Source organism: Odontesthes bonariensis, chromosome 3, assembly GCF_027942865.1.
Source record: "Odontesthes bonariensis isolate fOdoBon6 chromosome 3, fOdoBon6.hap1, whole genome shotgun sequence".
In the NCBI taxonomy this organism is placed as follows: Eukaryota; Metazoa; Chordata; class Actinopteri; order Atheriniformes; family Atherinopsidae; genus Odontesthes; species Odontesthes bonariensis.
The window spans coordinates 45,224,315-45,296,403 of record NC_134508.1 but is presented as its reverse complement, the minus strand read 5'-3'; the positions used below and the strand labels follow the sequence as shown (position 1 = coordinate 45,296,403).

At 43.9% G+C, this 72,089-nt stretch overlaps 1 protein-coding gene and 2 long non-coding RNA genes across 4 annotated transcripts; all 3 read left to right on the top strand.

Moving 5' to 3' along the window:
• The first annotated feature begins 29,386 nt into the window (after positions 1–29,386).
• Positions 29,387–54,077, top strand: LOC142377039 (contactin-2-like). The gene is made up of 13 exons (XM_075460760.1): positions 29,387–29,415; positions 29,538–29,710; positions 29,850–29,945; positions 30,271–30,483; positions 33,021–33,123; positions 33,331–33,512; positions 33,624–33,760; positions 36,583–36,712; positions 36,920–37,070; positions 41,089–41,216; positions 42,729–42,904; positions 53,738–53,858; positions 54,055–54,077. The coding sequence occupies exons 1-13, from the start codon at positions 29,387–29,389 to the stop codon at positions 54,075–54,077; spliced, it is 1,662 nt and encodes a 553-aa protein (XP_075316875.1).
• A 5,441-nt stretch (positions 54,078–59,518) lies between these two features.
• Positions 59,519–60,334, top strand: LOC142377962 (uncharacterized). The gene is made up of 3 exons (XR_012769574.1): positions 59,519–59,639; positions 59,718–59,797; positions 59,877–60,334. It is a non-coding gene; the product is annotated as an uncharacterized LOC142377962 (long non-coding RNA).
• A 906-nt stretch (positions 60,335–61,240) lies between these two features.
• Positions 61,241–65,807, top strand: LOC142377621 (uncharacterized). 2 transcript variants are annotated; one of them, XR_012769531.1, is made up of 6 exons: positions 61,241–63,633; positions 64,107–64,177; positions 64,285–64,396; positions 64,498–64,898; positions 65,222–65,437; positions 65,567–65,807. It is a non-coding gene; the product is annotated as an uncharacterized LOC142377621 (long non-coding RNA). The 2 variants fall into 2 exon arrangements; XR_012769530.1 differs by having other exon boundaries at positions 61,241–64,177.
• The last annotated feature ends 6,282 nt before the right edge of the window (positions 65,808–72,089 follow it).

Below are 72,089 nucleotides of genomic sequence, written 5' to 3'. Positions count from 1 at the left end.
CATCTTTTTTTTTCACACCTCGCATTTGATCAAACTCCTCCTACATATTTAATGGTAAAATCTTCAAACTTGGCCAGGTTACTCTTAAGCTAGGGGGGAAGAAAACTCTTGAGAAGCTTTTCCAAACTCTGAACGGTGTGGGCGTGGCCAGGCGGTGACAATCGTGTGATGGCGATTGTGATTTGAAAGCCTTATCATCATCGCAACTTAATGAAACTTGGCACACACGTCCACCCTGATGACCTCGTTCGTATGTGAAGGGTATCGTGTGTGGGCTGAGCAAAATGGCTCAGTGGCGCCCCCTAGAAATTTTCAAAAACCCCTCCGCATTGGAGTTATTATGTCCTCGTACGTACGCAGAGGGTATCGTGTGTGTGGGCAGAGCTGCGGCTCCAGCGTCCAGCGCATGCCCCAACGTGCGCATATCCCAACGTACGCACACCTCGGTCCCGCTCACAGCTGCTTGCAGCTTTCTAGTTATTAGGGACCGAGCAGTGAAACTGCAAGGACCCTATTGTATCTGTAAGGTTTATTATTAGGGACCGAGCAGTGAAACTGCAAGGACCCTATTGTATCTGTAAGGTTTATTATTATTCTTCTTATTCTTTGCAAAAGGTATGCGAAAACTCAGGAAATTTTGCGAGCGCCACGTGCTAGTCGACGACATGAAAGAATCTAAACATTATATCTTTGGGAGTTGCTCATTGGCTCTGTAGCGCCCCCTACGATGCTTAAAAATGGTGCCCGCAATGGGGTTAGTTTCGCGTAGGACAATGAAATTCGGTACACTCATTCACCATGCCCAGACGCACAAAAAAGTCTCTTGCCGCCATGGTCCCACGTACACAGGAAGGCGGCCATTTTGGATGGAAAGTGCGTTTTCGTGCCATTTTTGACCGATTCCACGCCTTGCTTAAGATCGAACTTGTCCTACAGATGTAATGCTACAAACTTCAAACTTGGCCAGGTTACTCTTAAGACATAGGGGGGGGGATTCATGGAGAAACTTTTTCAAAACTTAAAGGGCGTGGGCGTGGCAACTCCTCAAAGTTTGATGACTCGCCATCACTCGCCACAAAAAATGAAGTCGCTTATAACTCCCACATACATTATCCAATCTGTCCCAAACTTCATACGGTGAATGCTGGACCCAGCCTGAATGCGTACATATTATCATAACGACATCCACCTATAGCGCCACCTGCTGGGGGTTGGTAACATCTCTTTTTTTCCACATCTCGCATTTGATCGAACTCGTCCTACAGATTTAATGCTACAAGCTTGAAACTTGGCCAGATTACTCTTAAGACATGGGGGGAAAGAGTCATGGAGAAACTTTTTCAAACCTCAAAGGGCGTGGCCGTGGCGACGCCTCAAAGTTATGACTCGCCATGAAGAATTAAGTCGCTTATAACTTCCACACTCATTATCCAATCTGTCCCAAACTTCATACAGTGAATGCTGGACCCAGCTTGAACGCGTACATATTATCATAGTGACATCCTCCTATAGCGCCACCTGCTGGTGGTCGGAAATGTCTTTTTTTGCCACACCTCACATTTTATAAAACTCCTCCTACAGATTTAATGCTACAAGCTTCAAACTTAGCCAGGTTACTCTTAAGACATGGGGGCAAAATTTCATGGAGAAACTTTTCCAAACTCTGAACAATTCGGGCGTGGTCAGGCGGTGAAAAACGTGTGATGGTGTTTGTGATTTGAAAGCCTTATCATCATCACAACGTCATGAAACTTGGCACACACGTCCATCCTGAACACCTCGTACGTATTTGAAGGGTATCGTGTGTGGGCGGAGCAAAGTGGCTCAGTGGCGCCCCCTAGGGTACTTAAAAATGGTCCACACATTGGGGTTAGTTTTGCGTGGGACGACGAAATTCGGTACACTCATTCATCATGCCCAGACGCACAAAAAAGTCTCATGCCGCCATGGTCCCACGTCCACAGGAAGTCGGCCATTTTGGATGGAAAGTGCGTTTTCGTGCCATTTTTGACCGATTCTACACCTTGTATAAGATCGAACTTGTCCTACAGATTTAATGCTACAGACTTCAAACTTGGCCAGGCTACTCTTAAGACATGGGGGGAAAAATTCATGGAGAAACTTTTTCAAACCTCAAAGGGCGTGGGCGTGGCGACGCCTCAAAGTTCTATGACTCGCCATCACTCGCCACAACAAATTAAGTTGCTTATAACTCCCACATACATTATCCAATCTGTCCCAAACTTCATACGGTGAATGCTGGACCCAGCCTGAACGCGTACATATTATCATAGTGAGATCCACCCATAGCGCCACCTGCTGGTGGTTGGAAACATCTTTTTTTTTCACACCTCGCATTTGATCAAACTCCTCCTACATATTTAATGGTAAAATCTTCAAACTTGGCCAGGTTACTCTTAAGCTAGGGGGGAAGAAAACTCTTGAGAAGCTTTTCCAAACTCTGAACGGTGTGGGCGTGGCCAGGCGGTGACAATCGTGTGATGGCGATTGTGATTTGAAAGCCTTATCATCATCGCAACTTAATGAAACTTGGCACACACGTCCACCCTGATGACCTCGTTCGTATGTGAAGGGTATCGTGTGTGGGCTGAGCAAAATGGCTCAGTGGCGCCCCCTAGAAATTTTCAAAAACCCCTCCGCATTGGAGTTATTATGTCCTCGTACGTACGCAGAGGGTATCGTGTGTGTGGGCAGAGCTGCGGCTCCAGCGTCCAGCGCATGCCCCAACGTGCGCATATCCCAACGTACGCACACCTCGGTCCCGCTCACAGCTGCTTGCAGCTTTCTAGTTATTAGGGACCGAGCAGTGAAACTGCAAGGACCCTATTGTATCTGTAAGGTTTATTATTAGGGACCGAGCAGTGAAACTGCAAGGACCCTATTGTATCTGTAAGGTTTATTATTATTCTTCTTATTCTTTGCAAAAGGTATGCGAAAACTCAGGAAATTTTGCGAGCGCCACGTGCTAGTCGACGACATGAAAGAATCTAAACATTATATCTTTGGGAGTTGCTCATTGGCTCTGTAGCGCCCCCTACGATGCTTAAAAATGGTGCCCGCAATGGGGTTAGTTTCGCGTAGGACAATGAAATTCGGTACACTCATTCACCATGCCCAGACGCACAAAAAAGTCTCTTGCCGCCATGGTCCCACGTACACAGGAAGGCGGCCATTTTGGATGGAAAGTGCGTTTTCGTGCCATTTTTGACCGATTCCACGCCTTGCTTAAGATCGAACTTGTCCTACAGATGTAATGCTACAAACTTCAAACTTGGCCAGGTTACTCTTAAGACATAGGGGGGGGGATTCATGGAGAAACTTTTTCAAAACTTAAAGGGCGTGGGCGTGGCAACTCCTCAAAGTTTGATGACTCGCCATCACTCGCCACAAAAAATGAAGTCGCTTATAACTCCCACATACATTATCCAATCTGTCCCAAACTTCATACGGTGAATGCTGGACCCAGCCTGAATGCGTACATATTATCATAACGACATCCACCTATAGCGCCACCTGCTGGGGGTTGGTAACATCTCTTTTTTTCCACATCTCGCATTTGATCGAACTCGTCCTACAGATTTAATGCTACAAGCTTGAAACTTGGCCAGATTACTCTTAAGACATGGGGGGAAAGAGTCATGGAGAAACTTTTTCAAACCTCAAAGGGCGTGGCCGTGGCGACGCCTCAAAGTTATGACTCGCCATGAAGAATTAAGTCGCTTATAACTTCCACACTCATTATCCAATCTGTCCCAAACTTCATACAGTGAATGCTGGACCCAGCTTGAACGCGTACATATTATCATAGTGACATCCTCCTATAGCGCCACCTGCTGGTGGTCGGAAATGTCTTTTTTTGCCACACCTCACATTTTATAAAACTCCTCCTACAGATTTAATGCTACAAGCTTCAAACTTAGCCAGGTTACTCTTAAGACATGGGGGCAAAATTTCATGGAGAAACTTTTCCAAACTCTGAACAATTCGGGCGTGGCCAGGCGGTGAAAATCGTGTGATGGTGTTTGTGATTTGAAAGCCTTATCATCATCACAACGTCATGAAACTTGGCACACACGTCCATCCTGAACACCTCGTACGTATGTGAAGGGTATCGTATGTGGGCGGAGCAAAGTGGCTCAGTGGCGCCCCCTAGGGTACTTAAAAATGGTCCACACATTGGGGTTAGTTTTGCGTGGGACGACGAAATTCGGTACACTCATTCATCATGCCCAGACGCACAAAAAAGTCTTATGCCGCCATGGTCCCACATCCACAGGAAGGCGGCCATTTTTGATGGAAAGTGCGTTTTCGTGCCATTTTTGGCCGATTCCACGCCTTGCATAAGATCGAACTTGTGCTACAGATTTAATGCTACAGACTTCAAACTTGGCCAGGTTACTCTTAAGACATGGGGGGAAAGATTCATGGAGAAACTTTTTCAAACCTCAAAGGGCGTGGCCGTGGCGACGCCTCAAAGTTCGATGACTCGCCATCACTCGCCACAAAAAATGAAGTCGCTTATAACTCCCACATACATTATTTAATCTGTCCCAAACTTCATTCGGTGAATGCTGGAACCAGCCTGAATGTGTACATATTATCATAGCGACATCCACCTATAGCGCCACCTGCTGGGGGTTGGAAACATCTCTTTTTTTCCACACCTCGCATTTTATCGAATTCGTCCTACAGATTTAATGCTACAGACTTGAAACTTGGCCAGGTTACTCTTAAGACATGGGGGGAAAAATTCATGGAGAAACTTTTTCAAATCTCAAAGGGCGTGGCCGTAGCAAGGCGGTGAAAATCTTGTAATGGCGTTTCTGATTTGAAAGCCTTATCATCATCGCAAAGTCATGAAGCTTGGCACACACGTCCACCCTGTCGACCTCGTACGTATGTAAAGGGTATCGTGTGTGGGCGGAGCAAAATGGCTCAGTGTCGCCCCCTAGAAATTTTCAACAACCCCTCCGCATTGGGGTTATTATGTGCTCGTACTAACGCAGAGGGTATCGTGCGTGTGGGCAGAGCTGCGCGACTACGGCGTTCAGCGCATTCCCCAACGTACGCACATCCCAACGTACGCACACCTCGGTCCCGCTCACAGCTGCTTGCAGCTTTCTAGTTATTATTATTATTCTTTCTTATTCTTTGCAAAAGGTATGCGAAAACTCAGGAAATTTTGCGAGCGCCACCTGCCAGTCGACGACATGAAAGAATCTAAACTTTATATTTTTGGGAGTCGCTCATTGGCTCTGTAGCGCCCCCTACGATGCTTAAAAATTGTCCCCGCAATAGGATTAGTTTCGCGTGGGATGACGAAATTCGGTACACTCATTCATCATGCCCAGACGCACAAAAAAGTCTCAGGCCGCCATGGTCCCACGTCCACAGGAAGTCGGCCATTTTGGATGGAAAGTGCGTTTTCGTGCCATTTTTGACCGATTCCACACCTTGTATAAGATCGAACTTGTCCTACAGATTTAATGCTACAGACTTCAAACTTGGCCAGGTTACTCTTAAGACATGGAGGGAAAAATTCATTGGCCAACTTTTTCAAAACTTAAAGGGCGTTGCCGTGGCGACGCCTCAAAGTTTGATGACTCGCCATCACTCGCCACGAAAAATGAAGTCGCTTATGACTCCCACATACATTATCCAATCTGTCCCAAACTTCATACGGTGAATGCTGGACCCAGACTGAAAGCTCACATATAAAATAGTGACATCCACTTATAGCGCCACCTGCTGGTGGTTGGAAATGTCTTTTTTTTTCCACACCTCGCATTTGATCGAACTCCTCCTACATATTTAATGCAAAAACCTTCAAACTTGGCCAGGTTGCTCTTAAGACATGGGCCGAAAAAATCATTGGCCGACTTTTTCAAAACTTAAAGGGCGTGGCCGTGGCGACACCTCAAATTTATGACGCGCCATAAAAAATTAAGTCGCTTATAACTCCCACATACATTATCCAATCTGTCCCAAACTTCATACGGTGAATGCTGGACCCAGCCTGAACGCGTACATATTATCATAGTGACATCCTCCTATAGTGCCACCTGCTGGTGGTTGGAAACATCTTTTTTTTTCCACACCTCTTATTTGATCAAACTCCTCCTACATATTTAATGCAAAAACCTTCAAACTTGGCCAGGTTACTCTTAAGACATGGGGGCAAAAATTCATGGAGAAACTTTTCCAAACTCTGGACGGTGTGGGCGTGGCCAGGCGGTGAAAATCTTGTGATCGCGTTTGTGATTTCAAAGCCTTATAATCATCTCAAAGTCATAAAACTTGGTACACACATCCACCCTGACGACCTCGTACGTATGTAAAGGGTATTTTGTGTGGGCGGAGCAAAATGGCTCAGTGGCGCCCCCTAGAAATTTTCAAAAATCCCTATGCATTGGGGTTATTGTGTGCTCGTACGTACGCAATGGGAATCGTGCGTGTGCGCAGAGCTGCGCGACTACGGCGTCCAGCGCATGCCCAACGTGCGCACATCCCAACGTACGCACACTCGGTCCCGCTCACAGCTGCTTGCAGCTTTCTAGTTATTATTATTCTTTCTTATTCTTTGCAAAAGGTATGCGAAAACTCAGGAAATTTTGCGAGCACCACCTGCCAGTCGACGACATGAAAGAATCTAAACTTTATATTTTTGGGAGTCGCTCATTGGCTCTGTAGCGCCCCCTACGATGCTTAAAAATTGTCCCCGCAATAGGATTAGTTTCGCGTGGGACGATGAAATTCGGTACACTCATTCATCATGCCAAGACGCACAAAAAAGTCTCATGCCGCCATGGTCCCACGTCCACAGGAAGTCGGCCATTTTGGATGGAAAGTGCGTTTTCGTGCCATTTTTGACCGATTCCACGCCTTGCTTAAGATCGAACTTGTCCTACAGATTTAATGCTACAGACTTCAAACTTGGCCAGGTTACTCTTAAGACATGGAGGGAAAAATTCATTGGCCAACTTTTTCAAAACTTAAAGGGCGTGGCCGTGGCGACGCCTCAAAGTTTGATGACTCGCCATCACTCGCCACGAAAAATGAAGTCGCTTATAACTCCCACATATATTATCCAATCTGTCCCAAACTTCATACGGTGAATGCTGGACCCAGACTGAAAGCTCACATATAAAATAGTGACATCCACCTATAGCGCCACCTGCTGGTGGTTGGAAATGTCTTTTTTTTTCCACACCTCGCATTTGATCGAACTCCTCCTACATATTTAATGCAAAAACCTTCAAACTTGGCCAGGTTGCTCTTAAGACATGGGCCGAAAAAATCATTGGCCAACTTTTTCAAAACTTAAAGGGCGTGGCCGTGGCGACACCTCAAATTTATGACGCGCCATAAAAAATTAAGTCGCTTATAACTCCCACATACATTATCCAATCTGTCCCAAACTTCATATGGTGAATGCTGGACCCAGACTGAACGTGCACATACAAAAAAGTGATATCCACCTACAGCGCCACCTAATGGTGGTCGGAAACTTCATTTTTTTCCACACCTCTTATTTGATCAAACTCCTCCTACATATTTCATGCTAAAATCTTCAAACTTGGCCAGGTTACTCTTAAGACATGAGGGCAAAACTTCATGGAGAAACTTTTCCAAACTCTGAACGGTGTGGGCGTGGCCAGAGGTGAAAATCGTGTGATGGCGTTTGTAATATGAAAGCCTTATCATCATCGTAAAGTCATGAAACTTGGTACACACGTCCACCCTGACGACCTTGTGCGTATGTAAAGGGTATTGTGTGTGGGCGGAGCAAAATGGCTCAGTGGCGCCCCCTAGAAATTTTCAAAAAACCCTATGCATTGGGGTTATTGCGTGCTCGTACGTACGCAATGGAAATCGTGCGTGTGGGCAGAGCTGCGCGACTACGGCGTCCAGCGCATGCCCAACGTGCGCACATCCCAACGTACGCACACTCTGTCCCGCTCACAGCTGCTTGCAGCTTTCTAGTTCTTTCTTTCTTTCTTTCTTATTCTTTGCAAAAGGTATGCGAAAACTCAGGAAATTTTGCGAGCGCCACGTGCTAGTCGACGACATGAAAGAATCTAAACATTATATCTTTGGGAGTTGCTCATTGGCTCTGTAGCGCCCCCTACGATGCTTAAAAATGGTGCCCGCAATGGGGTTAGTTTCGCGTAGGACAATGAAATTCGGTACACTGATTCACCATGCCCAGACGCACAAAAAAGTCTCTTGCCGCCATGGTCCCACGTAGACAGGAAGGCGGCCATTTTGGATGGAAAGTGCGTCTTCGTGCCATTTTTGACCGATTCCACGCCTTGCATAAGATTGAACTTGTCCTACAGATTTCATGCTACAGACTTGAAACTTGGCCAGGTTACTCTTAAGACATGGAGGGAAAAATTCATTGGCCAACTTTTTCAAAACTTAAAGGGCGTGGCCGTGGCGACGCCTCAAATTTTGATGACTCGCCATCACTCGCCACGAAAAATTAAGTCGCTTATAACTTCCACATACATAATCCAATCTTTCCCAAAGTTCAACCGGTGATTGCTGGACCCAGCCTGAACGCGCACCTATAAAATAGTGACATCCACCTATAGCGCCACCTGCTGGTGGTTGGAAATGTCTTTTTTTTTCCACACCTCGCATTTTATCAAACTCCTCCTACAGATTTCATGCTACAAGCTTCAAACTTGGCCAGGTTACTCTTAAGACATGGGGGGAAAAAAATCATTGATCAACTTTTTCAAACCTCAAAGGGCGTGGCCGTGGCGACGCCTCAAATTTATGACTCGCCATAAAAAATGAAGTCGCTTATAACTCCCACAAACATTATCCAATCTGTCCCAAACTTCATACGGTGAATGCTGGACCCAGCCTGAATGTGTACATATAAAATAGTGACATCCACCTACAGCGCCACCTGCTGGTGGTTGGAAATGTCTTTTTTTTTTTCCACACCTCGCATTTGATCAAACTCCTCCTACATATTTAATGCTAAACGCTTCAAACTTGGCAAGGCTACTCTTAGGACATGGGCCGAAAAAATCATTGGCGAACTTTTTCAAAACTTAAAGGGCGTGGCCGTGGCGATGCCTCAAATTTATGACGCGCCATAAAAAATTAAGTCGCTTATAACTCCCACATACATTATCCAATCTGTCCAAAACTTCATACGGTGAATGCTGGACCCAGCCTGAACGTGCACATACAAAAAAGTGATATCCACCTACAGCGCCACCTAATGGTGTTCGGAAACTTCATTTTTTTTCCACACCTCTTATTTGATCAAACTCCTCCTACATATTTCATGCTAAAATCTTCAAACTTGGCCAGGTTACTCTTAAGACATGAGGGCAAAACTTCATGGAGAAACTTTTCCAAACTCTGAACGGTGTGGGCGTGGCCAGAGGTGAAAATCCTGTGATGGCGTTTGTAATATGAAAGCCTTATCATCATCGTAAAGTCATGAAACTTGGTACACACGTCAACCCTGACGACCTCGTGCGTATGTAAAGGGTATTGTGTGTGGGCGGAGCAAAATGGCTCAGTGGCGCCCCCTAGAAATTTTCAAAAACCCCTATGCATTGGGGTTATTGCGTGCTCGTACGTACGCAATGGAAATCGTGCGTGTGGGCAGAGCTGCGCGACTACGGCGTCCAGCGCATGCCCAACGTGCGCACATCCCAACGTACGCACACTCGGTCCCGCTCACAGCTGCTTGCAGCTTTCTAGTTATTATTATTATTCTTTCTTTCTTTCTTTCTTTCTTTCTTTCTTATTCTTTGCAAAAGGTATGCGAAAACTCACGAAATTTTGCGAGCGCCACGTGCTAGTCGACGACATGAAAGAATCTAAACATTATATCTTTGGGAGTTGCTCATTGGCTCTGTAGCGCCCCCTACGATGCTTAAAAATGGTGCCCGCAATGGGGTTAGTTTCGCGTAGGACAATGAAATTCGGTACACTCATTCACCATGCCCAGACGCACAAAAAAGTCTCTTGCCGCCATGGTCCCACGTACACAGGAAGGCGGCCATTTTGGATGGAAAGTGCGTTTTCGTGCCATTTTTGGCCGATTCCACGCCTTGCTTAAGATCGAACTTGTCCTACAGATTTAATGCTACAGACTTCAAACTTGGCCAGGTTACTCTTAAGACATGGGGGGGGGAATTCATGGAGAAACTTTTTCAAAACTTAAAGGGCGTGGGCGTGGCAACTCCTCAAATTTCGATGACTCGCCATCACTCGCCACAAAAAATGAAGTCGCTTATAACTCCCACATACATTATCCAATCTGTCCCAAACTTCATACGGTGAATGCTGGACCCAGCCTGAACGCGTACATATTATCATAACGACATCCACCTATAGCGCCACCTGCTGGGGGTTGGAAACATCTCTTTTTTTCCACATCTCGCATTTGATCGAACTCGTCCTACAGATTTAATGCTACAAGCTTCAAACTTGGCCAGATTACTCTTAAGACATGGGGGGAAAGAGTCATGGAGAAACTTTTTCAAACCTCAAAGGGCGTGGCCGTGGCGACGCCTCAAAGTTATGACTCGCCATGAAGAATTAAGTCGCTTATAACTTCCACACTCATTATCCAATCTGTCCCAAACTTCATACGGTGAATGCTGGACCAAGCCTGAACGCGTACATATTATCATAGTGACATCCTCCTATAGCGCCACCTGCTGGTGGTCGGAAATGTCATTTTTTGCCACACCTCACATTTTATAAAACTCCTCCTACAGATTTAATGCTACAAGCTTCAAACTTAGCCAGGTTACTCTTAAGACATGGGGGCAAAAATTCATGGAGAAACTTTTCCAAACTCTGAACAATTCGGGCGTGGTCAGGCGGTGAAAATCGTGTGATGGTGTTTGTGATTTGAAAGCCTTATCATCATCACAACGTCATGAAACTTGGCACACACGTCCATCCTGAACACCTCGTACGTATGTGAAGGGTATCGTGTGTGGAAGGAGCAAAGTGGCTCAGTGGCGCCCCCTAGGGTACTTAAAAATGGTCCACACATTGGGGTTAGTTTTGCGTGGGACGACGAAATTCGGTACACTCATTAATCATGCCCAGACGCACCAAAAAGTCTCATGCCATCACGGTGCCACGTACACAGGAAGGCGGCCATTTTGGATGGAAAGTGCGTTTTCGTGCCATTTTTGGCCGATTCCACGCCTTGCATAAGATTGAACTTGTCCTACAGATTTCATGCTACAGACTTCAAACTTGGCCAGGTTACTCTTGAGACATGGGGGGGGAAATTCATGGAGAAACTTTTTCAAAACTTAAAGGGCGTGGGCGTGGCAACTCCTCAAAGTTCGATGACTCGCCATCACTCGCCACAACAAATGAAGTCGCTTATAACTCCCACATACATTATCCAATCTGTCCCAAACTTCATACGGTGAATGCTGGACCCAGCCTGAACGCGTACATATTATCATAACGACATCCACCTATAGCGCCACCTGCTGGTGGTCGGAAACATCTCTTTTTTTCCACATCTCGCATTTGATCGAACTCGTCCTACAGATTTAATGCTACAAGCTTCAAACTTGGCCAGGTTACTCTTAAGACATGGGGGGAAAGAGTCATGGAGAAACTTTTTCAAACCTCAAAGGGCGTGGCCGTGGCGACGCCTCAAAGTTATGACTCGCCATGAAAAATTAAGTCGCTTATAACTTCCACATACATTATCCAATCTGTCCCAAACTTCATACGGTGATATCTGGACCCAGCCTGAACGCGCATAGATAAAATAGTGACATCCACCAACAGCGCCACCTGCTGGTGGTCAGAAACGTCTTTTTTTTCCATACCTCACATTTTATCAAACTCCTCCCACAGATTTAATGCTACAAACTTCAAACTTAGCCAAGTTACTCTTAAGACATGGAGGCAACAATTCATGGAGAAACTTTTTCAAACTCTGAACGGTGTGGGCGTGGCCATGCGGTGAAAATCGTGTGATGACGTTTGTGATTTGAAAGCCTTATCATCATCTCAAGGTAATGAAACTTGGTACACACGTCCACCCTGACGACCTCGTACGTATGTAAAGGGTATCGTGTGTGGGCGGAGAAAAATGGCTCAGTGGCGCCCCCTAGAAATTTTCATAAAACCCCTCCGCATTGGGGTTTTTATGTGCTCGTACGTACACAGCGGGTATCGTGCGTGTGGGCAGAGCTACAGCCCCAGCATCCAGCGCATGCCCCAACGTACGCACATCCCAACGTACGCACACTCGGTCCCGCTCACAGCTGCTTGCAGCTTTCTAGTTCTTCTTATTCTTTGCAAAAGGTATGCGAAAACTCAGGAAATTTTGCAAGCGCCACGTGCTAGTCGACGACATGAAAGAATCTAAACATTATATCTTTGGGAGTTGCTCATTGGCTCTGTAGCGCCCCCTACGATGCTTAAAAATGGTGCCCGCAATGGGGTTAGTTTCGCGTAGGACAATGAAATTCGGTACACTCATTCACCATGCCCAGACGCACAAAAAAGTATCTTGCCGCCATGGTCCCATGTACACAGGAAGGCGGCCATTTTGGATGGAAAGTGCGTTTTCGTGCCATTTTTGACCGATTCCACGCCTTGCTTAAGATCGAACTTGTCCTACAGATTTAATGCTACAGACTTCAAACTTGGACAGGTTACTCTTAAGACATGGGGGGAAAAATTCATGGAGAAACTTTTTCAAAACTTTAAGGGCGTGGGCGTGGCAACTCCTCAAAGTTCGATGACTCGCCATCACTCGCCACAAAAAATGAAGTCGCTTATAACTCCCACATACATTATCCAATCTGTCCCAAACTTCATACGGTGAATGCTGGACCCAGCCTGAACGCGTACATATTATCATAACGACATCCACCTATAGCGCCACCTGCTGGGGGTTGGAAACATCTCTTTTTTTCCACATCTCGCATTTGATCGAACTCGTCCTACAGATTTAATGCTACAAGCTTCAAACTTGGCCAGATTACTCTTAAGACATGGGGGGAAAGAGTCATGGAGAAACTTTTTCAAACCTCAAAGGGCGTGGCCGTGGCGACGCCTCAAAGTTATGACTCGCCATGAAGAATTAAGTCGCTTATAACTTCCACACTCATTATCCAATCTGTCCCAAACTTCACACGGTGAATGCTGGACCCAGCCTGAACGCGTACATATTATCATAGTGACATCCTCCTATAGCGCCACCTGCTGGTGGTCGGAAATGTCTTTTTTTGCAGCACCTCACATTTTATAAAACTCCTCCTACAGATTTAATGCTACAAGCTTCAAACTTAGCCAGGTTACTCTTAAGCAAGGGGGGAATAAAAATCTTGAGAAACTTTTCCAAACTCTGGAGGGCGTGGGCGTGGCCAGGCGGTGAAAATCGTGTGATGGCGTTATTGATTTTAAAGCCTTATCATCATCGCAAAGTCATGAAACTTGGTACACACGTCCGCCTTGTCGACCTCGTACGTATGTAAAGAGTATTGTGTGTGGGCGGTGCTAAATGGCTCAGTGGCGCCCCCTAGAAATTTTCATAAAACCCCTCCGCATTGGGGTTTTTATGTGCTCGTAAGTACGCAGAGGATATCGTGCGTGTGGGCAGAGCTGCAGCCCCAGCGTCCAGCGCATGCCCCAACGTACGCATATCCCAACGTACGCACACCTCGGTCCCGCTCACAGCTGCTTGCAGCTTTCTAGTTATTAGGGACCGAGCAGTGAAACTGCAAGGACCCTATTGTATCTGTAAGGTTTATTATTATTCTTTCTTTCTTATTCTTTGCAAAAGGTATGCGAAAACTCAGGAAATTTTGCGAGCACCACCTGCCAGTCGACGACATGAAAGAATCTAAACTTTATATTTTTGGGAGTCGCTCATTGGCTCTGTAGCGCCCCCTACGGTGCTTAAAAATTGTCCCCGCAATAGGATTAGTTTCGCGTGGGACGATGAAATTCGGTACACTCATTCACCATGCCCAGACGCACAAAAAAGTCTCTTGCCGCCATGGTCCCACGTACACAGGAAGGCGGCCATTTTGGATGGAAAGTGCGTTTTCGTGCCATTTTTGGCCGATTCCACGCCTTGCTTAAGATCGAACTTGTCCTACAGATTTAATGCTACAGACTTCAAACTTGGCCAGGTTACTCTTAAGACATGGGGGGGGGAATTCATGGAGAAACTTTTTCAAAACTTAAAGGGCGTGGGCGTGGCAACTCCTCAAAGTTCGATGACTCGCCATCACTCGCCACAAAAGATGAAGTCGCTTATAACTCCCACATACATTATCCAATCTGTCCCAAACTTCATACGGTGAATGCTGGACCCAGCCTGAACGCGTACATATTATCATAACGACATCCACCTATAGCGCCACCTGCTGGGGGTTGGAAACATCTCTTTTTTTCCACATCTCGCATTTGATCGAACTCGTCCTACAGATTTAATGCTACAAGCTTCAAACTTGGCCAGATTACTCTTAAGACAAGGGGGAAAAGAGTCATGGAGAAACTTTTTCAAACCTCAAAGGGCGTGGCCGTGGCGACGCCTCAAAGTTATGACTCGCCATGAAGAATTAAGTCGCTTATAACTTCCACACTCATTATCCAATCTGTCCCAAACTTCATACGGTGAATGCTGGACCAAGCCTGAACGCGTACATATTATCATAGTGACATCCTCCTATAGCGCCACCTGCTGGTGGTCGGAAATGTCATTTTTTGCCACACCTCACATTTTATAAAACTCCTCCTACAGATTTAATGCTACAAGCTTCAAACTTAGCCAGGTTACTCTTAAGACATGGGGGCAAAAATTCACGGAGAAACTTTTCCAAACTCTGAACAATTCGGGCGTGGTCAGGCGGTGAAAATCGTGTGATGGTGTTTGTGATTTGAAAGCCTTATCATCATCACAACGTCATGAAACTTGGCACACACGTCCATCCTGAACACCTCGTACGTATGTGAAGGGTATCGTGTGTGGGCGGAGCAAAGTGGCTCAGTGGCGCCCCCTAGGGTACTTAAAAATGGTCCACACATTGGGGTTAGTTTTGCGTGGGACGACGAAATTCGGTACACTCATTCATCATGCCCAGACGCACAAAAAAGTCTCATGCCGCCATGGTCCCACGTCCACAGGAAGTCGGCCATTTTGGATGGAAAGTGCGTTTTCGTGCCATTTTTGACCGATTCTACACCTTGTATAAGATCGAACTTGTCCTACAGATTTAATGCTACAGACTTCAAACTTGGCCAGGTTACTCTTAAGACATGGGGGGAAAAATTCATGGAGAAACTTTTTCAAACCTCAAAGGGCGTGGGCGTGGCGACGCCTCAAAGTTTGATGACTCGCCATCACTCGCCACAACAAATTAAGTTGCTTATAACTCCCACATACATTATCCAATCTGTCCCAAACTTCATACGGTGAATGCTTGACCCAGCCTGAACGCGTACATATTATCATAGTGACATCCACCCATAGCGCCACCTGCTGGTGGTTGGAAACATCTTTTTTTTTCACACCTCGCATTTGATCAAACTCCTCCTACATATTTAATGCTAAAATCTTCAAACTTGGCCAGGTTACTCTTAAGCTAGGGGGGAAGAAAACTCTTGAGAAGCTTTTCCAAACTCTGAACGGTGTGGGCGTGGCCAGGCGGTGACAATCGTGTGATGGCGTTTGTGATTTGAAAGCCTTATCATCATCGCAACTTAATGAAACTTGGCACACACGTCCACCCTGATGACCTCGTTCGTATGTGAAGGGTATCGTGTGTGGGCTGAGCAAAATGGCTCAGTGGCGCCCCCTAGAAATTTTCAAAAACCCCTCCGCATTGGAGTTATTATGTGCTCGTACGTACGCAGAGGGTATCGTGTGTGTGGGCAGAGCTGCGGCTCCAGCGTCCAGCGCATGCCCCAACGTGCGCACATCCCAACGTACGCACACCTCGGTCCCGCTCACAGCTGCTTGCAGCTTTCTAGTTAGGGACCGAGCAGTGAAACTGCAAGGACCCTATTGTATCTGTAAGGTTTATTATTATTATTATTCTTTCTTTCTTATTCTTTGCAAAAGGTATGCGAAAACTCAGGAAATTTTGCGAGCGCCACCTGCCAGTCGACGACATGAAAGAATCTAAACTTTACATTTTTGGGAGTCGCTCATTGACTCTGTAGCGCCCCCTATGATGCTTAAAAATGGTCCCCGCTATAGGATTAGTTTCGCGTGGGACGACGAAATTTGGTACACTCATTCATCATGCCCAGACGCACAAAAAGGTCTCATGCCGCATTGGTCTCATGTACACAGGAAGGCGGCCATTTTGGATGGAAAGTGCGTTTTCATGCCATTTTTGACCGATTCCACGCCTTGCTTAAGATCGAACTTGTCCTACAGATTTCATGCTACAGACTTCAAACTTGGCCAGGTTACTCTTAAGACATGGGGGGGGGGAATTCATGGAGAAACTTTTTCAAAACTTAAAGGGCGTGGGCGTGGCAACTCCTCAAAGTTCGATGACTCGCCATCACTCGCCACAAAAAATTAAGTCGCTTATAACTCCCACATACATTATCCAATCTGTCCCAAACTTCATACGGTGAATGCTGGACCCAGCCTGAACGCGTACATATTATCATAATGACATCCACCTATAGCGCCACCTGCTGGGGGTTGGAAACATCTCTTTTTTTCCACATCTCGCATTTGATCGAACTCGTCCTACAGATTTAATGCTACAAGCTTCAAACTTGGCCAGATTACTCTTAAGACATGGGGGGAAAGAGTCATGGAGAAACTTTTTCAAACCTCAAAGGGCGTGGCCGTGGCGACGCCTCAAAGTTATGACTCGCCATGAAAAACTGAGTCGCTTATAACTTCCACATACATTATCCAATCTGTCCCAAACTTCATACGGTGATATCTGGACCCAGCCTGAACGCGCATAGATAAAATAGTGACATCCACCGACAGCGCCACCTGCTGGTGGTCAGAAACGTCTTTTTTTTCCATACCTCATATTTTATCAAACTCCTCCCACAGATTTAATGCTACAAGCTTCAAACTTAGCCAAGTTACTCTTAAGACATGGAGGCAACAATTCATGGAGAAACTTTTCCAAACTCTGAACGGTGTGGGCGTGGCCAGGCGGTGAAAATCGTGTGATGGCGTTTGGGATTTGAAAGCCTTATCATCATCGCAAAGTCATGAAACTTGGCACACACGTCCACCCTGTCGACCTCGTACGTATGTAAAGGGTATCATGTGTGGGCGGAGCAAAATGGCTCAGTGGCGCCCCCTAGAAATTTTCAAAAACCCCTCCGCATTGGGTTATTATGTGCTTGTACGTACGCAGAGGGTATCGTCCGTGTGGGCAGAGCTGCGCGGCTAAGGCGTCCAGCGCATTCCCCAACGTACGCACATCCCAACGTACGCACACCTCGGTCCCGCTCACAGCTGCTTGCAGCTTTCTAGTTATTATTCTTTCTTTCTTTCTTTCTTTCTTATTCTTTGCAAAAGGTATGCGAAAACTCAGGAAATTTTGCGAGCGCCATGTGCCGGTCGACGACATGAAAGAATCTAAACTTTATATTTTTGGGAGTCGCTCATTGACTCTGTAGCGCCCCCTACGATGCTTAAAAATTGTCCCCGCAATAGGATTAGTTTCGCGTGGGACGACGAAATTCGGTACACTCATTCATCATGCCAAGACGCACAAAAAAGTCTCAGGCCGCCATGGTCCCACGTAGACAGGAAGGCGGCCATTTTGGATGGAAAGTGCGTCTTCGTGCCATTTTTGACCGATTCCACGCCTTGCATAAGATCGAACTTGTCCTACAGATTTCATGCTACAGACTTGAAACTTGGCCAGGTTACTCTTAAGACATGGAGGGAAAAATTCATTGGCCAACTTTTTCAAAACTTAAAGGGCGTGGCCGTGGCGACGCCTCAAAGTTTGATGACTCGCCATCACTCGCCAAGAAAAATGAAGTCGCTTATAACTCTCACATACATTATCCAATCTGTCCCAAACTTCATACGGTGAATGCTGGACCCAGACTGAAAGCTCACATATAAAATAGTGACATCCACCTATAGCGCCACCTGCTGGTGGTTGGAAATGTCTTTTTTTTTTCCACACCTCGCATTTGATCGAACTCCTCCTACATATTTAATGCAAAAACCTTCAAACTTGGCCAGGTTGCTCTTAAGACATGGGCCGAAAAAATCATTGGCCAACTTTTTCAAAACTTAAAGGGCGTGGCCGTGGCGACGCCTCAAATTTATGACTCGCCATGAAAAATCAAGTCGCTTATAACTTCCACATACATTATCCAATCTGTCCCAAACTTAATACGGTGAATGCTGGACCCAGCCTGAATGTGTACATATAAAATAGAGACATCCACCTACAGCGCCACCTGCTGGTGGTTGGAAATTTCTTTTTTTTTTCACACCTCGCATTTGATCAAACTTCTCCTAGAGATTTCATGCTACAAGCTTCAAACTTGGCCAGTTAACTCTTAAGACATGGGGGAAAAAAATCATTGGCCAACTTTTTCAAACCTCAAAGGGCGTGGCCGTGGCGACGCCTCAAATTTATGACGCGCCATAAAAAATTAAGTCGCTTATAACTCCCACATACATTATCCAATCTGTCCCAAACTTCATACGGTGAATGCTGGACCCAGCCTGAACGTGCACATATAAAAAAGTGATATCCACCTACAGCGCCACCTAATGGTGGTTGGAAACTTCATTTTTTTCCTCACCTCTTATTTGATCAAACTCCTCCTACATATTTCATGCTAAAATCTTCAAACTTGGCCAGGTTACTCTTAAGACATGAGGGCAAAACTTCATGGAGAAACTTTTCCAAACTGTGAACGGTGTGGGCGTGGCCAGAGGTGAAAATCGTGTGATGGCGTCTGTGGTTTGAAAGCCTTATCATCATCGCAAAGTCATGAAACTTGGTACACACGTCCACCCTGACGACCTCGTACGTATATAAAGGGTATTGTGTGTGGGCGGAGCAAAATGGCTCAGTGGCGCCCCCTAGAAATTTTCAAAAACCCCTATGCATTGGGGTTATTGTGTGCTCGTACGTACGCAATGGGAATCGTGCGCGTGGGCAGAGCTGCGCGACTACGGCGTCCAGCACATGCCCAACGTTCGCACATCCCAACGTACGCATACTCGGTCCCGCTCACAGCTGCTTGCAGCTTTCTAGTTATTATTATTATTTCCGATTCTTTGCAAAAGGTATGCGAAAACTCACGAAATTTTGCGAGCGCCACCTGCCAGTCGACGACATGAAAGAATCTAAACTTTATATTTTTAGGAGTCGCTCATTGGCTCTGTAGCGTCCCCTACGGTGCATAAAAATGGTCCCCTTAATAGGATTAGTTTCGCGTGGGACGACGAAATTCAGTACACTCATTCATCATGCCCAGACGCACCAAAAAGTCTCATGCCATCACGGTGCCACGTACACAGGAAGGCGGCCATTTTGGATGGAAAGTGCGTTTTCGTGCCATTTTTGGCCGATTCCACGCCTTGCATAAGATCGAACTTGTCCTACAGATTTCATGCTACAGACTTCAAACTTGGCCAGGTTACTCTTAAGACATGGGGGGGGAAATTCATGGAGAAACTTTTTCAAAACTTAAAGGGCGTGGGCGTGGCAACTCCTCAAAGTTCGATGACTCGCCATCACTCGCCACAACCAATGAAGTCGCTTATAACTCCCACATACATTATCCAATCTGTCCCAAACTTCATATGGTGAATGCTGGACCCAGCCTGAACGCGTACATATTATCATAATGACATCCACCTATAGCGCCACCTGCTGGTGGTCGGAAACATCTCTTTTTTTCCACATCTCGCATTTGATCGAACTCGTCCTACAGATTTAATGCTACAAGCTTCAAACTTGGCCAGGTTACTCTTAAGACATGGGGGGAAAGAGTCATGGAGAAACCTTTTCAAACCTCAAAGGGCGTGGCCGTGGCGACGCCTCAAAGTTATGACTCGCCATGAAAAATTAAGTCGCTTATAACTTCCACATACATTATCCAATCTGTCCCAAACTTCATACGGTGATATCTGGACCCAGCCTGAACGCGCATAGATAAAATAGTGACATCCACCAACAGCGCCACCTGCTGGTGGTCAGAAACGTCTTTTTTTTCCATACCTCACATTTTATCAAACTCCTCCCACAGATTTAATGCTACAAACTTCAAACTTAGCCAAGTTACTCTTAAGACATGGAGGCAACAATTCATGGAGAAACGTTTCCAAACTCTGAACGGTGTGGGCGTGGCCATGCGGTGAAAATCGTGTGATGAAGTTTGTGATTTGAAAGCCTTATCATCATCTCAAGGTAATGAAACTTGGTACACACGTCCACCCTGACGACCTCGTACGTATGTAAAGGGTATCGTGTGTGGGCGGAGAAAAATGGCTCAGTGGCGCCCCCTAGAAATTTTCAAAAACCCCTCCGCATTGGGGTTATGCTGTGCTCGTAAGTACACAGCGGGTATCGTGCGTGTGGGAAGAGCCGCGGCTCCAGCGTCCAGCGCATGCCCAACGTACGCACATCCCAACGTACGCACACCTCGGTCCCGCTCACAGCTGCTTGCAGCTTTCTAGTTATTATTCCGTCTTCCGTCTTCCGTCTTATTCTTTGCAAAAGGTATGCGAAAACTCAGGAAATTTTGCGAGCGCCACCTGCCAGTCGACGACATGAAAGAATCTAAACTTTATATTTTTCGGAGTCGCTCATTGACTCTGTAGCGCCCCCTATAATGCTTAAAAATGGTCTCCTTAATAGGATTACTTTTGCGTGGGACAACGAAATTCGGTACACTCATTCATCATGCCCAGACGCACAAAAAAGTTTCATGCCGCCAGTGTGCCACGTCCACAGGAAGGCGGCCATTTTGGATGGAAAGCGCGTTTTCGTGCCATTTTTGGCCGATTCCACGCCTTGCATAAGATCGAACTTGTCCCACAGATTTAATGCTACAAGCTTCAAACTTGGCCAGGTTAGTCTTAAGACATGGGGGGAAAAACTCATGGAGAAACTTTTTCAAACCTCAAAGGGCGTGGCCGTGGCGACGCCTCAAAGTTTGATGACTCGCCATCACTCGCCACAAAAAATAAAGTCGCTTATAACTCCCACATACATTATCCAATCTGTCCCAAACTTCATACGGTGAATGCTGGAACCAGCCTGAACGTGTACATATTATCATAGCGACATCTACCTATAGCGCCACCTGCTGGGGGTTGGAAACATCTCTTTTTTTCCACACCTCGCATTTGATCGAACTCGTCCTACAGATTTAATGCTACAGACTTCAAACTTGGCCAGGTTACTCTTAAGACATGGGGGGAAAAATTCATGGAGAAACCTTTTCAAACCTCAAAGGGCGTGGCCGTGGCGACGCCTCAAAGTCATGACTCGCCATGAAGAATTAAGTCGCTTATAACTTCCACACATATTATCCAATCTGTCCCAAACTTCATACGTTGATTGCTGGACCCAGCCTGAACGTGCACATATAAAATAGTGACAACCACATATAGCGCCACCTGCTGGTCGTTGGAAACGTCTCTTTTTTTCCCCACACCTCGCATTTGATCAAACTTCTCCTACAGATTTAATGCTACAAGCTTCAAACTTGGCCAGGTTACTCTTAAGACAAGGGGGGAAAAATTCATTGAAAAACTTTTCCAAACTCTGAACGGTGTGGGCGTGGCCATGCGGTGAAAATCGCGTGATGGCGTTTGTGATTTGAAAGCCTTATCTTCATCGCAAGGTCATGAAACTTGGCACACACGTCCACCCTGACGACCTCGTACGTATGTAAAGGGTATCGTGTGTGGGCGGATATAAATGGCTCAGTGGCGCCCCCTAGAAATTTTCAAAAACCCCTCCGCATTGGGGTTACTATGTGCTCGTACGTACGCAGAGGGTATCGTGCGTGTGGACAGAGCTGCAGCTCCAGCGTCCAGCGCATGCCCAACGTGCGCACATCCCAACGTACGCACACCTCGGTCCCGCCTACAGCTGCTTGCAGCTTTCTAGTTATTCATAAAATAATCCAATTCGTTCATATAGAGCCAATTCTAAAACAATTTCCTAGCTAAGGAAACCAACAGATTGCACTGAAAACTTTTTGTTTTTCGGTCCAATCTCCCGGCCTGAGCGTGCCTGAGGCGACTGTGGAGAGAAACGACTCCCTTTTAACAGGAAGAAACCTCTGGCAGAACCAGACTCAGGAAGGGTGGCCATCCGCCTCCACCAGCTGGGGTTTGAGAAGACAGAAAAGAGGGGACAACAAACACTGTAACACCATTCAAAGGATATCTGTTGGAACAGGGAAACACGAGTTAATGACCACAATAATGTCACATTAAGAGTGCAGAGACAGTTGATGAACTCTTAGATAACTTTAACTTGAAAATCTCAAATGTCATGGATACTGTTGCACCTGTTAAAAATAAGATGATCTTGAGCAGAAAGCGAACACCATGGAGGAACACTATGATGATAAAGGCCTTGAAAACAGAATGCAGGAAAGCAGAGCGTAATGGAGAAAAACTAAACTTCAAATTCACCATGACCTCTACAAACAAAGTCTTTGTAATTTTAACCACGGGTTACTCCGCGCTAGACAGCAACACTTATCTGAAATGATTAATAAGAATATCAACAACACTCGTGCTCTGTTTGCTATGGTTAATAAGCTGACAATCCCCCCAAAACAGATAGTTTCAGAACTCTGTTCCACAGAAAAATGCAATGAATTTGCTTGTATTTTCAATGAAAAAATCAAATCTATAAGGCTAAATATCAACATAAATCAGCAAAATAATAAAATGACGCAAACCTTAAAACCACCTAGGAATCAATTAACTATGATGTCAGAATTCAATACAGTTGACCAAAAAACCATAGAGGAAACAGTCCAGCATCTTAAACCATCGACATCCTGTCTTGACACAATGCCATCTGACTTCTTTAAAACTATTGTAAGCTCTGTCCAAACAGATTTGCAGCAAATAATAAACTGCTCACTTCAATCAGGCACGTTTCCTAAACCCTTAAAAGTAGCTGCCATCAAGCCACTCCTAAAAAAGACAACATTGGATGCTTCCATTTTAACCAACTACAGACCCATCTCAAATCTTCCTTTTATAGCCAAGATTGTTGAGAAAGTGGTTTTTAATCAACTCAGTAACTTCTTGAACTCCAGTGGACTCCTTGACAAATTTCAGTCAGGCTTCCGACCTCACCACAGTACAGAAACGGCTCTTATTAAAGTGTTAAATGACATAAGGTTGAACACTGACTCAGGCAAGGTGTCAGTTCTGGTATTGTTGGATCTCAGTGCTGCATTTGACACTGTGGATCACAGTATACTGCTGAACAGGTTGGAAACCTGGGCAGGACTCAGCGGGACAGTCCAAGAATGGTTCAGGTCCTACTTGGAGGAGCGGAGTTATTTTGTGACCATTGGAAGTAATCAATCTGATCGAGTGGCTATGACATGTGGAGTTCCTCAGGGGTCAGTTCTTGGACCCCTTCTGTTCACCCTATACATGCTGCCTCTGGGTCAAATTCTGAAGAACTCTAAAGTCAACTACCACAGCTATGCAGATGACACACAGATATATCTGGCACTGTCTCCAGATGACTGCAGTCCTATAGAGTCATTGTGCGACTGCTTAGAGCAAGTCAAAAAGTGGATGAACCAAAATTTCCTTCAGTTAAATCAAGAAAAAACTGAGGTCATTGTGTTTGGCAACAAAGAGAAGAGGTTTGCTGTCAGTAAACATCTTGAGTCACTGTCTCTAGAAACTAAAGACCAAGTCCGGAACCTCGGCGTGCTGATAGACTCAGACCTGACCTTCATCAATCATATCAAACCAGTCACCAAATCAGCCTTTTATCAACTTAAGAACATATCCAGAATGAAGGGTTTCATGTCCCAAACAGATCAGGAGAAGCTGATTCATGCTTTCATCTCCAGCAGACTTGACTACTGTAACGGTCTTCTGACTGGACTCCCCCAAAAGAGTCTCAAACAGCTGCAGCTCATTCAGAACGCTGCAGCCCGAGTTTTAACCAGAACAAAGAGATCACATCACATCACACCAGTTCTCAAGTCTTTACATTGGCTCCCGGTCAGATACAGAATAGATTTTAAAGTTCTGCTGCTCGTCTACAAATCACGGAATGGTTTAGGTCCAGAATACATGAATGACATGCTGGCAGAGTATAAACCCAGCAGAGCTCTGAGATCTACTGACTCAGGTCAGATAGTGGAGCCCAGAGTTCAAACTAGACACGGTGAAGCAGCTTTTAGCTGTTATGCTGCACACAACTGGAACAAACTACCAGCAGAACTGAAATCAGCCACAACTGTAAGCACTTTTAAATCCAGGTTAAAAACATTTCTCTTTCAGTGTGCTTATGGTTGAGTTTATATTTTTCTTTTTCCCCTCTTCTTTGATTGCTTTAATTTTTATTCTATTTTTTCTTTTTTTCTTTAAATTGCTTGTTTTTATGCTGCTTTATGCTGTTCTTTTAAATGCCTTGTCTTTATGTAAAGCACATTGAGTTGCCTGTGGTATGAAATGTGCTGTATAAATAAAGATGCCTTGCCTTGCCTTGCCTAGTGAGGGGCTGGACTATCTAATACTCCAGAATTGCCCAGAGGGAGAGGCGTGGAACGGGTGTGGGGAGACTCAGGAGCCCCTGGTTGAGCACTTCAGTGTTGGAGTTCCCTCGCTGCAGCTGCACGTTGCAGGAGGGAAAGTTCTGACTGGTTTCTGCGCCCCTAACAGCAGCTGAGATTACCTTAACATCCTTTTAGATCACCGCATTCTGTTTTCTTCCTTTATTTTCGTTATTATCTGTTACTGCTCTCTACTGTGTTGTTTTATTGATATTATGGTTGATCTTAGTTATTACTTAGTTTTAGTTAGCATTAGTTTTATTGGATTTTATTTTTTTAGTTATTTGCTTTATCTGACATTACAGCGCTTTGGTCAACATTGTTGCTTTAAATGTGCTCTATAGATGAAATTAACTTGACTTAACTTGACTACTTGACTGGACTTGTCCAGATAACAGTGGGCTCGCTGAAGCAGGTAGATGATGGCATCTTCACCATCAACCCCAGGATGGGAAGCAAACTAACAGTCTCTGCAGGACTTCCATGATGTGGGATGTCAGGCAACTGGTCTGCAGGCAATGTGGACAGATGGATGAGCTTTTTTAGGTACTGAAACAAGGAAGGATGTCTTCCACAGCATTGCAACTATCTCATGGCTCAGGCTAAGGTTAGGAGGTAGAGGAGGATCCTATTACCCCATCAGTCCCACAAAGCTGTTCTAAACAGGCCTTCAGGACCCTAGTTCAGTCTCCTCAGCAGATGACTGGAGATAGACAGGCTGGAGGGAGAGGCTGCGGCTCTCTCCAGAGTTCCATCAGTCTGATTCCATGTCTTCTTTAAGGCTGTGATCTTTTTAATCTCTGGCCTCACAAGTTTGTTTTTCTCTCATATTTCTTATTTCTCTTATTTATATCTGGACACGTCCTTACTCTTTCTTTACACTCCTCAATAAACTTTCTGTATACCAGTGGCGGCTGCTGACTTTTAAAACAGGGGAAGCCCATATTACGCTTGGCTAAAAGCATGTCAACTACATTTGGTGTTGCTAACTGCTTAGCTGCGAGCATAGCCACCATTGTGACAAAACTACTAGCTAACACGACAAACAAATGCACAACAGGAATATGATTGACAAAACTTCTAAACAACAAGGATGTGTTTCTTATATACAGTGTAATATTTACAAAAGTGTATGTGTGTGAGGATGGAAATGGAAACGATGGGAAATGAGTGAAACTCCGACAGCACTTTCACAGACAACCAGTCTCTTTCGTATCCGCTTTGGGACTGAAGTTCCAGCGTGCTTCTCCCCGCTTAAAAATTCGGCTGCCACAACATCTCTCATGATGGACAAACGCTAACTCCAATCATCACGACACAGCCCCTCATGTTGACACGCCCACGTCTAATCTACCCCCAGAGACGCCGAGCTTCCTCGGAAGTGATGAGTTTTTGTCGATTTAGCCAATGATGACCTAGAATTGTAGAAAAAAACTTGACTCTCCCGCCCCCCCCTGAGGCCGGGCAGCCCTCGGCTCGGAAGCCTGGCTGTTAGTGGAAATCATAACATGATTTCCTCAGTGAACGGCGGCGATTTCAGAACAATTCACTTCATTAAGCTACAGGACAACATGTTGTAGTTATGAAAGTAAATGCAGTATTGGGCATATCTTGTGTTTTGTGAATAACTGTTTTATCGTCAATTTAACATTGAAGATGTAGCAATTTCGCCAGAGAATGAGAGAGGCTGTCCGGCTTCCCGTGTTGTCTCTGAATAGCCGCGGCTGCTGTATACCTTCCTGAAGACTTTCTTCCTCATGTTAGCAACTTTTTCAGGTCACTGGTAATCCAGGACTTATCATTCGGGTAGCACCACACTCTCCTTGTGGCTATGATAGTCTGTCACACACTTAATCATGACTCCATGTGGCTCACAGAGTGCTTTCCAGTCAGTTACCTAATAACACACTTTCAGAGTTTATTCAGGTTCCTGAGACCACAAAGTCTTTTTGATCACAGGTTGCAGCTGAACATTGGGCTCCATGCAAGAACCGTTCGTACGCACAGATTTGTTCTTAAATCGTCCGTACGAATGATTTAAGAGAATTTGCGCATTCACCAATCTTTTCGTATTTTACGTTTTCTTTCAGGTACGAACAGAATTCACGAGTGATCCAGAGCTGTCGTAGGAGTTTCGTAAAATAGTCCGCTGTTATTCTAATCAAGTTTGCTTGACTAATGGATTGTATATTTAATTACTTTGAAGCAAACATAAATATATACAATATATACCCCAAAATGATGCTGAAATTATTCTGTTTGACTTGAATTACGCACAAATTGAAGGTTCATTTGACTCTGTATATAACAAGGTCAATGGGAAGCGTAACCAGCGGCTGATTTTCTACTTTTGGATGCCTTAGTGCGTCATGCTCTTGGAAGAGAACGTGTAGATATCCATGTGGAGACAGACGAATGGCTGACATCGCGATTAAGATCACCAAGGACTGTGCTGCTGTAAATATGCAGCTTGCTAGAGCCACAACTCCAGAGAGAAACACGCCGATCAAACCCAATTCCACCACACGTCCAGGTCCTCACCACCCTTGGATTTTTGGCCACTGGAACCTTTCAGAGGGAGATTGGAGACAGATCGGGGGTGTCCAATTCCTCTGTGAGTCGTGCGCTCCCCTTGGTCATCAAAACTCTCATCAGTTTATCACCCATGGTACATCAGATTCCCATACAGCGCTGTCCAACAAGTACAAATTAAGAGGGACTTTCATGCCGTGGCTGGACTGCCAATCATAATCGGAGCAATGCACACATATACGCATCAAAGCACCCGTGCTGTCGTGGAGCGCACTGAGCTGAAGGCCAGGTGGGTGTGTCTCCATACAGCGGGGGCAAACTGCTCTATGAACGAGGGTCTCCACCTGAACCAGCCCAGGCAGACCAGAAGGTGTGGTTCCAGAAGACCCCCCTCATGGACCACCCCATCAAAGAGCCATCATGATGAGGCAACAACTGATTGCACGGCTTTAGTTGCAGTCATCGAGCGGCTGGCCATGGCGAGACGTTTTTTTTTTAAAGCCATTTTCATATCAAACCATTTCTTTTTTATTTCGGTGACATTTCGAACTACAGGTGACACAGAATTAACAGCACTCGTAATAACTTCCCATTTCTTGGCTTTAGCAGGTCCTGTAATTCCACTGCTGACTCTGCTAAAAATGACAGATTTTTCTTTCTGGATCTCTGAAAGCAGAACTTCAGTCTCAGAGCCCCTAAAGTTGTTCTTTTTGTGCCTTGATGACATTCTCATGACTCAACACTTCCTGGCACAGGAGAGCGGAAGCACAGCCTTATATGGTATTATTTAGGGCGTGGAGTATGCAAATTTACTATCCTCGTGCACGTGCACTTAAATACGCACGGGTGGCATTCACCATTTACGCAGGTCGTTTACACACTTTTTCCGAAGTTAAGAGCGTTTGTTGAATCTGACGTGGCGTGTTCGTATGAGACCTTCTTACCAAAAAAGTGAGAGAAATTTAGAATAAAAATACGAAAATGTTCTTGCATGAGGCCCATTGTGTCCACAGCTACTGCAGCAGGCTGCCACTGGTGTGTTACCACTGTAGAACGATTGTAGAAAGTAATTTTCTGCCATCAAATTAAACACGAGTATGTCATTTTCAACAGTTCCAGCATTTGATGTTCTGTTTGTGCATCAAAAATACAGAAGAGTTTCAGAGATCTGAAAATCATCTTTTGGAAAGACCTGGAAAGATTCTGGCAGTCAGCTGAACAAAGACTTTCCTGTTATCCACATTGTCTTTGGTAGAGGACACGTTGCTCTCATCTAATTCGCTGGCTACCCCTCTCTCTTAATCACATTTTAACTACTGATTTTATCTGATTCTATCTATTGTTCTTATTTCTTTCTTTTTTGTTTAAAATTTAAATCATGCTTTTTATTTCTACTGTTTTAATGTATCTGTAAAGCACTTTGAATCACCTTGTAGTTGAATTGTGTTAATAATAAACTTGCCTTGCCTTGCCGTGCCTCTCTCTTCTGTCTCTGTCACTCTCTTTTCTTATCTTGCTTTGCCACATCTCTTTGGCAACTATAAGGTGAAGAAAGGTTAATAAATTTAAATGTGTTCCCTAACTGATGTTTGAGCCTCCCTTTTAGTCAACCATGAGTTTCTGTGGAGGACACTTTACCTGCACAGAAACAACAGATCACAGTTTGTCCAGTTGTTCCTGATATCCCTGCAGGGCTGATGTTTCCAAATGCTAACAGGTATTTACAGTATAAATGGATGCCGCTTTCTGTTGGATCTATAAATTCCAGCTGATCATTTTCAAATGGCTCCATGAAGCCAGTGGGATGGCGTTCACAGACACAACTGGTGACATAAAGCATTAAACAGCAGGAAAGTGAGAGCAGCACTGAGCTCATGTTCTTCCTCTGCTGCTTCGACTTCACATTAAAGTTGGAGCTCAGTTTTTATTGATCTCTCTTGGATCAGACTGCCCTGGTCCTGGATTTCTAAACATGGTGGTTTTTGTTGGTCTGGTTGGACTTTATAACACTGCTCCCAGCTCCCAACATAGAAAAGCAGTATTTTGCTCTGGCCCTGCGATGAATTGCTGCTACTATAGTAGCAGCTTGTAAGTGCTGAAGCCAGAACTTGGTGGGAAATCCCCCTCAGACAGACAGACTCCGCCTCGGGCACATGAAGTCTTGTATTTCTGTTACATTATTGTTACCTTTCCTGACTTTTGTCTTGCAGGTGGCTTTTGAATGGCACTGAGGTCCCATTGGGTTCGGACCGGTACACTCTCGTGGCCGGCACCCTGGTGATCAGCAGCCCTGAGTCTATTCGAGACACAGGATCATACCAGTGTCTGGCCATCAACCGCTGTGGCACTATCATCAGCAGAGCAGCTAATCTCAAATTCGGCTGTGAGTGAGAACACTCCTTTGACTCACTGAAACTGCCTGTGTGGCTCCCTCTAGAGTTGGTTAACAATGATTTGCCATGATTTTGAGAAAAGCTTCAGATCTTCTCATTTAAGATTGTCTCATTTTCTTATTTCTCCAGACCTCTATGACTTCTCTCCAGACAGCAGGAGTCCACAGACAGCATATGAGGGTGTAGGCACGTTTTTGGCTTGCCAACCCCCTCCACATTACCCAGGTACCCACTACTACACATCCTGTACATTTAAAACAATGTTGCCTTGTTTATGGTAGATGAGAAAAACAACTATTTACTATGAAAATTATGTCCAAAAGTTTTCTCTCAGAACTGATGGTCAAAGTTTCATGCAGTAAATGAGCAGGAAGCAGGAAACTAGCTGAAGTATTAACCTGCTCTGGAAGAAGAGGAAATGAGTCTTTTTTTTTCTCCCTTCCCTGGCTGTAACTGTTCATACTGAGATCTGAGAACTGACAGAAGGGCAATGTCTTCAACCTAAGCAAGTCCTGATAAAACTACTATGCAACGATTTTTGTCTTCCCAGCTCTGTCGTACCGGTGGTTAATCAACGAGTTTCCCAACTTCATCAGAAAAGACGACGGACGCTGGTTTGTGTCGCAGATCACAGGGAACCTGTATGTGGCCAAAGCAGAGCTAAACGATACTGGGAACTACTTCTGCTTCACCACCATTAATCTGGACATCAGCACCAAAAGCACCTTCAGCAAGCCAATCCCACTCACTGTACTACCAGATGGTATGATGTCTTTCATAACCTTCTAACTGATAACTGTTGCAGGGTTAGAGGTGGAGTGGGACTGATAAGAAAAGAGAACCTCCTCAATTCTCCATATGTAGACAGTGGAGGTAGAGCATGACTGCAAAGTGCCATCTTAACCTGCAGGCAGCAATTCATACTTCTAGGATTATTACCAAGAACAGCTTGCTGGTAGGAAGGGCTCGGCCCCAAATGACAGACCCTGCAGTTTGTAAATAGAAATGATAGAATAATACTTTATTCATCCTCCCAATGGGGGAAATTCAAATTAGTCAAGTAGCTCAAAAAAATTATAAATATTTACAATGATTGTATATTAACAACAACAACAATAATAACAATATGAATAAAAATACTACTACTACTAATAATAATAATGAATTACTAAATAAATAAAGTCTCAGGAAGAAGAGACGGCTCTGGCCCCTCCTGTACACTGCGTCTATGTTGGCAGACCACTCCAGTTTATTATCCAGCACCACCCCCAGGTATTTGCAGGTCTGAACAGTCTCTATCTCCCCTCCATCAATGCAGACTGACTGGTATGGGGTTTTAGATCTCCTGAAGTCCACCATCAGCTCTTTGGTCTTGGTGGTGTTCAGGAGCAAACAGTTCTTTTTGCTCCAGTCAGTAAAGGCCTCCACAAGGTCCCTGTACTCCTTCTCCCGTCCACCGCGCACACATGCCACAACAGCCGTATCATCAGAATACTTCTGAATGTGGCAGGACTCTGAGTTGTACCTGAAGTCTGATGTGTACAGGGTGAAAAGAAAAGGAGCCAAAGCAGTACCCTGTGGAGCCCCAGTACTGCATTCCAGTGTTCCAGAAACACATTTCCCCATCCTGACATACTGTGGTCTGGCAGACAGATCTATAATCCATGATGTCAGGGAGGGGGCCACACCCATACCGAGCAGCTTGTCTTTCAGTATGGGAGGCCGTATGGTGTTGAAGGCACTGGAGAAGTCAAAGAACATGACTCTCACATATGAACCAGGCACATCCAGATAAGCATATGCCCGATGCAACATGTACAGAATCGCGTCTTCCACTCCTATGTGTTTCTGGTAGGCAAACTGGAGGGGGTCAAGAGCCTCAGCAACCTGCAATCTGATGCGACGAACAAGAAGTCTCTCCAAGGTCTTCATGATATGAGATGTCAGAGCCACCGGTCTGTAGTCATTCAGCTCCACCGGTTGCCCTAATTTGCGCACTGGTATGAGACAAGAAGTTTTCCACAGCACCGGGACTTTTTCCATCTGAATGCTCATATTGAAGAGCCTCTGAAGAGGGACTGCTAGTTGGCCAGCACAGTCCCTCAGAAGCCTTGGACAGACTCCATCTGGGCCTGCAGCCCTCCCTGACTTAAGTCTCCTGAGCTCAGCTCCAACCTCCTCTACAGTTAGACACAGAGGTTGTAGCGGAGGGATGGCGACAGGAGTGATGTTGCTATCAACCATAGAGATGGGGGTGGGGGTGCAGCTGGACAGAGGAGGGCTAGTGGTGGGAGTTGCTGCAGAGGTGGAGGTGCAGTCAGGCGAAGGAACAAAATATAAATAAAAAACAGATCGATATAAACGATGAAAAAAATTGAGAGCTACACAGACTTGCTGCCGATAAGGCCGGCGCATAGCAACCAAGAAGACCATTTCAACAGTGCATACCTCAAATACGATCACTATTATACTATTACAACCCCCAGTTTGGAGAAAATTGTGATGGTGTAGAAAATGAATGACAAGAAAAAAAAATCCCAATTCTTGCATCATAACATGCATAACAGCATAGAAAATGATTAAAAAACGATCATTTTCACAGAAAAAAGCTCAGCTGTTCATAGCAACTGCAACAGGCTGCCACTAGTGTGGTGTCATGTTAGAGCATATGAAATGAAGGTGAGAGGAAAAAAGCACAATTTATCTTTGGTTCAGTGTCTGTAAATGAAAGAATCACTGCTTTCTTTCATTTTCATTTCTCAGGCCATCTCTGCTTTTCCAGATTTGGAGCTGTAAAATGACTGTAGTGACCTATTAAAGGTCTTGTGCCTGCGAAACAGTGACACTGCAAAAGTATTCACTAAATTGCTGTTTTTGATCAGTTTTATCTGAATTGTGTTGCTTGTGTTGCACTGCAAATAACTGAATAAGCCACCATGCTCAGGTCCCCCAGCAGAACAAGAGGAGGTGTTTGGGGAGGTCTGGGATCTGTGCTCACACTGCTCTGAGCCAACATTCTTCATGTAGCAAAAAATGAATGCAGGTCATTTTTGAGTAGTGTCTGTGGAGCAATGCTGTTGAATCCCTGTGGACCTGAGGATTTTTTCTCTGGATACATATTGTATTAAATGCAGCCCACTGAAGAAGAGAAGGCAGAATGTGGAAAATAGATCTTCAGTATCACATCAGCATGATATATCAGCAACTCGCTCTCTGAGTAGTTAGCACATGCATTGGCCATTGAAATACACAGATTGATCATCAACTCATTTTTGCTTTTTTTTTTTTTTTTCATTTCAGCAAATCCCAGGAAGTCCTCTCCAAGCATTAAAGTGCGCTTCTCAGCAGAGACCTATGGCCTAGCTGGACATAATGTCCTGTTAGAGTGTTTTGCTTATGGACAGTAAGTTTACGCCTCAGAGACAGTAGCATGAAGTTATTTTGTGTTGTGTCATATACAGACTAAAGAAGGTCCTGATCTTTGCTATAGAACAGCCTTTATTTAAGAAAAAAACCTCCAAACTTTACCGTCGGACTTTGGAACTGCTGTTCCACATCTTCTGTCTTTATTGAACTTTAACCTTCAACTTGTGTATTTTCCCTCTTATAGTCCAGTCCCAAAAATTCGATGGAGGAAGGTGGATGGTCTAATGCCATCTAAAGCAGGCACCTCTCCATCAGGTCCCACCCTCTCACTGCCAGATCTCTCTTTTGATGACGAGGGTATTTATGAGTGTGAGGCCTACAACTCAGAAGGCAGTGACACATACCAGGGTCGCATTAGTGTGCAAGGTGAGAAAAAACTTTCCTGTTTTTTGTGGTATCTACCCACTTCCTTAATCAAATTTTTTTGATGCCATCTTTTCATTTTTGTCCCTCTTTTTTTCTCCTCTACACCTGCAGCTCAGCCGGACTGGCTGCAAGTGATGAGTGATTCAGAGGTGGAGATCAGCTCAGAACTTCACTGGAGCTGTTTGGCTGCTGGAAAACCCCGACCGTCTGTACGCTGGCTACGTAACGGTCAGCCACTCAGCACACAGGTAACAACAATGCTCTTACTCAGTGATACTCACTATTTTTTTCCCAAGAGCCACATTGGCAGCAAAATCAAAGGAAGAGCCACTTTTACCACAACATACTAAAGTCCCCTTTTGCAAATATGCATTTCCACATATAAAACATTCCACAAAAAAAGAAACAACACAGCCAATACATGTTCAATTAAGACCACATTCACCTTAATACTGGGATGAGCGGAAGCTGGCGTGCATGTCCTCGACTTTCTTCATGTTGTATTTGTAGTTTGTTGTTGTAATCATAGTGAGACATTTAAGATGGGCATGGTTTTTGTGCTGGTTTTTGCCCTTTTTTAATTAAAAACTGATCCATTGTGCCTGCATCTCATGCTGGCTAAAGGAGCTAGCATGCGCTACGGTCAAGTGTGGTGGTGGGTTAAGCGGGCTGCGTTGCCAGGTTTAACAGAGCCCCCTTTAGGAAACACCATCAAGCCTTAATTAATACTTAATAAAAATACTTAATACTACAAAAACGCAAACTTAATGAAAATACCTAATACTGTGCAGTATTCATTGTATGTTATTTGAAAAAATGTATTGTTATTGTTGTTGTTATAAGCTACTATGCGAGTGCGAGCCGCCAATTAGAGCTTGAGGAGCCGCATGTGGCTCGCGAGCCACGCAATGAGTATCTCTGCTCTTACTGAACTATATAAACCTACCGGACACTTAAGTATCGTTAGAATATTGGTCCTGGCACATTCTGATGATGTAACTCTTGTGGATTCTGCCTGTTGACCCCGTGTATGCGTGGGTTCTCAGCGGGTACTCCGGAGCGTACCTGTGTGGCCCTGTGATGGACTGGCGACCTGTCCAGGGTGTGCCCCGCCTCTCAGCCAATGACAGCTGGGATAGGCTCCCTGTGAGCCTGAGTTGGATTAAGCGGGTATAGAAAATGGATGGATGGAAAATGAATTGATTTAGTCATCCATCAAGATTAAAAAATCCGTTCTTTGTTGTGGTCTCTTTGATAGAAAGTGGCCTGGCCACATCTGCACATGCAGTCTGAAGTAGGAGTGGAGAATTTAGTGAGGCCTAGTTACAAAGTCAGACTGCAGCAAGATAAATACCCTCCCTTATCCTGCACTTCCATGTTTGTTGGAGAATCTCCTGTGCACAGGAGAGGTTCTCTTCAGGCCCTGTGGTTTGTCTGCTCTCTGCTACTAGGAATTGAACTTTTTAGCAGACTTCTTGGCCTGAACACATGGCAAGTTTTATTGATGAATTTTCTGAATTATTTTCTGTTACTTCCACTGATTTTAACCATTTTATCTTGACCGGGGATTTTAACATTCACATAGATAATATGACGGATGGTACTGCCAAAGAATTTTCTTCTGTGCTGGACATGTTTGGTTTGTGGCAACATGTAACAGAACCTACCCACCTTCCAGGTCACATTCTGGACCTGCCCATTTCTAAAGGTGTTGATATTTCTTCTGTTGTGGTTATTGATTTGGCCTTGTCTGACCATATTTGTATTTTATTCGATTTATTGATCACTCAGAATGTTCAAACAACCAGCTTCTCAGTTAAGAAGAGGAACATTAATGAGAAAACAAGTGCTCAGTTTAGGGAGGCCATAGCTATGTTACCAACAATGAGCGCAGAGTCGGTTGAAGGACTGCTGGATCATTTCAACTAGATCTGACTTTCAGCAGCCACATCAAAGCTGTCACCAAGGCAGCTTTTTACCATCTCAGAAACATCAACAGAATTAAAGGTTTCCTCTCCCAAAAAGACCAGGAGAAACTCATCCATGCATTCATCTCCAGCAGACTCCATCACTGTAATGCTCTTTTAACTGGACTTCCCAAAAAGAGCATTAAACATCTGCAGCTCATCCAGAACGCTGCTGCTGGAGTTTTAACCCGGACTAAGAGATCTGAGCACATCACAGCAGCTTTAAAATCTTTACTCTGGCTTCCAGTCAGTCACAGAATAGATTTTAAAAGCCTGCTGATGGTTTACAAATCCCAGAATGGTTTAGGCCCAAAATCCATCTGTGATATGTTCAGAGAATATAAACCCAGCAGAGCTCTTAGATCCAAGGACTCAGGTCAGCTGGTCCAGTCCAGAGTCCAGACTAAACATGGAGAAGCAGCATTTAGCTGTTATGCTGCAAACAAGTGGAACAAACTGCCAGTGGAGATTAAACTTTCACCAAATGGAGACATTTTTAAATCCAGGTTAAAAACATTTCTGTTCTCATGTGTCTATGCAGGAAATCTGCACGCTATCTTTGAACTTATCTGGACTGTTTCTTGTTTTTAAATTGATTTGATTTATTTTATTTGTTTCTCTTTATATTCTTTTATTTATTTTAATGCTTCTTGCACTCCCTGCTGCAATGCTTTTATTTTATGTAAAGCACTTTGAACTGTTTGTACATGAAATGTGCTATACAAATAAATTTGACTTTGACTACTGTAGAGATGTGATGGTGCAACACAGGGGACCCATGCCATATGTAGATAGAAAGCACTATAGTTTGTGCCTTCATGTGATGTTGAACTGATGAAACCATATTTCTGAATATTATGTGTCAGATGTTGCTTCATATTTTAACTTGTTCAGGTGGTGAGTAACTCTTTGTTCTGCATAGGTTCATGGTCAATTTACAGATCAAGTTTGTCTGGTTTGGTTACTCAGTTTGGCTGATGGTCAATACAGCTCTTTACTAAATATTTTGCTTTGCGTCACACATCCTTTGTGCTTCCATTCATCCTCTTCCCTCTCTCTTTATTTGCTACCTTCCCATGGTTCTTCTTCCGGGGGATGTTCAGGACCGGGTGGTGGTGAATGGGGTTCATCTTAAAATTAGTAACTTGGCCCTGGAGGATTCTGGGATGTGCCAGTGTGTAGCTGAAAACAAGCATGGCACAATCTACTCTTCTGCTGAGCTAAGAGTCCAAGGTAGGAGGACGCTTTCCCTGCAACACCTCCTTTAATTCAGTGCTGCCACATCAGAGAATCTGTTCAATGCTCATTTCAATTAGAAAAGCACAGTTAATGATGGCTCATATTTACTCAAGTTAAAGGTTAAGATGGTAAGATACTATCTTACCTTAAATTACCAGCATTCTGACTTCCCCCATACTTCATTTTGCTTCTTCCTTCTAGTTCAAGCTCCAGATTTTAGGCTGAATCCAGTAAGGAAACTGATCCCAGCTGCTAGAGGGGGGCAGGTGATGATCGAGTGTCGCCCTCGAGCTGCCCCAAAGCCCAGCCTGTTCTGGAGCCGTGGGACGGAGCTGCTCACTAACAGCAGCAGGTAGCCCAGCACTTACCAGTGGATTAAGACTGCTGCACTGTCCATCATTCAGACTCATTCCATTCATTTAGCTGATGCTCATAAGAGAAGATTACATTGGAGGCAATGTGGAGTTCAAGGGGCTCTTTGAAGTGTGAACTGAAGAAAGTTTGGATTAAATCAGCAACTAAACAAAGGCTATCAGGCAGACTGAGGTATTTCTGCTAGTTTGAATTATGATGTGAGTGGTGGTGGGTGAAGATCACATGGTGATATGACCATTTATGTGGTGACATCACACATGAAAAAATGAATGAGGGGCAAAATGTTGTCCCCGTGTTTCTTCAGAAAGAATGGATAATGGTCCCTTTTTTACATTGCCTGTTTTCATTTCTTTCAATTGTTCCATATTTTTTACATTTCAAGTATTCTTAAGAAGAGAATGGTTAAGGTTTGGTGGAGTATGATTGTGGCCAATATTCAGCTTGCTGCAATGGCCTGTTCAGCAACAAAGATGGCATGATCCATCTGATGTTGGATGGACTTTGCCCTGAAACCGACAGGATCAGCCTGAAACATCCAGTAGGCAGCAGCCTAATTCCATAGCAGGCCATTCATTATTCACAAGGTCACTGTGTTTGGCCAGTCTGGTGGTGAAAAGTCATTGAGGAGGCAATAGTTTCAGACTTTTTCTCATGTGAAAGGTTATGATAAAGGCTGGTTGATACATTTCTTAAGAAAAAAATTGTGCTCAATCAAAGATGGCAAAGATAGGGTGATATTTTTTTCTAAATGCTTATTTTATTATTTCACTGATATTAAAGGCAGACAAATAGCAAAAACATTTAGTATCATTTATTGGCTACCCACCAATTTATCATTTTAACATTGGTACGGGGATCAGCCCACAGTTTCACAATGACTGTACTGGCTTCAACCTCAAGCTGTGATAGGTGCTCCTTGGTGGACCTTTGAGTCCACTCCAGTGATTTATGTTGCCCATGTTAGGTTTATAGAATAGCTGAATATGGAATACGGAGCTGAATTTATCTGTATTTCCTTTTAATCTGTCTGTTCTGAAGTCCATTGTACTTGTAGTGTTTTACTTAAGATCCATCTTTTTAAACAGAGGTAATGAAAGATGGAGGCTGAAGCTCTGAAATGCTGTCTCAGAAACCTGAGGGGTTTATCATTATTGGGGACCTTACTATCCAGGAGATCACCATCAGTCAGAGCAGTCACACACACACCTTTTGACTTTTTTTTGAGGGAGATCAGTTGACATGGCACTGTTTTGGATTACTGTACGTGTTGCTGATGATTTCATCAGATTCTGTGTAACCATCTCAGTGCTTGTGTGTGTCAGCTGAAAGAACAAAGTTTAGGTTAAACCAGGGGCGGAGCAGTGATTTTAAATGTGGGGGTGTTCCAGGGGTGGCACATGAGCACCACATCAAGCCCATAGACTGTATATAAAAAGGTCAAGCCTCACAATAGAGGTACGGGATCATAATTTACACCTTTTTAATCACAAAATGTAACATTTAATCACTATCACGGAGTTATCACCGTGGAATTACTGTAGGCTACAAAGTTACTGAAAAAAACTCTGCACTTCATGGCTTGATTGAAAACTCTTGAATAGATATAATTGCCCTGAGCCCACCATAGATCGCCAAAAGAGTAAGCTTCTGATCACTATGTTTCCTGATGCGTGGCTTGCGGGTGTGTGTGTGTGGGGGGGGGGGGGGGTATATCTCCCCAGCAGGACATACGCATCCCCCTCTTTACATTAACAATCTGGGCAAAGTGAGGCTCCACTTCTATAAAGTGGAGATGCATTTAGCTGCCTTTGAATACTCTGACCTGGGGGTGGTAGCCTGGCTCCTTGTGTCTGCCCACACTGACTTGCCTGGGCTGCTTCAGGTTGGGGGCTGCCAGGGCTGCTGGTTTCATGGCTGGGGTCTGTCTGGGCCTGATCTGGGTCTGACTTGTGCTTCTTTACAAAGAAGTCTTTTCATTGTTATCTGTCCCTACACAAAATAAGACAGCCTGGTTAAACCTCAATATTGTGTTAATCTTAAACTATTTGTCTCCATTCTTGTGCTTTAACTTACTTTAAAATAAATTACCAGCCCAGCTGCTATAAAATTAAACTAGATCATGTAGGTTAGTCAGTTTAAGTAGCTTGGCTAAAGTTGTACTTTTAGACCTTTATAATAACAAACAAGCTTATACATTAAATCAATATTCACCATTGAAATTAATGGAAATGACGATGGGCCTGTTCTGCATTTTCACAAATCAAAATAAGGTTTCAGAAATCCCAGACGAGGTTTTAATGAATCCACAGTGTTTTTTAAATAATTTTATCCAGATTTGAGCAGTGTAACTATTGTAGTTACTAGGGGTGGGACGATATGCTTTGGTCACGATTCGATTGTATCACGATTCTTGATAATTGCGATTCTACAAGTATTGCGATTCGATATAATCAGTAATTGCAATTTTCTTCCTCCTTAAAAAACAAACAAGTTGAATCATACACTTCTAGAATGAATGTCGTTCCCATAAACAATTCACATCAGTCTGTGTCAGTCAGTCCAGCAGCTGACATTTATTTCAACTGAGACAGAGACTCTCTGAAAAGAGCCAAACTTCCCATCGCTACCTCCGACTGGCACGTAAGTCTCACAATGTAGTTCATCTCTTAATATGAAATTTCCCGGGCCGGCGGCCGGGTTGCGGATAACAGTCTGTGATTGGGTGAATGTCCGTTCAGTTTGACCAATGCCTTTTCGTGCAGCGTAAGGGGGCTGAGGTGCGCTCCATTTTGTATGTTGGTGCACTACGAGGGTGGGCAAATGGGTTTACCTTTGGAAAATGTGGGGGGGATGAAATCACCTTGCTGTAAAAGTGGGGTTGTCGAAACACCCCTACGGGTGCGACGCCCCTGGGTTAAACTCTCTCCGGGACAGAATGAATGAAGGTTAATAATAAGGATCCTGCTGTGTTCACTGCTGTTTGTATGTGCTCAGTGTCTGCTGCATGTCTGTCTCTTATCTTTCTGCAGAAAGGACCCTGAGGACCCTTTTCTAATTGAACTTTGAACTTTTTCTGTAGAAAACTGTCCCCACTCAGTACAGCTGGTTCTGTTTTGCCTGGGTTCTGTAGTCCTTGTACTAGTCACCCATCATAGTTAGAACTGAGATGTGATTGCAAACATTTAGAGCTAAATCTAACAAACAGCAAATGGCAATACAATCAGATTTGGATTAGCAGGATAAATATCTAAACTGGTTCTTTTTCAGCGAAGCATAAAGTGACACAGCTGCATACTGATCAGAACATCTGGACCAGAGCCAGCTTCAGGAGGATAACCCCAGCTGTAATTAACTGAGAATAAAGCCAAATAATGCTGGTTGGCTTCACTGCTGCGTGTCATACACTCAGTGGACTGATGAACAGTTTACTAACCCTTTGTATGTATGTGGAGGCTGTTCCAAACATGCCTCTTTGACCACCTCACACCCCCCACTCACTGTGGAGAGGATGGAAACAGTCTCCAGACATACACGGTGCAACATTACACACAACTACTGCTGTGGCTAATGTGCTGCAGGCCTGAAATGCAGAAATGGATGTGTACAGCATTAATGAGACAAAACACGAGGTATCTTTGCTTCGTACTGGCTGCAATGAAGTGAATGTCAAAGAAATCATATACCTCACAATATAATCCTAATCCTCCAAGAGGAGGAGAATGAATGTGCAGTGAGATGCATCTGGAGCAGATGGGCCAAGGTTCCAGCATGCAGACAATACATTTACCTTCACATTGTACTGCATACCAATACATGCCTGCCACAAGACAGACAGACAGGCAGAGGGTGGACACCTGCAATGCTCAGAATATATCTGAAGCAAAGGTCTGAATGTTGGACTGGACTGCATGGCCTGTTATGCTGGAAGTCTTTCTTTCATTGAGTTGGTGGCCTTACTCGTGTGTCTGTGACCCTGCTCTCTTGTGTCCTCTCAGAGTCACAGTGACCCAAGACGGCATGCTGTGGATCCACAACATCAGCAGGGCAGATGAGGGGAAGTACACCTGCTTTGCTGAAAACTACCTGGGCAAAGCCAACAGCACCGGACACCTGTCTGTCAGAGGTACCTCACACACACACTGATGCAGAACAGCCGCTGTCACATGGACAACGCAAAGTAGCAAACCACAGCATTAAGCAAACAGTCCAAATCTAGGTCTTCTTTTTAGCTGTGTGTTGATGTACGAGACCTCAATTGTTCTAACTCTAAGAACCACAAGAGGAATTTGAAAGTTCCAGGTTATTGAAAATGTACTAAATGACAAACCACAGCAAGCTCAGTAAATCAGTGGCACACGTCGAGTTATCTGACAGAACTTTGTTCTACATATGTTTAATGAGAAGTTGTTCAACTTAAATTGTTAAAATACAATAACTACCATCAATTAGACCAACTTGCTCTGGTAAGCCATCAACCATCCAAATTCTTCCTGATTTCTTTAGGATTTTTCTGTCCATCATTTTTTAAATATTTGCATTTTCACCGCCATAACATGCGATCCAATCTTACTTCTCCTTAATGATGATTCACAGCTGCAGAGAAGTGAGAAACAGCGCAAACTGTTGTTGAGCTGCCAAAAAGCTTCTAGTACAAAGATGGTTACCACCTCCTGATCTTAGCACGAGGAAATGGTTAATGTACTTTCATGACATAGGGTTACTTGAACTATCTACGGCCCGGATGAATAAAGCCAGAGCCTCCACTCTGGAGATGTGGTCGGATAAAGCAGTGTTTCCCAACCTTTTTTGGCCTGAGTACCCCCTGAGCCTTCTTGTCACACCACGAGTACCCCCTCACACATACAACGCGTACGATGATTCTCCAAAAGTAGAGCAACACAGTGGTTATTACATGAAAATCATTTTATTTAATATCCTTAACTTGAACATAAAATTCTCAGGCTTTCTCTCTCTTTTTTTTAACCTCAGTTGAATTCAACATAAGATTAAAAAACATTTCCTTGAAATGTAAATAATAAACCAAAATAGTATAAATACTAAATCAAAATAATCTTCCTTTGTTATCTAACTTAAACAAGTAACATTTCTCTTTTTTTTAAGAATACATTAACAGGCCTAATTTATGTAACATTCATCACAAAACTGGAGTCTCCTTCATAAACAGTCCTCCATAAAAGTGTGACGCCTTAATAAAAAAAAAAACTCCCCATGCGCCTCGTACCCCCTGCAGTACCTCCGCGTACCACTAGGGGTACGCGTACCACAGTTTGGGAACCACTGGAAGGAGAAAGCTCTCAGGTTGTGAGCAGAGGAACACCACACACTACAACATACAGCTGACACTTGGTGATGCCCCTCACCTTGGAGGGGAGGGAGGGCTTATGTTTATCTTTATAAAAACTATATGTATGTAACTGCAACGGCTCAATAAAAAAAAGTCTTTGCATTTTCTGAGAGTGATGTGAGCAGAAAGACAGCGTCTAACAGAGGCTGGATATTCCAGCTAAATTTCGGATTTTTGTCTTTGTTAAGTTTCAAATTTAAAGGAACATTCTCCTGAAAAATCGAGCCGCTCTCCAGCTAGCTTTCATCGGAAGTTTTTCTACTCTTGCAGATGCCACGAAGATTACACTAGCTCCCTCCAACGCCGACATCAATCAGGGGGAGAATGTCACGCTGCAGTGTCACGCCTCCCACGACCCCACCATGGACCTGACTTTCACCTGGGCCCTCAATGGGGTCCTGCTGGACCTGGAAACCTCTGCAGGACCGTACCACAGGGTGCAGGGGGTGAGTGCTGTTCTTTGGATGCCTCCTAATGTTCAGCCCTGAATATAGAACATTTCTACTGCACTGCAGTGTGTTCTACAGCAGGCAGATGGTTTGGTTCCATCACTGTTGAGCTCTGTCTTTTAGTTCCATCAGTGCTTCCAAACATCAGACAGCAAATAAAAGCACTTTGTTGTGTAGTTTTCAGCTTCGAATGATGATCAAACGGTTTTCTTTGATGAACGGAACTTTACTTCCCAAATGCACAGTATTACAAAGAAGTATATAAACTAAGGCAGGTTTGCGACTTGCAACTTCATCTCATGGAATCCGTCATGAGGCTAACGTAAAGCATTACTTCCTGTTTATCAAAATAAAAGTATCTTCAGTCATCACATTCAAACTAATATAATTTTACCATCAGGAAGTAAAATATTCTCCAATATTCCCTGTAAATAATGCAAATACTTTCTCTTAATTCTTTTTAAACTAAACAATATAAATCATGTCAATTTACTATTAGATTCAAATAATAATTCACAACATTCTCCCGCCTAATGAACAATTGTTCATTACTATTCAGTCCATCACTTAATTAACCTCCAAAGGATACAACAACTGAACAGGTCTTCTTAACACACTGCCCGTAGAAGTACGAACAGTACAGGAACAAATGAGTCCATCTCTCCCTGGAAAAAGTTCTGTTATTCTGCCTATTTTCCAGGTCTGCCGGGGTGCATTGTCTTCTCCGATCAGGATGACATCTCCCACCTTCAGCACAGTGGGTGTAGGTGTCTCACACTTGTGAGCTGATTTCAAGTCCATCAAGTAGTCTTTTCGCCAGCTGTTCCAAAGGCTGGTCAAGAGTCTTTGCCGGTACCTCCATCTCCTTCCCATGGCCTCTCTGCTCACATTTGTAACCTGAGATGGTGGAAGCATTGCCTTTGGTGGTAGAGAAGTAAGTCTTTTCCCAACCAGGAAATGAGCGGGTGTGAGTGGCTTGGGCTCTGAAACATCCTCATGTACATAAGAGAGGGGCCTGGAGTTTAATACAGCCTCTACCTCTGCAAGCATGGTTGTAAGCTCCTCAAAACTTAATGAAGCCTTCCCTAGGACCTTCTTTAGACATGTTTTAACAGATCTCACAAGTCTCTCCCAAAAGCCACCCCACCATGCAGCTCTCTCAGCAATGAATTTCCAGGTGATCTCCTTATCTGTGAAAAACTCTGTGAGCTCTGATCCTCTGAATGACTTCCACAGTTCTTTGAGATCTTGGTCTGCTCTTTTGAATGTTTTGGCATTGTCTGAGTAAATAACTTTACACAGCCCTCGTCTTGCAATAAATCTCCTTAAAGCCAAAAGAAAGTTTTCAGTAGTCTGGTCTGTGACTAACTCCAAATGCACTGCCCTAGTGACAGCACAAGTGAAGAGTGCAATGTATGCCTTCTTAGGCTGTCCACTAGACTTTACATACAGTGGACCTGCAAAATCTATCCCAACAACTTCGAAAGGTGGGGATTCAGTGACTCTGTCTCTGGGTAATGGAGCTGTTATTTGCTGAGCTGGTTTCACCTTTAACCTCCTACAGATGTAACAATGTGACACCACCCGCTTCACGAGCTGTCTCCCCTTTAAAACCCAGTATCCTTCCCTCATTTGAACTAGAGTATCTCTTACCCCAGAATGCATCACTCTCTCATGGCATTGCTGAACTAGTAGCTCAGAGTATCTGTGATTCGTTGGTAGCACATATGGGTGTTGTTCTCTGTAACTAAAATCAGACTGCTGTAACCTGCCTCCTACACTGACAAGGCCATTTTCATCCAAGAACGGTTTCAAGTCTCTGATTTTAGAATCTCTCTTTATGTCTTGACCTGATGTCAGCTGACAAATTTCTTGGCTGAAGCTCTGCTCTTGTGTCATCTTCACCCAGTACACTTCTGCGGCAGTGAGCTCCTCAGAAGTTAGCTCTCCCTGCGTTTTCAGACTGGAGCGGACATTAGTTATGAACCTTTTCACCCATGCAGTTATTCTTAACACTGTCTTTAACCTGCTGTACCTTTGTAAGTCTAACAGTGGTTTAACTTGTTCAGTGCTAGCGAGCTGTACTGCTATCTGGAACTTAGATCTGAGCTCAGTGCTCACCTCATCTGCAACACAGTCCTCATCAATGTTCTCTGCCTCACCAGTTGATGATAGTGAAGGAGGGCCGCTCCACCACAGCTGACTTTGGATGAGGTTCTCGACGCCCTGTCCTCTGGTGGGTAAATCGGCTGGATTGGTTTTACCCTGGCAGTGAGACCACTGTTCTGGATTGGTGAGACCTTGTATCTCAGTCACTCGGTTTGACACAAATGGCTTCCATTTTTGTGCTGCACTGCGTATCCAATGGAAAACGATCATCGAATCTGTTCTCATGTTCAACTGATTTTTCTCCATGTTCAGAGGCTTGAGAAGATGATTTCCTAACCTTGCTCCAATCAGTGCACCCATAAGCTCTAAGCGTGGTAAAGTCAATTTCTTTAGTGGGGCTACCTTTGCCTTGGATGCCACAAAGCTTGTCACAATCTCCCCTTCCTTGTTCGGTCCTTGTAGATAGGCAACTGCACCGTATGCCTTCTCACTGGCGTCGCAGAAAACGTGCAGTTTCAGTGTCTGTGAGTTTAGCTGAATGTCAATGTGGTACCATCTCGGAATGGCTAAAAGGTGTAGCTTCGGCAGCTCCGCACACCACTGATTCCATTTTTCAGCCAAATCTGTGGGCAACTGTTCATCCCAACTGATTCCCCTCTCCCACAGTTCTTGAAACAGGCACTTTACCCGTATGGTGAATGGAGAAAGGAAACCAATAGGGTCAAAGATACGAGCTGATGTCTGTAGCACACTTCTCTTTGTGTTCTCTTTGCCCTTTAAAATGTTCAACAGTCCCTTTAAATCAAACACAAACTCATCTTTCTCTGATCTCCATACTAACCCCAACACTTTCAGCACATTTCCACAGGTGTCTGTTTCTGTCGCGTGCTCCACTCCACTCTCTGCCCACTTGGCTCTCAGATGTGGTGAGTTGGTTACCCATTTGCACAGGTTCATGCCGGCATGAGACAGGATCTCCTTTGCTGTTGAGGAAACTGAAAGTGCTTCATTCACATTACTTGAGCTGTAGATCAGATCATCCACGTAGAGAGACTCTCTCAGTGCCTCCACTGCCCTGGGCTGCTCGCTGTCATACTGCTTGATGTGGTTTCTTATGGTGGCAGCTAACAGGAATGGGCTGGGCGACACTCCGAAAACTACTCTACTCATCCTCATAATGCGCAGCTCACCTTCAGCGTCTTTGGTCAGAGGTCCATGTAGCCACAGGAATCTAACAGCATCTTTGTCCTTCTCTGCTAGAGAAATCTGCAAGAAAGCCTTGGTAATGTCTGCAGTAAAGGCTATCTCATGTAGTCTGAATTTGATTAGCACATCTAACAGGTTTGGATTAAGGTTTGGGCCAGTCAGTAAACAGTCATTTAGGGAGGGGCAACCTTCCTCATGTGATGATGCATCAAATACTATTCTCAGTTTAGTTGTTACCTTATCTTCTCGAAGAACAGCATGATGTGGCATGTAGTATCTCACAGCCTCTGGTTGCTCTGCCGCTGACACATCCTCAGGTACATCCTCACAGATGCCTTGCTGCAGATAATCCTGTATGACATCATTGTACCTTGAGTACAGGGTTGCATCCATTTTGAGTCTCCTCTTGAGTCCTTCGAACCGTCCTTTAGCCACTCTGAAGTTGTCTGGGAGTGTCGGTTTGTCAGGTCGCCATGGTAACTCAACTTGGTAGCGATCATCTTTGTGTATCACAGTCTGTTCAAAGTTCTGTAGAGCGTCAGTTTCCACTGCACTCTGGGCCTTCTCATTGACAATGCCCAGTGACTCCACCTCCCAAAAGGCATGTAGCTGTTTTGAGATCTGGGTGTCCTCTTCTAGGCTGATGTGCATACAAGTAGCGTCAGTTACACTGGATGTTGAAACTGGCCCCTGCAGAGCCCACCCGAAGCTGCTTTCTACGGCTACTAGTGATTCTGTTATCCTCTGGACCTTGCCTGACACCACTTGCCAGTAATAGTCTGCCCCTATGAGCATCATCAGTTCTGGGTCATCAGGGCCATCCAGTGGAAAATCAGCAAGCTGCAGACCTTTTCTCCTTAGCTCCTCTTGGATGGGTTCGCTGGGGACCTTTATCACTGCCGTGCACACTTGAGGGGTTTCCACAGCTTCAATCTCAATCCTTTGCTGTGTGTTCCACACATTTTCCAGAGACACCTTCACAATGTTACGCTGTGCCTTTGCAGGAGCAGTAGATCCAAAAGTGTGTAGATGCAGCATTTCTTGTCTTACCACTGGTAATCTTAAGGCTTTCACCACAACTTCATGAATGAAGCTTCTCTGGCTGCCTCCATCTAACAGACAGCGTACGATTTTTCTCCCTGCTGGGCCCTCTGTCCATGCTTTCACTGTCTGGAGCAACACTGTGTTCTGTGCATTTGCTTTCTGTTTCGCTGTGCTGGACACAGAGGACACAACAGCCTCTGTGCTGCCACTGTCCAGATCTGCCTTGGCTTCACCTTGCTCACAAACTGACTGGTGATGTCTGCGACCACACAAAGGGCATGAAACACCTTTAACTTTGCAGAATTTTGCTATGTGTTTTGGGCCAAGGCACACGTAGCATCGTCCAAGCCTTCTTAATTTTTCTTTGCGAGTAGGCACATTCTCAGTACAATGTTCTGGTTTATGGTTAGCACTGTCACAATATATGCAGGTCTGTGGTGCATTACTTGCTGTGTGCAGAGCAGTAGCTGAGGGCACGTTCCATTTTTTAGCTTTGTTTTCATAAACTGGTGCTGTCCTACTGAATGGTTTATTACTTGGTGGAATGTCCTTTTGAGTGTTACCTGGTCTGGTAAGCTGAAGTGCTCTCTCTCTGCTTTGGACCTCCCTTTGCAGGAACTGGATGAGCTCTGGCACCTTCCATTCGTCATCGGGGTCTGAATTGCGCGTGTAGACTAGTGCTATGTCTTCCGGCAGGAGCTGGAGCAGTACTGGACATAGCAGGCAGCCATATGTGTCACTGTGAACTCCCATGGACTCCAGACTGCGAATCTGTATTTCACATTCGTCGTACAGGTGCCTGAGTGCTGCAACATCTGATGACCTTTTCACAGGGTTCAAGTTCAGTAGTTTGGACATGTGTGCACTAATTACAATGTCTTTCCTTCCAAAACGATTGTGGAGCAATTCTACTGCAGCGTCATAATTGCTATCATTCAAAGTAAGTCCTGCTACAGCTCTTGATGCTGCTCCAGTCAAATAGGATCTCAGATAAGTGAATTTCTCCCTCTTACAAAGTGCATCATTCTCATGAATAGCCGTTTCATACTGAGACCAGAATTCTTGCCACTGGCTAATTTCTCCACTGTATTTCTCTATCACCAGCTTCGGTAGTTTAACAGTCTGTCTACTCACTGGTCTCACGGAGTTCGTGCTTGCATCGCTCACCCGCACACTCACGTTTTCACGTGCAGTCTGAATGAGCCTCGTGGCACGAGCCTTCAGCGTGGTAATGCGGTCCTGGTAGTCCTGAGTACTAGCAATCTCCGTCTCAAGATCGTCTATCGACGTTTCATCTTCAATGCCTTTGTTTAAGTCCATTAAACTATCTTCCTTGGTCGACAATACTGACAGCATTTCACGAAGTGTATCACAGTTGGGCACTTCATTGCTCACTTCCTCATCAATGCGATTCAACAACTTCGTTGTAGATGTGCGTACCGTCTTTCTCTTCTTCTTTATCCGTTCAAAACGCTCGGCCATCTGTGCTGTCAATGTAGCTAGCGTTAGCTTCCAACTTCGACACAGTCAATTCAATCTTCAATTCCCGGGTTTCGGCACCAAAATGATGTGTAGTTTTCAGCTTCGAATGATGATCAAACGGTTTTCTTTGATGAACGGAACTTTACTTCCCAAATGCACAGTATTACAAAGAAGTATATAAACTAAGGCAGGTTTGCGACTTGCAACTTCATCTCATGGAATCCGTCATGAGGCTAACGTAAAGCATTACTTCCTGTTTATCAAAATAAAAGTATCTTCAGTCATCACATTCAAACTAATATAATTTTACCATCAGGAAGTAAAATATTCTCCAATATTCCCTGTAAATAATGCAAATACTTTCTCTTAATTCTTTTTAAACTAAACAATATAAATCATGTCAATTTACTATTAGATTCAAATAATAATTCACAACACACTTCAGCAGTTTTTCTAATCAGTGGTGTTTTTCTTCATCCACTGAGGTAGATAAATCAGAGTTTATGGTTTCATCTTTGCTTTTTGCTCCCTCCAACAGATCAAACAATTGATTGGTGTTTGTTCTAAAAGCAGTAAAGCAATTTTCCGTAATAGACAGTGGTGGAAAGAACAAACAGGATTTGAGTATTTTTTCCTTAGTGTGATCAAGATGGTGAAGACTAGTCAAAAGAGAGGATCACGGTGGAAGGGGTTGAACTACCAGAAGCAGGGGGTCACATGATGTCAGCAAAGTGAGCCACGCCTTTAATTAGACTTCCATGAATTCATCTCAACATCTCATCCTTATGAACGTCTGGCACCAAATGTAAGGAGACAAAAAGGACATTCTGTCTGCAACTGATGAAGGTACACAAGCTGGCCACCAGGCTGAGTCTGACCCGGGGGTCCTGATGGCTGACAGTGGGTCAGCAGCTGTGTGAGACCACGGCCACACCACAAGATCTGAGCATCGTTGAACTGGAAAAACTGTAATGGACATTTTGGGTATGTTAGAGAATTACTGCACCAGACATTTCTCTAACAGTCCTCAACATTTCCCAATCAATCTTCCATGGCAGTGATAAGTGTGTGAAGGGCTTTCCTTCAGGAGACTCACTTGGAGAATTGGAGATTTTAGACCATGACGAGTCGAGCAGGTGTTTGTTCCCTCATATTCTTCCTTTAAAAGGAGTCTGGCCTTTATGGCTATTTAAAATGTCTCAATTTGATCTTTACAATGTCTAAAAGAAAATGTCTTTTTGGGTTGAGACTGTTATTTCCATCTCAACAAACTTCCTCCCGTCCCTCCTTAGTTGGCATCGCTGTTGGATCATTTCATTCCTCCATCTCTCAAAAGCCAGTTAGTGTTGATGAAAAACATTTCAACAAAGCAAAGACAGCAGAAAAAACCCAATGTGTCTAATCCCTGCACGCAATCAAAAGTTTCTATAATCTGTTCTGTCTCGACTTCTTAACAGTCATCAAGTACAAATACTTTAAAGAAGCTCCTGCACACGAGCATTAAAGGTGTCCCAAACTACTCTTTTGACTCCGCTGACGTGTGCTTTTGCGAACTTCAGGCCAGTGGTAGCTCTAATTGTTGCCCACAGGCTGCCTCCTCAGAGGTTGGGCTGCAGCAGAACTTTTCCATGAGTTAGATGGTCAGAACATGGGGTCTGCTCCCAGTGGAATGATGGTAGACGTGTTAGGGCTGGTGTGCCAGCTCTCTGACTTACTCTGCACTTTTTTTAGTTGCTTAAGAATTTCCTTTCTAAATCCCAAACCGCCAAAACCTCAAGTTTGCGTTGACACCAGAGTCCTGACAGGGGATATTTGGGGTTTCTTCTTCTTCTCCTGTGGTTTAAAGCGTACAGCCAGCTGCACAGGAATGTTTTCATGCTGCAAACTGCTATAAGTTTGCTTGAAAAGTTCCAAAGTTAAAGGCGTCTGTTCTGAAGATATAAAGACTGATCTGATGTCTTCAACATTGAACTTCATGTTGCCTCACATTGTTATGTTTAGATTTGAATTTCCTGACAGTTTTGTATGTACTGTTATCCATGTACAGTGCCTTGTGAAAGTATTCGGCCCCCTTGAACTTTTCAACCTTTTGCCACGTTTCAGGCTTCAAACATAAAGATGTAAAATTAAAATTTTTTGTGAAGAATCAACAACAAGTGGGACACAATCGTGAAGTGGAATGAAATTTATTGGATGTGTCAAACTTTTTTAACAAATAAAAAACTGAAAAGGGGGGCGTGCAATATTATTCGGCCCCCTTGCGTTAATACTTTGTAGCGCCACCTTTTGCTGCAAGTCGCTTGGGGTATGTCTATCAGTTTGGCACATCAGAGACTGAAATTCTTGCCCATTCTTCTTGCTGTACAGCTGGAGCTCAGTGAGGTTGGATGGAGAGCGTTTGTGAACAGCAGTCTTCAGCTCTTTCCACAGATTCTCGATTGGATTCAGGTCTGGCTTTGACTTGGCCATTCCAACACCTGGATACGTTTATTTGGGAACCATTCCATTGTAGATTTGGCTTTATGTTTTGGATCATTGTCTTGTCTTGAGATAAATCTCTGTCTCAGTCTCAGGTCTCTTGCAGACTCCAACAGGTTTTCTTCCAGAATGGTCCTGTATTTGGCCCCATCCGTCTTCCCATCAACTTTGACCATCTTCCCTGTCCCTGCTGATGAAAAGTAGGCCCAAACCATGATGCTGCCACCACCATGTTTGACAGTGGGGATGGTGTGGTCAGGGTGATGAGCTGTGTTGCTTTTACGCCAAACATATCGTTTTGCATTGTGGCCAAACAGTTGGATTTTGGTTTCATCTGACCAGAGCACCTTCTTCCACATGTTTGGGATTTGAGAAATGGCTTTCTTCTTGCCACTCTTCCATAAAGGCCAGATTTGTGCAGTGTACGACTGATTGTTGTCCTATGGACAGACTCCCACCTCAGCTGTAGAGTGATCATGGGCCTCTTGGCTGCATCTCTGATCAGTCTTCTCCTTGTTCCAGATGAAAGTTTAGAGGGACGGCCGGGTCTTGGTAGATTTGCAGTGGTCTGATACTCCTTCCATTTCAATATGATTGCTTGCACAGTGCTCCTTGGGATGTTTAAAGCTTGGGAAATCTTTTTGTATCCAAATCCGGCTTTAAACTTCTCCACAACCGTATCTGGGACCTGCCTGGTGTGTTCCTTGGTCTTCATGATGCCAGAGAGTTTCTATTATGAGGAGAGAGAAAGCTGGCGGCTTTTTCCGGGTGGTACTGCACTCTAGGGCGGCGCCAACGAAGCAGTGCAGAGCAGTCAGAATGAATGTGGTACTATGAGATCCACCTTAGATGCAGCCATTGCTTTGGATAGAATTTTTTTATATTTTTTCATTTTAATTTTCCTAAAGGCAGGATAAATTATCCTTTCAAACGGCACTTGGTTTGATTTTTTAGACTCACTAGATTTGTTTAAAATACACATTTATTGTCAGTATTGCATCCCGAGTGACGTCACGCATGTGGCATCACTTTACGGCATGGTCAGTCCTAGCGCTGAGCTAGCAGAGAGGTGTTAGCTCAAATTGTTACAGATTTCAGCACAGCCCTTTTACATACTCTCTGACTAGCCTCTGGTTTAGCTTTGGTTGTTGTTAGCGGCACCAAGTTAGCACTCTGGCACAGTGGACGAGTGCCGTAAAGCAGCCGGTCGTAATCAGCCGTGCGTTCTTCAGATTCCGTTAGCTAGATGCTAGCGGAGACTGACTCGCAAATGCCAGACCTGTAAGAAAACAGAAAGCTATAACTCCCAGGTTATTGTACTTTCGATATAAATCCACATCCAAATCACAGTAATATTTTCAGGTTTCAGCCGCTAGCGGGGACATTTTTTGAGTTATTAGCGCCAGCCCTATGGCCAATGATCATTCTGCACTCGCTCGCCAGCGCCCCCAGAGAAAATCAACTGAACTGCAGCCAAATTTTGTATAATGGGGTGAATAGGAAGCGGAACGGCTGTCTGTAAAAGGGCTGTGATGATGCTCTCTGCGCTTTGAACAGAACCCTGAGACTATCACAGAGCAGGTGCATTTATACGGAGACTTGATTACACACAGGTGGATTCTGTTTATCATCATCAGTCATTTGGGACAACATTGGATCATTCAGAGATCCTCACTGAACTTCTGGAGTGAGTTTGCTGCACTGAAAGTAAAGGGGCCGAATAATGTTGCACGCCCCACTTTTCAGTTTTTTATTTGTTAAAAAAGTTTGACACATCCAATAAATTTCATTCCACTTCAAAACTGTGTCCCACTTGTTGTTGATTCTTCACAACAAATTAAAATTTTATATCTTTATGTTTGAAGCCTGAAATGTGGCAAAAGGTTGAAAAGTTCAAGGGGGCCGAATACTTTCGCAAGCCACTGTATATCAGCACATGAAAACTTTGATGCATCGCGCCCAAACCCAGATATTTCCACGTTCATCACTGAGTCGCTCTCCTCTCTCCCGGAGAGATGTGAGCATCACCGGTGGAGTCGGCACACATCGGAAACTAGCTCCATGTTGTGCTGAAGATGTGGACACAATGTGGGACCCAGTGTGCTGCAGCAACCTCCACACAAACATGTGAACGAGGAAACATGTTCCACTGGTGAATCCGCTGTGCCATTAAAGATTCTGACCAAGGTTGTCTTCCTAATTCAAATGGATCCGTCTGTGGATCCTGCAGGATTCATCATCGCTCTCCTTTCTTTATTAAACAGATGATGTAGACTCACCTGTATGTGTTTGCTTGAGAACTAACTCAAAGTGACTGATTGATAACCATGAAAGGAAACAATTTAGAGTTGTATCACCAAAGGGACATGTTGAACAGAGTATGTTTCAGGGTGGAAGGTTGAGTCCATGTTGCTGCTCCTCCCTGTTAGTTGAATGAAACCTATCTGGCATACTCTTCATGTTCTGTCAGTGAAACTGTCCAACAGTGTCCACCTCTTCTGTCCCCCACAGAAGGAAATCATTGGTGACTTGTTGGTCTTGAATGTTGAGCTGAGTCAGGCGGGGATGTTCACCTGCACCGCTCAGACTGTCGTGGACAGCGCTTCTGCTTCAGCTAAACTGGTTGTTCGAGGTAAGAACCATCACGCGGGTGTTCTCACAAGTGTTGCATTTACAGTTGCCAGAGTCATAAAGGGGGAATCTTGAATGAGCATCTGTAACAGAATCCAGCTTTTCTGCGATCAGTGGGACTTCCAGCAGCAGATTCTGGGGAAGCAGTTTTTCTGAAATAAAAGGGAAGTGAGTGAGCTTTGTCTTATTCTGTGCAGTGTTAACCAGAGCTACAGACTAAGGCTGCGGCTACACGGAAACGTTTTTCACTGTAAACGATACTTTTTCTTATCGTTTCGCTGTCGCGGCCACACGGAGCCGGCGTTCCCACTACCCCAAAACGATAGTTTTTGAAAACGGGTTCCAGAGTGGGAAAGTTTGAAAACGGCCTCGTTTCGTTTCCATTGTTACAGCTAAAACGTTTTTGCGTCAGTCACACGTTGACGCTGGGAGCCAATTTTAACACTTCTCTATTGTCTCACAGCGTGGCGTGACACAGTGGCGTGTGTACTGCATCGTTTCATCGTTTTCGTCTGGACCAGCAGCGCGTTTCCGTGTGGTCGCAAGAATTTTCGTACCCGTTTTCAAAAAAAACCTCGTTTCGTTTTCGTGTAGCCGTAGCCTAATTCAGAGTTCCGTCACGCTTTGATGTCGCGTGTCACGTGGTTCATGTGAGCCTCCGGAGTTCCAAACGTCCCAGCGCTGTCAGTCAGTCTGAACGGGTCTTAGCAGGACGGAGCACAAAAACAGTCACTTTGACACAACGACGCAATTTTCGGTAAATATTGACCAATAATGTGCATTGATCACTTCACTGACGATGTGTTTTATCAACATTTTTCTTTTTTGGAACGGCAGAGACACATTTATCACCGTTTTAAATCTTAGAGGGTATCCCTGCATGCTAGCAGAGGACAGCTACCTCGTCCTCCTTTATAATTCATCATGCCAGTGGTCCAGCTTACCTTCAGATCTACATCCTCCAACAGAGCCTGACGTTACTGTCTGTTCCCAGGACTTACTCCTGTTGTCCCAAACACTCCATCTGTAGAAGATGTCATTCAGTCTGTCTGTTCTCTCTGGTGTCAGATGGACAATGAGCTGAATGGCAAAGCTGAGCTGAATAAATTGTTTTAAAGAAGCTTTAAATGACTTGGAGGGAAATATGTGGCTGTAGATGCTTTGACTGATGAGCCGGGATCAGTTCTTCTTTTCTGTAGAAGACCTAATTATTCTATATTTCTCATGTGAACTGAATACATGCATCTGTAACCCTGTTTACTGGCTTCAAGACAGAAAACTACTGTAAAATATGAATTAATTGATTAAAATATTAATCTAAACTTTTTTTCTGGATAAAACCATATTAAATGACAAAATAAATGTGTCAGACAAACAGATTTAAACCAAACATTTCATTATAAAATGTCATCATGGAAAATGTAAAACAAGCCTTAATAAAGAAGTTATTTTACTGCTATTTATACTGTTGGGTAGATTAATCTGCAACAATGAACTGTATTTGATCAAATTCAAGGGTTTGGACATTGTAGAAATGTGCTGAAGCCCTAATAAGGGTTGATCCATGACAGCAGCGACCACCACATCTGCTGACCTCCCTGACAACAACAACAGAGAAATTCATAAATTCATTATCACAGCTGCAAAGTCATGCTGGAAAAAACTTACTTACTTAATTAAAGACCAGGCAGCTAATGCCTCAAAATGCCAAAAATGTTGTAATTTAAAGCAATACAATGTAACTTCTCAAAAAGCCCATTATGGAGCTCCCCCTACAGGCTGTTCCGAGAGCAACTCTATTTTATTAACTTACCAGTAATTGTTCTTGACGAGTAATTTCATCAATTTACCAGAGAAAATACTTCAGAAATACCAAAATGTATTAAATGTATTATTACTATAGGCATATGATAGTATTTTGGTAATGTTTTAAAACCTAACAATCAAAACAACTTTACACAATGTCACCTGACAATAAAAAGTTAACGGACTTCAGTGAAATGATCACGTTAATTACCTCACGTTAGCCTGTTACCAAGCTTTCAGTTAGGTCCCTAAATCCATTCCATTTTTAACATCAACACCGACATTTCATGCAAACCAAATGTAAAAATAACGATGTCTAAGAGTATACTTCTGATAGCTTATGCTTAAAAATGTAAAAAACGTTTAAAATGCTGTTATTTCATGAACTTACCAGTAATTGTTCTTGACGAGCAATTGAGATCAACGGAGCTGCGTCTCTTGTTTGGAACTATTGGCGTCTCCGTGACCCACGTGACTTCTGCATTCCTTCCTTTCTATAGAAGTGTGTGGGAATTTCCATTGCTATGCTGATGATACTCAGTTGTACTTATCTATGAAACCAGATGAACCCAATAGGTTGGTCAGACTACAAGCATGTCTTAAAGACATAAAGACCTGGATGACTCAGAACTGTCTGCTTCTAAATTCAGACAAAACTGAAGTCGTTATCTTTGGACCTGAGCGTTTCAGGGAGAAATTGTCTAGCTATATAGTTACTCTAGATGGTATTTCCTTGGCTTCTAGTTCTACAGTGAGGAACCTTGGAGTTATTTTTGATCAGAACTTATCATTTGACTCGCATATAAAACAGGTTTCTAGGACTGCCTTCTTTCACCTTCGTAATATTGTTAAAATCAGGAACATCTTGTCTCAGAGTGATGCAGAAAAACTGCTCCATGCATTTGTTACTTCAGGATTGGACTGCTGTAATTCTTTATTATTGGGCTGTCCCACATATTCTCTGAAAAGCCTTCAGTTGATCCAAAATGCTGCAGCCAGAGTTCTGATGAGAACTAACAGCAGAGATCATATTTCTCCAGTTTTAGCTTCTCTTCATTGGCTCCCTGTTAAATTCAGAATAGAATTTAAGATTCTTCTCCTTACATATAAAGCTCTTAATGACCGAGCTCCATCATATCTTAAAGATCTCATTGTAAGATATTTTCCTAACAGAGCACTTCGTTCCCAAACTGCAGGTTTACTTGAGGTTCCCAGAGTTTCTAAAAGTAGAATGGGAGGCAGAGCCTTCAGTTATCAGGCCCCTCTCTGTGGAACCAGCTGCCAGTTTGGGAGGCAGAGCCTTCAGTTATCAGGCCCCTCTCTGTGGAACCAGCTGCCAGTTTGGGAGGCGGAGCCTTCAGTTATCAGGCCCCTCTCTGTGGAACCAGCTGCCAGTTTGGGAGGCAGAGCCTTCAGTTATCAGGCCCCTCTCTGTGGAACCAGCTGCCAGTTTGGGAGGCAGAGCCTTCAGTTATCAGGCCCCTCTCTTGTGGAACCAGCTGCCAGTAAATGTCCGGGAAGCAGACACCCTTTCCACTTTTAAGACCAGGCTTAAAACTTTCCTTTTTGATAAAGCTTATAGTTAGGGATGGCTCAGGTGATCCTGAAACATCCCATAGTTAAAGGGGAACTGCGGTATTTTCAACATTAAGCCTCTTTTCTGAGTCGTCTGCAATGTTTTAGAACCCCCCTCACCGCTTTTTTGATGTTTACTGCTGTCTCCGGTATTTGCCTAATTTTGATTCATCTCAACCTGCTTCAGAATGACAAGTCATGTGCATGTCCAAAAAGGTCCGTAAAAGCACCATAAACGTCCGTTTTCAAAATAATCAACTCACCGGAGTGGTTACTGGTGTGCACTGGTAATCCATATCAAATTTCGTTGCGAAAAGTTGCTTCTGTCGTGTTTTATTTGGCAGCTCGTTCATGCTCGCACTATTTTATTAGCGGTGGCGGAGTAATATCAACGAACATCCAGTACAAAATCCCCCCCCCCCTCTTTCTGTCTTCTCAAACCCCAGCTGGTGGAGGCGGATGGCCACCCTTCCTGAGTCTGGTTCTGCCAGAGGTTTCTTCCTGTTAAAAGGGAGTCGTTTCTCTCCACAGTCGCCTCAGGCACGCTCAGGCCGGGAGATTGGACCGAAAAACAAGAAGTTTTCAGTGTAATCTGTTGGTTTTCTTAGCTAGGAAATTGTTTTTGAATTGGCTCTATATTTTTCAATTCATTTTTATTTATATAGCGCCAAATACAACAAATGTCATCTCAAGGCACTTAGATAATAAAGTCCAATTCAAGCCAATTGGAATTCAATTCATTGTAATCATAATTATTCATAAAATAATCCAATTCGTTCATATAGAGCCAATTCAAAAACAATTTCCTAGCTAAGGAAACCAACAGATTGCACTGAAAACTTTTTGTTTTTCGGTCCAATCTCCCGGCCTGAGCGTACCTGAGGCGACTGTGGAGAGAAACGACTCCCTTTTAACAGGAAGAAACCTCTGACAGAACCAGACTCAGGAAGGGTGGCCATCCGCCTCCACCAGCTGGGGTTTGAGAGGACAGAAAAGAGGGGACAACAAACACTGTAACACCATTCAAAGGATATCTGTTGGAACAGGGAAACACGAGTTAATGACCACAATAATGTCACATATACATAAAGAGAGTAAAGTGAGGAAAGGTGTGACAGATGAGGCCCCCCAGCAGTCTAGGCCTATAGCAGCTTAACTATGGGATGTTTCAGGATCACCTGAGCCATCCCTAACTATAAGCTTTATCAAAAAGGAAAGTTTTAAGCCTGGTCTTAAAAGTGGAAAGGGTGTCTGCTTCCTGAAGCCAAACTGGCAGCTGGTTCCACAGAGAGGGGCCTGATAACTGAAGGCTCTGCCTCCCAAACTGGCAGCTGGTTCCACAGAGAGGGGCCTGATAACTGAAGGCTCTGCCTCCCATTCTACTTTTAGAAACTCTGGGAACCTCAAGTAAACCTGCAGTTTGGGAACGAAGTGCTCTGTTAGGAAAATATCTTACAATGAGATCTTTAAGATATGATGGAGCTCGGTCATTAAGAGCTTTATATGTAAGGAGAAGAATCTTAAATTCTATTCTGAATTTAACAGGGAGCCAATGAAGAGAAGCTAAAACTGGAGAAATATGATCTCTGCTGTTAGTTCTCATCAGAACTCTGGCTGCAGCATTTTGGATCAGCTGAAGGCTTTTCAGAGAATATGTGGGACAGCCCAATAATAAAGAATTACAGTAGTCCAATCTTGAAGTAACAAATGCATGGAGCAGTTTTTCTGCATCACTCTGAGACAAGATGTTCCTGATTTTAACAATATTACGAAGGTGAAAGAAGGCAGTCCTAGAAACCTGTTTTATATGCGAGTCAAATGATAAATTCTGGTCAAAAATAACTCCAAGGTTCCTCACTGTAGAACTAGAAGCCAAGGAAATACCATCTAGAGTAACTATATAGCTAGACAATTTCTCCCTGAAACGCTCAGGTCCAAAGATAACGACTTCAGTTTGTCTGAATTTAGAAGCAGACAGTTCTGAGTCATCCAGGTCTTTATGTCTTTAAGACATGCTTGTAGTCTGACCAACCTATTGGGTTCGTCTGGTTTTATAGATAAGTACAGCTGAGTATCATCAGCATAGCAATGGAAATTTATGCCATGCTGTCTAATAATGTTACCTAATGGAAGCGATTGCAGTAGAGTTGGTTATTGGGCTACCATTACATCTCTGCCTTCCCTGTGTGTGTTGTTGACACTTTGGTGACTGCCCCTTAGCGGGAGCTCACCTGGGCTCACGATTGGGCGACTGTAACAAGTCACACCCTCATAAAGCAACATGGCTGCGCACAGGTTCTCTGCTTTTTCTGAGAGGAACAGACTAGGTCAGCGGCGCTGGTTTTGTGCGCTCCTCGTCACTGGTGCCCCGAAGGGAACTCGTCTTGCCCCTGGCTGTTCGGTAGGTTGCTGGTTTCCTTTCACGTGCGTTTCTTGTGCTTAAATGCATCCGTGTCTTTACGGGGGGTTCTCGTTTCAGCTTGGGCTAATTGTTGCAAATTGTTTGGCCATACGGCTCCATCCTTATCCCTCCGACGCGCTCGGTTTACCTTTATTCAGGTGAGTTGTAAAGTTACTCGTATGGGCACTAAAGGTTTAATGAGACCACAACATGCTGACATTATTTTCATGTATACAGTATACACCACGAGACGAGTCCGTAACCGGAGTCGCCTCTCAGGACTGCGTGTGCCAGCTACAGCGGGCCCGTGGGACTTCCATCAAGAACGGTCAGAGTTGCCGCTGTGTCCTCCCGTCTGTTCACGGTAACAGCCGCTCTCCATTTGCTTGCTCGCCTCGGCGGCTTGGCCGCTTGTAGGTTTGGGTGCGGGTGCATGGCGCTGAGCTTGCTCGCTAGGTTGCATCGTCTGTCCCGTGATTAAATGTTTGTTTTGTCAGTTTGGTCAACGTCTGCCCTTCTCTGTGTGCGCTGGCTGTATGTGCTTTTAGTGAACTTGTAATCCGCCAGTTAATGGTGCATTCCCTCTGCTGAACCTGGTGTGCTGGGTATCTTGCTTTTGTGTGTTTTGTTTGCCGCCGTCATTGTTTTGCTGTAATTTATTTTGTTTCCTTATTATTCGTTTGCAGTGTTTTGTTTGTTAAAGGGGAACTCCGGGGCATTTGAAGCGTGTTTCCATTGCTAGAGGTTGTCAAATACTGATAGTAGGACACAGAGAGGTCCAGATCTGCGCTCCCTGTGTGGAGATCGCTCTGTCCGCACAGCATGTCATGCGAGGCTAATACGTGGTGGCTAAGGGGCAAGCGCTAACCCTTCCACGTAAAACAACAACTTGCACACTGCAGAAACGTCACACCACTTTATAAACCATCCGACAATAAAGTCACAAGCCTTACCATCAAAACCATATGCATGGTTCTCACATTACTGGCATGGGGACGTTACAAAACAACTTTATAAACAGCATGTAACTCACCGGCTGGTTGTAGGCTCGCGCATGTGAAAGCCCAAAAGAGTCGATGGAGGATAATCCCATATACAAAACAATTATCTTCTCTAGAAAAACTGCGTTCAAGTATTTAAAACATTACAACAATATTACTGGGCATGTATTGTTGTAATGTTTTAAATACTTGAACGCAGTTTTTCTAGAGAAGATAATTGTTTTGTATATGGGATTATCGTCCATCGACTCTTTTGGGCTTTCACATGCGCGAGCCTACAACCAGCCGGTGAGTGACATGCTGTTTATAAAGTTGTTTTGTAACGTCCCCATGCCAGTAATGTGAGAACCATGCATATGGTTTTGATGGTAAGGCTTGTGACTTTATTGTCGGATGGTTTATAAAGTGGTGTGACGTTTCTGCTGTGTGCAAGTTGTTGTTTTACGTGGAAGGGTTAGCGCTTGCCCCTTAGCCACCACGTATTAGCCTCGCATGACAGGGTGTGCGGACAGAGCAATTTCCACACAGGGAGCGCAGATACGCATCTCTCTGTGTCCTACTGGCAGTATTTGACAACCTCTAGCAATGGAAACACGCTTCAAATGCCCCGGAGTTCCGCTTTAATTGTGTACCTCAGCATCATTTGGTCCTGTTTGTCGGAACCGCTCCACTAGGGTGGAGTGTCCAACCTATAGCCTAAGCCAGTGTCCGGTGTGTGTGCGTGCGAGTGATTGAGAGTGATTTTAATGCCGGTATTTTACCTGTTTACCACCAAAGAAAAATAAAGAATTGTAATTTTGTAACCCATGTCTCTGTTATTCATCCCCTACAGTCGGTGTATATTTAAAGGAATATTGAGTTGCATAAAATTGATTGTTTAAAGTAGTGTCTACCTCTCGGCACTGTTACACATGTATAAAGTGAAAAGAATCGGTCCAAGCACAGAACCCTGAGGAACTCCAGGACTTACTCTGGTGTGTGAGGAAGATTCTTCATTTACAAGAACAAACTGAAATCTATCAGATAAATATGACTTAAACCAGCCTAATGCAGTTCCTTTAATCCCAATAACTTGTTCAAGTCTGTGTAATAAGATACTGTGATCGACCGTATCAAATGCAGCACTGAGATCCAACAGATCTTCTAAAATCTTTCTAAAAGTAGAATGGGAGGCAGAGCCTTCAGTTATCAGGCCCCTCTCTTGTGGAATAAGCTGCCAGTTAATGTCCGGGAAGCAGACACCCTTTCCACTTTTAAGACCAGGCTTAAAACTTTCCTTTCTGATAAAGCTTATAGTTAGGGATGGCTCAGGTGATCCTGAAACATCCCATAGTTAAGCTGCTATAGGCCAGACTGCTGGGGGGCCTCATCTGTCACACCTTTCCTCACTTTACTCTCTTTATGTATATGTGACATTATTGTGGTCATTAACTCGTGTTTCCCTGTTCCAACAGATATCCTTTGAATGGTGTTACAGTGTTTGTTGTCCCCTCTTTTCTGTCTTCTCAAACCCCAGCTGGTGGAGGCGGATGGCCACCCTTCCTGAGTCTGGTTCTGCCAGAGGTTTCTTCCCGTTCAAAGGGAGTCGTTTCTCTCCACAGTCGCCTCAGGCACGCTCAGGCCGGGAGATTGGACCGAAAAACAAAAAGTTTTCAGTGCAATCTGTTGGTTTCCTTAGCTAGGAAATTGTTTTTGAATTGGCTCTATATGAACGAATTGGATTATTTTATGAATAATTATGATTACAATGAATTTAATTCCAATTGGCTTGAATTGGACTTTATTATCTAAGTGCCTTGAGATGACATTTCTTGTATTTGGCGCTATAAAAATGAATTGAATCAGTCGAGTGTGCCCAGATTCGCAAGATTAGCGACAAGACTGCGCATATTCAGATATAAAAAACCCAGACCAGCTCTTTCTTTAAAATCTGCAGGGGTGTTAAAACCTGTGAGGGTGTCTGGACCAGGGGTCCGTTTCACAAAGCAGGTTCAACAAACTCTGAGTCTATTCCTGAACTCTGAGTTGATCTACTCTGAGATAGAAAACTGAGTTTCCGGTTCCAGAAACGCTGATTTGAGTGAGGTTAATCAACTCTGAGTAGGTTCACCTTGAGTTCAGCACGTGCACCACAAATTTAAAAAGCCAGCATCAATGGAGCCCCGATTCGATGAGTCACCATGGCAACGGGGAAGAGGAGGGGCTACGTTTTTCACCAACCTGGAAATGGATATCTAAATGCGCTCATACGACGAGTTTCAACACGTTTTTAGAAATAAGTTTAATGTTTAAGTTTAAATGTAGTTCTTTGCAATCACAATATTACAGGGAAACTGCTTGAATGGTAGCCCATTCATTTATTTCATTTAGGTGCAATCCCACGGGGGAGAAGCGGACTTGGCAGCAGTTTAAGATGAAATATAAAAACATTGTTCAAACAGGTGAGACCTCAGCATGGAGGTACCTCATTTTGATCATTTTTTACACTGTAAAGTAAATATTAAGTGGCTATTTGACTGTGCAGTTGTTTTATCCCCAACATAATGCTGTTCTCACACACATAAATTGTTCAGTGACTATCAAGCCCTAAAGTAGTCACAGAGAGGGGAACAGGGGCCCGTTGCACAAAAGTAGGATTTAGACATCCAGGATGAATTACTTAGCCAGGTTCAAGGAATCCAAAACATGGCGCCCAGGCTTAGTTGATTGCACAAAGGCCAAGCCAGGATGAGCAGACACGGATTCATTAAGCCAGGTGAAAGCGATCCCGGATAAGTGCTGCACACGGCTTTCTTAAATAGACCCCACGATCGATCATAGATTCAGTGATTCACCATGGCAACAAGGGCGGCGTATTCCTCCCCAGCGGAGCAAGAATTATTAATGGAAACCTATGAAGAGGTGAAGGAGAAAATAAAACAAAAAGGAAATACTGCCACAGTTAAAAAACAAAGGGAGCAAGCGTTGCAAACCATTGCTGACCGCCTGAATGCGTAAGTAGTGCACAAATCACACTCAGCACTCCACTGAAATTATCACAATTAGGCTACAATCCAAATAAAATGTTGATTAACATATCGTCACCTTCCTAAAATAATCGCCCAAGTCATTTTTTGGCATCAAAGGTGTGGTCCAAAAAATGCCTAAGTCATTTATTTAATCTTAGTTTTTATGAAAAACAATAAGTGTTCTTATGTCAAGCATCCTTTGATACATACTTACTGACTGAAATGATTATTTTATGCTATAATTTCACATTTGGAGGGAGTTTTTTGTGTTTCCTGAAAAACCTGAAAAAATGACTTATGCGATTATTTTAGGACGGTGACGATATTTGAAATCATATTTGTAGCCTACTTTGATTATGAATAAGTTGAAATTGACTGCATGTGAGTGAAACTACCTAAATGTAACTCCATGCTCCTCCACTGTTTCATTGTGTGTGTGCGTGTCTTTGTGTGTGTAGATTTAACATGACTGGGCCAAAACGGACATGGCAGCAAGTCAAAGTGAAATATAAGAACATCCTGCAGAATGGTAAGTCCCCTGACAAATACTTAACAAGTGTACTTTTTATTAAGAATGTGCCTGCCCACACATTGCCTGTACTGTGCATTAATTGGTTTAACATCTTATCATTTCAGATGGTCTGCAATGCTGACTATTTGATCAGTAATGTTGTGGCAAAGTGGCCCGGCTCGGTCCACGACTCCCGAGTGTTTCGGAACTCGGAGATCTATCGGCGCCTATCACAAGGTGAGCCACAGAACCTCTATTGATAACCACTTTTAACATCATGGCTGTGTTAAGACTGTCACTTCTTATGAGGTTGTGATGGTAACATTTTGTATTCACAGGTGAATTCCTGGGTGTATTGCTGGGTGACAGAGGGTACGCCTGCCAGCCTTTTCTGTTCACTCCATTTGCAGACCCTCTGGAGCCACAACTGGCATACAACCATGCCCATGGCAGAACAAGGGCCCGGATAGAAATGACATTTGGGCCCAATCCCAATTCACCCCTTGGCCCTACCCCTTACCCCTCCCCCTCCGTTTTGCGCGTTCACGTGTAGACGTAGGGGTGTCCCAAATCCCTTCCCCTTAGCCCTACCCCTACGTTGTAACCCTTCAAACGGAGGGCTTCGGCCAGGCAGACTCCGTTCGAAGGGGTATGATATATTTCCCAGAATACAACGCGACTACCGGGAGAACTCGAGTGTTTTTAAAAATGGCGAAAGCAAAGAAAGCACCACACAAATGTAAGTAGCTCTATTTTTTTGCCATAATTTAACTGTTTTAACCGTTTTAGGTTGTGATAACTGGTGTATTGTGTGAGTTTAACATGGTGGCAATGTGTAGTTGTTTTCTGCTATAAACGCACATGGGAAAAGTCGCTATTTTACATGGAGTAATCGGTCAATGCATGTGAAGGTGCTGCGAAAGAGTTGTCGTTTTTTAAATTGTAACACAAGTATTTACAAGCAATGTAGTTGGTTAACCATAGATAAGTTCCTTTTGAGTGACGTGAGCGTCATTTCGCTACCTATTACCACAAGTATTCATATACGTGACTGATTCACAGGGACTCAAGCACAAACAAAGAGCCTGATCAGGTTTAGCACAGAAAACGAAGATCGGTTTCTAAAGTCATCCCCATCCCCAAAAAGTAGGAAGTCCAATCCCATAATGGATTACCTGATACAGGAGAGCCTGAAGGAGCAGAAGCGCCACGAGGAGACGGAGCAGAAGACGGAGCGCTTTTTAGCTCTGTTTGAGCGCATGATAGACAAACTTTAAGGTGAGTTGATGTGCCATGCACCTATTGTACACACAGCCACCACTACCGCATTCTGAAACACCTTTTTTTATTTTTTTACAATGGATGAAAGTGCATGCCATAATGTCATATCGTCTCTTGTTCCCCCAGAACATCACTGAGCCCATGCAGCACCTCCGATGTGCCATGCACCTTCGCTGTTCCTGCTCCGGTCACCCCACCATCTCGTTCTCGATGATTGCACTGTTGCCCGTTTATGTTCATATTGTTTATATTCATACTGTTTATTGTCCATATTTGCACCACACACTTTACAGCAGACACTTTAAGCTGTTATTTCTGAAAATAAGCTGCCTTACCAGTCTGTAATGTGAGTAGCCTAATAAAAGAAATTAAGGACAAAAGGTTTGTGAGCATGATTATCACATCAACATTATATGAACGACTGGAACGGATATTGGTATGAAGAGATTTATTATACAAGGGATAACAAAAAAAATTGGGGTACATGTTGTGGTCCAATCGGCAATAATTTGTAGGATGACCCGTCTGCTGGAAAGAAAAACATGGAAAGATCAGGCTTTCATCCTCCCAAACCAACACATTGATAGCACACAAGGCAGTGCATTTATTTATGTCATCAAATCTGAACCTGGTACAAAGAAAACCGCTTCAAAAACGCATGAGCTGCATGTTTATCCCAAACGGAACGAGGCGAGTAACAAAGGCTAAATGTTAGCTTATGCTTTCAGCTAGGTTAGCCAGGTTAGGATACTACTCCAATCAGCAAATCAGCAAATCTAACGAGACAAGCAAATTGTTTCTATATTACACGATATCACAAATGTACAGTTAGAAGCACTTTCAAACACACACACACTTTATCATATTCACACGCCGGCTCTGGAAGCTACCAGCTGCTCGCTCACACGCGTTATTTGCATTAATTTCCCATTCTACATACCGTAACAAGATCCAGCAATGCTCCCAGATGTCGAAGACGCCTTCGCCTGATGGCACTCCGTCGATTCGACGCAGATATTTCTAAAAATATCCGAATAGCCCAGGACAGCGCGAACACCACTGCAGCAGGCATGTTTGTTTACTTCTGGCTAAAGCTGTCGCTTTTGGTTACGTAACAACTGACGGCGCGGACTTATGACGTACGTGAGTGCGAAGGGCTGTCCCAATTCGAAGGGGTAGGGCTAAGGGGTAGAAAATAGAATTGGGATTGGGCCTTGGCCTACTGAAGGCACGCTTTCAGTGTCTGACCCACCTGAGAGTCAGCCCAGACAGGGCATGTGATATCACTGTGGCCTGTGCTGTCCTCCACAATGTGGCCTGTCTGAGAAAGGAGAGGGCCCCCAGAGTGCCAGCTCTCATAGACTGGGACATTCCTGCCATCTTCCCGGATGACGACTGTTGTCGGCTGGTCAGAGACCAATATGTGTTAAATTATTTTAATTAATATTGCATGTTTATTTAAGTTGGGCCTGCAATGGCAGATGCATTTTTGTTAGGTTTTTGTGCTGTATAGGCAAGGCAATTTTATTTGTATAGCCCATTTTTACAAACAGTTTGTCTCAAACTGCAGGCTTTGATTCTGTGCTTTTTGTCTTGTAGAGCACTGTGTGTTTTGAAAGGAGCTGATGGTTTACTTGCTTTGATTCATCCTTGTTCAATAAAGGAACATCATGGTACTCTCTAATGTGTATTTATATTTATATGGTGATGTACTTTATGTGTAGTCTGTGGGAAACTAAATTATCTAGTGGTTCATCTAAAATCATCAGTTATCTAAAATGATTGTAATTAATGATCACAAATGTTTCAATAATGATAGTGGGTATAGTTAAATGTTTTAACAATATGTTCTAGGCAGTGGAATAAATATTGGTTTCCATTTGTGGCGACCGCTGACTGAGATAAGAAATGAGATTAAATAGATCCTGGAACTTAGCCTGGTCTGGAGCAGGCTAGCTTCACAGAATAAATCTCCATGGTAACTTACGTCTGAACATATCCCACTTCCCTTATCCTACTTTTGTGCAACTGGATCACGGATAAGTTGATCCAGGATAGCCAACATATCCCGGTTTAATCCCTTATCCTACTTTTGTGCAACGGGCTCCAGGGCTCTGCCTGACTCGCTGAATCCAAGGAGGAAACTTGAAGCTGTACTGCAAATGAAGATGTTTTATTTCCTTTACAATAACACACATTTTATTGTTGAGTTACTTGCTGTACTTGACTATGTTGGAAAGAGTTTAGCAGTTTAGCGGTCAACAGAAATGTCATCACCCTGCCTCCTCTCTCCCTGTCTCAAACAAACAAAACAGATTCACAGATAGATGCAGGTGATATTCATTAGGCAATCACTCTTTGCGGTAAGACGTATTGCATCACTTCCTGTTACCTTGCTTGTGCACTGTGGAATTTCTTGCTCCGCTTGGAGTACTGATAATCACTTTATTTCGATCTATAACTTACACAATTTTGCATAGTTAAACTCTATAGCTTACCGTTCTGTTCTAACACACTCCTACAGATCTTTATTCTCACTTTTTATTGGTGTGTCTGGTTCTCTAGCGTAGCATGGCTACCGGTTCTCTTCCTCCTTCTCCTGCTTTCACCTGCTCCGTGTGTCAGATGTTTAGTTACTCCTCTGCCTCCTTTAGCGATAATGGTACATGTAACAAATGTAGTCTTTTTGTAGTTTTGGAGGCGAGGTTATCTGAATTGGAAGCTCGGCTCTGCACTGTTGAAAATCAACCGATAGCGAGCCGGGTCCCTTTTGCCAGTGTGGAGCCACCTAACATAACTAGCTCAATTAGCCTCCCCCTAGCAGAACCTGAGCAGCCAGGATTACAACGTGGCTGGGTGACTGTCAGGAAGAGGCATAGCTCTAAAGTCAAGCCCGTTGTTCACCATCGACCTGTCCACGCTTCTAACAGATTTTCCCCACTCAGCGACACACCCGCTGAGGACAAAACCCTGGTAACTGGCAGCTCTATAGTCAGAAACGTGGCATTAGAGGCACCAGCGGCCATAGTCAAATGCATTCCAGGGGCCAGAGCGGGCGACGTAGAATCCTATTTAAAACTGCTGGCTAAGGATAAACGTAAATATGGTAAAATAGTTATTCACGTCGGTGTTAATGACACCCGGTTACGCCAATCGGAGGTCACTAAAATTAATGTTACATCGGTGTGTGATTTTGCCAAAACAATGTGGGACTCCGTAGTTTTCTCTGGACCCCTGCCAAATCTGACCAGTGATGACATGTTTAGCCGCATGTCGTCCTACAATCGCTGGTTGTCTAGATGGTGTCCAGCAAACAACGTGGGCTACATAGATAATTGGCAATCTTTCTGGAGAAAACCTGGTCTGATGAGGAGAGACGGCATCCATCCCACTTTGGAAGGAGCAGCTCTCATTTCTAGAAATATGGACGAATTTATTTGCCACCCTAAAACATGACAACCCAGGGCTCAGAGCAGGATGCAGAGTTGTAGTCTTACACACTTCTCTGCAGCTTCCCACCTGCTGCTACCCCCCCAATCAATTAACACAAAAGGAGCAAATCCTCTTGTGCAAAAAGAAATTATTAAAACAAAAACTTTAACTGAACAAAAACATCAAACTATTAAATGTGGTTTGCTGAATATCAGATCTCTACTTTCGAAGTCTCTGTTAGTGAATGAGTTGATGTGTGATCATCATATTGATATATTTTGTCTTACAGAAACCTGGCTGCAGCAGGAGGATCATGTTAGCATCATGTTAGCATCATGTTAGCATTAATGAAGCAACTCCCTCTGACTGTTTAAATGTTCACGTTCCTGGAACCACAGGCAGAGGAGGAGGAGTGGCAGCTATTTTCAGATCAGGGTTACTAATCAGTCCCAGACCCAAGATTAGTTTGAGCTCTTTTGAATCTCTGATTCTCAGTTTTTCCCACGCAAAGTGGAAATCCCAGAAACCTCTTGTGTTTGTTGTTGTGTATCGTCCACCTGGCCCTTATTCTGAGTTTCTGTCTGAATTCGCAGAGTTTTTATCCCAGTTAGTGCTGAGTACAGATAAAGTCATTGTAGTGGGTGACTTTAATATTCATGTAGATGTTGAAAATGACAGCCTGAATATGAACTTTAATTCTATATTGGACTCTATTGGATTTTCTCAGAGTGTTCACAGACCGACTCACTGCCTTAATCACACCCTTGATCTTGTGCTGACTTATGGCATTGAGAGTGAACAGTTAACAGTGTTCCCTCATAACCCTGTCTTATCTGACCATTTTCTGATAACCTTTGAGTTTACATTACTTGACTATACAGTTTCTGAGAAGAAATGTACATATAGAAGGTGTCTATCAGAGGATGCTGTAACCAGATTTAAAGAATTAATTCCATCATCCTTTTCTTCACTGCCATGTGCAGATATGACAGAGGACGACTACCTAAACTTTACTCCAGCAGCACTTGACTCTCTTGTTGACAGCACTATAGTTTCAATGCGTACAGCACTGGACAATGTTGCCCCTCTGAAAAGGAAGGTAATCAGTCAGAAGAGGCTGGCTCCTTGGTGTAATTCACAGCTGCGTGCTTTAAAGCAGACTGCAAGAAAGCTGGAGAGACAGTGGCGTTCCTCTAATTTAGAAGAGTCTCAGTTAGTCTGGAAAGATAGTTTAACAATGTATAAGAAAGCCCTTCGTAAAGCTAGAACTGCTTATTATTCATCATTGATAGAAGAGAATAAGAACAATCCCAGGTTTCTCTTCAGCGCTGTAGCCAGGCTGACTAAGAGTCCGAGCTCTGCTGAGCCAGTTATTCCTTTAACTCTCAGCAGTGATGATTTCATGAGCTTCTTTATTAATAAAATTGGTTCTATCAGAGAGAAGATTGATGGAGTCCTTCCCACTATTATCAGTGATGTATCATCAAGTACAGCAGCTTTAGAAGTATCTTTAGAACCTGATTTGTATTTAGACGGCTTCTGCCCAGTTGATCTCTCTGAACTAACAACAGCAATAGTCTCTTCTAAACCATCAACTTGTGTTTTAGACCCAATCCCAACCAGACTGTTCAAGGAGGTTTTCCCATTAATTGACACTTCCATATTGGATTTGATCAATCTGTCTTTGTTGACAGGATATGTACCTCAGACTTTTAAGGTTGCTGTAATTAAACCTTTACTTAAAAAACCTACTCTTGACTCAGAAGTGTTGGCTCATTATAGACCTATATCCAATCTCCCTTTTATGTCTAAAGTTCTTGAAAAAATAGTTGCAGCTCAGCTTTGTGATCACTTACACAGAAATAATTTGTTTGAAGAGTTTCAGTCAGGATTCAGAGTGCATCATAGCACAGAAACTGCACTGCTGAAAGTTACCAATGATCTCCTCTTAGCCTCTGATAGCGGACTTGTGTCTGTGCTTGTCCTGTTGGATCTCAGTGCTGCATTTGATACGGTCGATCACAGTATCTTATTACACAGACTTGAACATGTTATTGGGATTAAAGGAACTGCATTAGGCTGGTTTAAGTCATATTTATCTGATAGATTTCAGTTTGTTCTTGTAAATGAAGAATCTTCCTCACACGCCAGAGTAAGTCATGGAGTTCCCCAGGGTTCTGTGCTTGGACCTAGTGCTGGGCGGTATACCGGTTCACACCGAATACCGGTTTATAATTTCATTATGATATGAATTTTTAATATACCGCCATACCGGTGTATTTGATTACACAACGGGGGGGAACGCTGCGTCGCGCGACATTGTTTGAGACGGGACCCTTTTCAGTGTTGCGCTTCTAAACACGCATGTTTACTGTCTATTTTTAACGCTATTTAAAAAATACTCGTATTCGTTAAGCTGCATTTCCTTTCCCTGCTCTCCCTCCGTCTCTGTCAGTCATGCGTCTCTCTCACATAGCCTACTCACACACACACAGCCCCTCCCCTCCGTGCTTCACTGGAAGCTGGAAGCTTGCTAGCTTCAGCGTCGCGTTAGATTAGCTCAACCGAAAGAAGACGGCTGGCGAAATTCACAAAAGGTTGGTATCACGTGCACCTTTATAAAATCACACATTAAAAAGTCCTATAAAAATATTTTATATTTTTAATACAATGTTGTCCCGTCCCGTCCCGACCCATAGCAAACAAGCGATTAGTTGTCGAGGTCTAAACACTAGCAGCTGTGAATCAAATAAAGTAGTTTTTTTAAACTCTTACTCTGAATGTTTGCTGCTTCAATCCAGATGAGTATTGAAAAATATTTTCCGCGATTGAAAAAGAGAAGTGCGTGTTGAGGATGAGGAGCAGCCTGAACCTGAGGTATCAGTCTGAAACAGAGCTGAACAGTCCGACCAGTGTAATTAGCTATGTTATTCATTTGTTTACAATGAAGATGTGAATATTAATACAATAAAGTTCTGTGTGACCAATTATTAACGAAGGAATTATTTTGAAGAATTTTTATTTTAATTTTTAATTCTGTTCTCAATCTGTAGAAAATGCTGTGAACACCTAATTATGCATGAAAAAAAAATACCGTGATATACCGTGAAACCGTGATACCGTGAAAAAATACCGTGATATGTATTTTTGCTCATACCGCCCAGCACTACTTGGACCGATTCTTTTCACTTTATACATGCTTCCATTAGGTAACATT

Bases quoted from the DNA above. Each gene is read 5' to 3' on its own strand.
- LOC142377039 (XM_075460760.1), top strand. From the start codon at position 29,387: ATGAATTGCTGCTACTATAGTAGCAGCTT. The intron at 33,513-33,623 runs GTGAGAAAAAAC...CTACACCTGCAG, and splicing joins GGGTCGCATTAGTGTGCAAG to CTCAGCCGGACTGGCTGCAA. The intron at 37,071-41,088 runs GTAGCCCAGCAC...GTGTCCTCTCAG, and splicing joins CTGCTCACTAACAGCAGCAG to AGTCACAGTGACCCAAGACG.